Here is a 72,089-nt window from a genome sequence, read left to right on the forward strand (position 1 = left end):
ATTCTCGTATATTTTCTTATCTTATCAATACATAATGTTACAAATGATAAAATAAATGATAATATTGGTAGCGCGTGTACCTAAACCTAACATTCCACATCAAATTAAATAAGGATTCTAATAAATCGATTACATAAAACTATGTAATCTGTATTAATATAGACTACTGTACTAATATAGGTATTTTATTAAAAATATATTATAATAAAATATGCTTGTTATATTTTCAAAATATCTAATATAAATACGTACAATTTTTAATGTCGTCATAGAGAATATACGTCAACTATATTTACTGAGCCTATATATTAGTAAGCTCCATCTTAGGTTTATATAAAACCACGTCTTTAAATTCTCTATAATACGTAGTCAGATAAAAAACAGTACCAAAGGCTAAAAACCATTCACTGATGCTACTGACAAGATGGAATTCGTAACCTCCCGACTCTGAATTCCATTGTGTCACGTCTCCACCTTGAAAATATAAAATTGAATCAACCTCACTCAAAACACTTTTTTATACGTACCCTTGAAGTAGAAAAGTGATATTGCTCCAAAAATACCAACCATTGCCAGTGACAATCCGGTAATGCCAACTAACCATGCTCTTAAAGTATTGATAAATTTAGAGCCTATTGTTGGGAAAACTTTGTAGGAAATATAAGTCTAAAAATGAACATAAAATAAATATTATATTTCATTTATTTTTATTCATCACATCTATATTTATTTATCTATTTATTTAAAAAAAAAGTTTAATTAATTTTAATTAATTGGATTCCAGTTTATTTTTGACAATACAAATATAATAGAAATATGCGGTTCATAAAAATAATATCTTAACTAATAAAACAAAACCATTAATTTTAAATATATACTTCTTATTTTTATAAATATTAGGCATTACTTTACATTTGATCAATTTTATACAATTTAATCATTGTCCGGACACTGCTTTCTCAGTATCCTAACTATGCTAAAAGCAAGAACGCATGAAAAGCAACCAAAATTAATTTCGTATGGCAATATACCCTTCTATGTCATCCTAGTTTCTTAGGATGAAATATAAATGTTCACATTGCTGCAGTGACCAGAACTGGGATCACTGAGTGATCACCTACTGAAACAAGCTCAGACTTGGCTAAGCATTACTTCTACAGCGAACTTTTTGAATAGAAATTTTTAATTATACTCCTGCAACTTATCCGTCTAGTCTGGCTCTAGATTTAAATGCACATATAGGCTCAGTTAAAAGTGGCTTCGAAGAAGTTTTCGAAAACTGTGGTTATGGAGAAATGAATGAGAATGGTTTACGTTTATTGTCAGTAACCTCACTGAATAACTTTATGGTGGATAACACTGTATTCTACCGTCCCTCGAAGCATCAACTAATAAGGCAGAATAAAGGTCAAGAGGTAGTGATTCAGGGATGTTCGATTGTGTTTTGCTTAAATCCCAATTTCTTTAGAAGCTCACGGATGTAGAGAATATGCGAGGACCTGATTGCAAATCTGAACATTATCTTCTCCATGCAAGTGTAGCACCGCAACTCCAAAGCACAAAATGTATAAAGTCGCATACAATCAATCGCGACTGAAGCTACTTGCAAAATCCAAAACATTATAAGAAGTTTTAAATCGAAACGACAAATATATTCCAGGATCTAGAACATATAAACAGTACAGACGTAGATACAATAGAAATGTAAATAACTTTGATTGTAAACTAAACAAAGATTGTAGATACACAAAACTAATCGATCTCGAGAAATACCGGGAATTCAATAGATGTGTAAGACAAGAACTAAAACTAGAAATGGAAGAAAACTGCTGCGGATTTGGAAGTGGCTGCATCCAAACGCGAATATCGAACATTGTTCCAAAGGCTTAAGATATTTAGGGGCAGGAATAAATCTACCAACGAGAACATTCAAAAAGCAGATGGAACCTTGTTAAAGTCACAAGATGAGCGTCTCAAGTGAACATTCTTCATGCAAGTATATAATCATGACCCACCATAGAATTTAGCAACTCCGCCAGCAATTGGCGTTCCAGAAAATTTCATACGTTCACACGAGCTCACATGGCGAATTACGAACGGTAATAAAATCATTAAAATGTGGAAAAATCGCTGGAGACGACCAAGTTACACGAGTTACTGTTCGGTGGGAAAATTTTGTATCAACGGCTTCACGTAATTCGCACACAAATTAGGTTATCGGAGAGAGTACCATCGGCATGAAAGACAGCGATAATTGCTCCTATCCCGAAAATAAGCGACAGTAAACAATGTAAAAACTATAGAAGTATAAGTCTCCTATCACTTGTCGGGAAGTGAGGAGATACGCCATGAAGAATAGGCAGGATTTTAGACCGAATCGAGATTACAGAAATAATATTTTCGCACTACGACAGCTGATGGAGGAATTTATTTCGATTTGGAAAACGTGCCAATGTCACTTTTATTAATTTTTTCTCTGCTTTCGACTGTATGCACTGCTTCTCACTCTGGGCAGTTTTGAAAACTTTAAAGCTTCGGTACAGATGTTGAGGCTTCTAGCTTTCTTCATGACATAATCCGCACCACAGAACCATATAGCTTCAGAGTATACGCAGAGAAGATCAAAATCCTGACAATTAACGAATCGCCTGATATTGTAAATCCTATGAGATTCAGTTTAAACAAGTGCAGAACTACTTCGGATCAATAATACAGGGTAAAAATTGGTTTGTACCGCTGAAATAATAGGGCGAATCGGCCAAGCTACAGTAACTTTTGCTTCTCTAAGATGGTGAGTGGGAAAGAGAAGAAGTATTACAATAATGCCTAAAATCAGTCACTTTCTAACGCTTATATTACCAGTTCTTCTGTATGGCTCCAAGTCTCCTCCATCATAGCACTTGGACTCTATTACAGTTTAACATACGTAAACTGAAGGTCTTTCAGAAGAGATGTTTAAAGCAATATCTGCATGTTTACCTCAGAGATCTTATTAAAAGCGAGGTCATCCGTTTAAGATGCGACAATCTCTGTCGAGGAACAATTTCAGAGACAATGATTTAGCCATATTTGTGGAATGAAAGGTGAACGAATTCTCCAGAGACTTCTTTGGTGGGCAAAAGATATAGCGAACAGGTCCGACAGTAACACGGATCAAAAGCGAAAACTAACTGAATAATAGGGGACTGATATTGTCCGAGATCATACCAGTAGACACTCTCCCCAAATATGGTTATGGATTGATGATGATGATGATGATTTTCATAAAATTGTTTTTCAATAATATAAGCTCTAGGACTATTTCATAAAATTGTTTTTCAATAATATAAGCTCTAGGACTAAATATCATTTATTCTTTTAGAAACAAACCTTTTGCTTTATCGAATATTCCATATCGATGATAAAAATATTCATGAAAATAAATATCACATATCTACGAACATAACCTCGTATTATATGTGCAATGTGTGTGATTAATTAATACATACAGAACCCCTTTTATGACAATTTTAAGTATGACACTGAGTATTGCAGTGATATAAATAATTTAATTAAAACTGTAAGCTGTTCACTCGAATATCCCCTGGTCATTTCTTCATAATAGATATGTTATATACCGCAGTTAATAGAAGACTGGATATACCAAGAACTCGGTATGGTGCATCTTGACTTGATCCGACTAGTGATGTGTTTACATTACAAGTGTGATGTATAACATTTAACTGACAGTGTCACTGTGTCCAAAAGGTATTTCCGTTAACATTAAATAATTTCCAAGTAAATTATAATTTATTATTTGTTTCTGAATTGATGAGAATATTGGTATTGATCTAGAATGGCATGATGAGTGAAACACTTAATGGTACCTTACAGTTTAAAAATAAATGATCAGTTCTATTCACTAACCCTGGCCTTCTATTAATTCTACGTACTGATTTTTACATCTCTTTCTTAAAATATCAATTAAATTTAACTCACCGTTATGTTTCAAGTGGCATTTTATGACTTTTACAAATAGAGGCATTTGCCTTTTCATGCTCTATCGTGAATGGAATGGACAAATGATAACATAATTTCAATCAGAACTATTAAACAATAATATCGAAATAGTAATAGAAAAAAGACTAATAGAATATAATATAGACGGAATGCATAATAATATATAACATTTGTATTTTTGTTGTTTCATGAAATATATTTACCTGTATTGTTATTAAAAACCACCCTACAGTGAAAGCAATTGATGCTCCTGTTAAATGGACATAAATAAAAGGCTCTACTTGGAATGTTCCCAACGTTATAAGACCCACTACTGATATGGCGGCCATGTATATTGATAATGTATTTAAAGTTGCTAGCCTATTCGAGAAACCTGCATCTTTTTTACTTATCAATAGATGCTTCACTTGTCGATATCTTATATAAAGAATAGAAAACACTAAAATTATAAATATGAAATATTATTGTTAAATATTGTTGAGAATACATACTTAGAAATGATCCAATACACAACATAAACGAAAAAATACATCTTTCTATTGACCATACACCAGTATCACTGATATAAGGAAATACAGCAGGTACGTCTTCTTTTAAAACAGATAATGTGTATCTAGAAAAATACAATAAGAACAAACATTAAAAAAGGTGTAAGTAATAAAATTAAGCGAATTATTTAATTTTTGAATATATTTAGTAAATTTATTTCATATATAAACATATTTTAGTCAGTTTTTAGTTATTGGTTACAGTCACAATATGGTCAGTTTCAAGAATTTCAATTTCCAACGGATTTCAAGCCCACGAGATAAACCTTCTTGAAATGGATGTCCTATAGTAATTGTGTTGATATTCTTAGTTGCCTAGGATCTGCTAAGTTCGAGCTAATTGTTTTTGTGACTTCCTGAGTTGAAACTCATGTTGCATTTACATTTTGAGTCTTCATCTAGCAGAGCTCGCTAATTCAAATCTACAAACCTTCAAGGCTGTTTAAATAATACCATTATTCAATTAACTAAATGTTTTCTAACGACAATATTGATCAATCCCTAACGTGTTAGCATTTTTTGGAACCTATCTGTGTTAAACTAAGAACTATAAAGAAAATTTAAAAGTAAAACCTTGTATATTACACGCTCTAAACAAACATCAGAAATAATAACAGATAAATGAATTAACATGTTGTTAGTATATATGTATGTATGTATCCTGGGCTTACAAATACAACAATGTACAGTATAGTAGTATAGTAGTATAGGCTATTGTGAAAACTATTATAAAAATGCACTTTATGACAATTTTAAGTATTACCCAGAAAAGTAATTTCTGCCAAAAAAATCGATTTGAAAGAACTGACGTTTGAAGTAATGAAATTTTAAATACGCCCCTAACGCTCCAAATCTGCGCGTGACGTAGTTGTTTTGGTCGCACTGGACGGTTTGTATGGGTGCAGGACTTATTTATACTTTATTTTAATATTTTTTAAAATTTAATAAATTTTGTGTTATTACTAGACACTCTATCCTATATCAATGGTGTCTGAGCAACTAATGTATTTATATATGTCTAAAAACCCCAAAAAAGTTATGTATTTTCGTTCAAAGGCAGAAAAATCTTGCAAAAGTGGAACTAATTGGTAGAGTTCGAACATCGGTAATTTATTCGCAGATAATTCTATTGTAAGTATTTACGATTTAAGTACCTTTAATTATGTCTAAAGTGTAATTACCGTAATATGGAGGAACACTATTAACAACATTTGAGGTTAGCCCTCATTTCCTTTGTTTATTGGGTGCATGGGTCGCTAATAATTTTGTTTTTTTTATTTACCAAATAATATATAAAATTATATTATATTATATATTTATAAATATAATATAATGTGACTGGTTTAGTCGTACAAGTGTTCATGAAGTTAATATATAGTTCTACAATATTCGAATGCCAACTAGACAGAAGGAATTGGGCTTCAAATTGAACTCACTGAACAATCAGTGTTGTTCACTGAATATATACTCTCAAAATATAAAGAAAAACATTAACTAAATTCAAGCCTTCAACAAGTCTCCATGGCCAAATCCTATCATGATTACAAAAAGTCAACTTCAAATATCGAGTTTCTTGTACATCATATAGTTCAATGCGCTATATTTCACAATTTTAAGATTAAGTGACATATATGATTGCAGTATGATTTTATTATAGGCAAACAGATTTAAGATTTTTAAATAATAAGTACAGACGCACAGTTCGGAACTGCATCATCAAATGCATATAATTTAAACCTTCTTTTGTATAGGAGTAAAATGATAACATTTGAGGTTGGGTTTAATTTGTTTTGTTTAATATGTATATCAGTTCCTAATAATTTTGTTCAACTATGTAAAATGGATACTTTTGTAGTAAAATACATCAGTAGATTTGCCACCGAAACAATTTTGGTTTTTTAGCAAATATTTGGCATTTGATTTCAATAATACTATTCTCACAGTTCCCAACTGGCGATTGTGCTATTATTCGGTACTTCTTAGAGCTCTTATTAATTTTCTTGCCGTTAGTGTATTTTACTGATAGTATTTTTACTTAACGTTATTCAATATTCTGTCAGATTTCATAGTTAGTGTACCTAGAATTCTTAATCACTTCAAATTTATAAAACTAGTATTAGTTTTAAAATCATTATTTCACTATCAAATTATACTTTCAGGTCAAATTTACGCCTTTCAGTTTATTTGCCTTGGTAAAACCCAGTTGAAATCTTTTATTTATCTTTTCTTTCCATTGGAGTCCACTGGTTTCGTAATGGAAATGGAAAATAAGAAAAATAATCGAAATAAAATAGAAGTTCCATGAAAAGTTATTAAATTTTATTTATTTAATTTTTTTTATTTTAAATTAATTTTTTATATATACAAATATATATATATATATATATATATATATATATATATATATATATATCAAAACAATGAGTCAACATAAAACTTCAGGGATTTCCAAAATTAAATTGAATAAGATGATAACGTTATAAAGTGGCCACATTTACTTAGGGACATATGTTATCTCAAGATTACATAAATTTTGAGGAATCAGAACAATCAGTCCTCAGCCTCAACCTTATGAAAAAAAATTGGATATATAAAACTTTTAAAGTTAATTTCTAGGGTTTGATGAAGTTTTAATCATAATAAAAAATATCATATATTTATGGTTTTCTGATAATTATGTTCACCATTTTTGTCTTCCATAAAGATTTTGTGCCCTCATAGTAACCTCTAAACTGATGTTAAATTAACATATTAAAACACAGATTGCATTGATTTATTTAATGGAAAATCAATACTTTAAATATATATATCATCTATAGATATAGATAAGGATATGTGAATACCCACAATAAAGGAGAATTTACACAAATTTTGATCTCTTCTATACCACACACAAAGTCCAACTAGCAACCACTGTGAAATCAGCTGATGTCTTCAAAATTCTCAAACCAAAATTAATTTCATTATAAACCTTTGGTTGTATTCATATAAAGAATTGAGATATTAATTTTTAGTTACTGCTGTTCAGTAATAAATAATGTTACTAAAATTTATTAAACAATCTCGTATATATTAAATACACAGTATTTAGAATATCATTTGGATTATGAATGTTTTGTTAATCTCAAATTATTTTGATTCCAAACATATATTCAAAAAATATATTGTAGTCTACAATTTTTAAATGTTATCTAGATTAATCAAAACACTTCAATTTAATCTAAAAATAAATTACTTACGTCGTTGCAAAAGTGATAATGTACCATAATCCTTGTATTATTGGTAATAAGTAGGCGTAACGAAAAGACATCTTAGTTTTTTGTTCACTAAAGCTATTATTCTTATATTTATTTTATACTATTTTTATATATAATATATAACAATATTCAGGCAGTGATAAACAGCTTGCTAACGTTTTCCAATCTTTTGAAAATACATTCGCAACTGCTACGATATAAATTACTACAATTTGTACCGTACAAAATACTTGTGGCAATTAAAACGTATAAGTATTGCCATCACAACTCGTTGATAATTACTGAAACTTAAATATTTAAATGTTCATATTTTAATTTCATTTCAATTTGGAGTATGCTAAAAACACTTGATTAATTTTTTTTGTTAACATTGTACTTTATATGTTTCAAGTGACGAATATTATTTACATATTATATTTAATTAAGAAACTATATGGAATTACAATAGAGTGCTTTGGTTGTGCATAATTGTATGTTATCATAAATAAATAACTAAGTGAACAAAGATATATTTAATACTTTAACTAATTACATATATTGTATCTAAACTAAGAATATATTGTAGCTGATATATTATCGAAAAATGCATTTATCTTTTTTCAAATAAAACAAATTACTTTAATATCCCTTTATTCTTTAGATATGTAACTGATCGTATTCAAGAAAAATTGTAACGGGCTTGGTTGGCGCAGTGGTAAGGGCGACAGGTCCTCTAGCTATTGTAATAGTGGCGGGTGAGAATCCTGCTGGGGCATGGTCGTAAAGTTTTGTTTGTGATTGTTTAACATTTGTGATGGTCCTTAGACAAAAGTGCATAATCCGACAAGGAAAATGATGCCAGTCACTCCTGGAACTAGGTTGAGTAAGATCGGATGTCTTAGGAGACGATCTCCAAAGTTGGTCACTCGCCAATCGGTAGGCTTAATGACGAGAACCGTGGTTCAGAGCCTACGTTAAACTGTGGGTCCAGTCCAGATAAACCTTAACCCTTTGGTAGGACCGAAAATTTAAAATTACAAAAAAAAAGAAAAATTATCTATATCTAACAGACTTTACAACTGGCAACAAGTACCTAAACACCTATATTACCATCGATTTCAAAAAAATATCAATCAGAATAGATTAACGAAAAGAAATTATGGGAAGTTAGGAAAATTTACTGGAAAGGAAAAGAAATTTACTAACAAGTAAACCAGCTCAACATAAATCACTCGACAGGTGCTTGACATGTGCACGAAAGAATAGCATGATGAATGGAACCCATCAACCCTTTGTCGACGTTATCCCGCAAGACTAGCCTGATAGACGAAAACCACAGAAGCCCATCATGCATAACATCAAGACGTGAACACTCTTGCATCACGAGGACACGCAAGGCACCACACACGACGTCCTGTTACAACTTCGATGGCAGTTGATCCCGTAAAACTCCTGACTAAGGTTGGATCCCCATCTCATCAGCAGTCCCCGAGCGATTATTTACGTGATTGCGGGTGCACTCAGGATTATGGACCACATGGAGGTACGTTTCACGGCAGCTCTACTAGGAGGGGAGTGATGTAGCGACCACTAAGACCCTTTAGACCACCACGCATTTACCTACAGTAAGTTCAAAGGTTAGCAACGCCGGTGGATTGCTACCATGCGGTTCCCCACTATAAAAGACCACCACGACGAAGTCTCGCTCTCTTTTCTTCTCTCTACCCCCTTGTAACAGTACCACTTCCACAGCTCTACCGAACTTCTATTACCTTAACCTCATATCCTGTTCATTCTCCGTCGACCACATGTATCATTCAATGTTAAAATAAACAAGTATTTCTTCAACCAGTGTTTTTAGTTCTTGCGAAAATTCCTTCCAAAAATAGTAGTGAGTGTTCGGACAAACAATCGCATCGACAGCCACAAATTTCGACCGACCGACCTGCCTGATGAACATTCCTACAAATAACGGCTCAGCTGGCGATGTTCCATTAAACATCATTTGGAATTTGTTTTTGTGCTGTGGTTGTGCTTCGAAACATGTGAAAATTCAGAGAGTACGTTGCAATCGATTCAAAATGTTTTGATTTTTCCCACAAAACTCGGACAATACTCGCGACGAGCAAGGGCGACACCAAGGATTCTGGGGCGAAGACATGCTGGGCGATTACTCTTGGACATTAATGCCTGAAACTGTATAATTAAAATTAACGTAAACATCCTAAGATGCTGGCTTTACTGAAAATAATTGAATACAATATTCTGTATGAAAGTAAATGAGTTATTTTTTCAAAAACAGATTATAACTACAATTAGAAAATTTAATATTTGGATATTTGAAAAAGAAACACATAATAGTAATATGTGAAAATATGTAGGAAAACTACCATTGATATTTGCCAGGTGTAATTTGATTTTTAATACGATTGAATTAATGTTAATGCTTCACATCATTTGTGTTCTCAATTTCAAACTGAATCTTTAAATAATATATCAAGTACTTTTCAGGTTTCGCGAATACAAATAATTGACACTTAAATGCATACAAAAAGATGTTTACTAATATTAAATCGAAATCTTTCAAGTATACAGCGTTAACATGATTACTATCATAACGTAACTATAGCCATTCCAATGAAACAGCCAATGCATGTCATAGATGACGTTGAGTATACGGCCAAATGCATTTTGTAAAAAAATAAAATTCCTTTGAAACGACCAGTCAATTTTTCCTTCTCATTTACCCTAATTAAGAAGAGACAGACTGCTGTCTGATACCTCGAACATAAAGCACTATAAAATTCAATTTGTATTGGTACTGATCCCTGTTACCACATGTCTATAAAATTCTTCAAAATGTTAGTAAAAATAATTAGAGGTTATAAACCGGCATATGTTATGAACCAAAAGTTCAATCTGATGCTGCAACATTACGATGCGCTTACGGTATTAATTTTGATGTCGTGTTTTGGCTGTTTTATTGAAAAAAACATAGAACAAATTATAGGTCAACAACAACGCGCTAACGTTCTGTTTCCGCTGAAACTTTGTAATAAAAATTATTTTAAAACAATTCGTTAAAATCAGTGTTGCGTACACATTAAAAAAAGTCATGTTATAAGACTAATTATCGAAATTTGCGAACACAAATATAGGGATTTCGAAAGTCGCTCTTATGTTAGTGTCTACGTTGAAAGCTCCCTTTCCAGTTACTCCTTTTCCAGCAGCTAGTTATAATGGCTTAAACCAGGTAAGATGTATGGCTTACATATAATAAAATATGTAGTAGTATTTACTGAGAATATGTTACTGTAGTAATATGGTTGAAGAAAATGTATAACAGCGTACAGTATTTTTTTCAAATTCGCATAAAATGGATAAGATCGTATTCATCTAAAATTATTATCAAATTTCATATACGTTATCAGTTATGTAAAAATATCCAATATTGAGTTTGGCCGATCTGAGCCTACTTCTGTTCGTTTCTAAGGGTTTCGTACCTTATTAATATCTAATGGTTAATACATTTACTGAGTATACATTTATTGAGTATCAGTAACCACTCATCTTCTACACCGCGTGGAGTATAGTAGTAAGCAAATCAATTTGATATAGCTGTTGAAAAAATATGAGAAGATAATATAATTTTATATTAAAGCATATAATATGTTACAGCACATTAATAACTGACAAGTGTAGCAGATAAAACAGGTAAAAACCGCATAAAATACAAAACCTGAAAGATTACTATAAAGTAATTTAATTCAATAATAAATTTCATAATATTCATCATAATAATGTTGGATATGCGCAATATTTAATGTCAATTCAATACGAAGATATTGCTCCAAAATGGTACAAAATATACAGAAACTAGATAGAGTCCCAATTAAGAGGGGTACTTTTCAGGGAGAAACTTTAAGTCTTCTTTGGTTCTATATTGCGATGAATTGAAAGATTACTATAAACTAATTTAATTCAATAATAAATGTCATGATATTCATCATAATAATGTAGGATATGCGCAATATTTTATGTCAATTCAATACGAAGATATTGCTCCAAAATGGTACAGAATATACAGAAACTGGATAGACTCCCGATTAAGAGGCGTACCTTTCAGGGAGACGCTTTAATTCTTCTTTGGTTATACATTGCGATGAATTCTTTCATCGTCTCAATTCCACACAATGTGATCTTTTATTATACATGGATTATCTAAACAAATAACTGCTACACAGAAGCAATACAATGATATCGGAGGCAGTATGGATTGAATAATTGTTATACCATCAGCATAGCACGAGGAAATGTCCAACAAAAACCTTTTGAAATGCGCAAATGATACTTGAAGCAATGGGGGGTAATAATATCTAGAAATTTCTACGGATAGAGCAGGCTGAGCAAATCGACCAAATATTCATGAAAATAAGCTTATATGTGACGTTATAAAGAGAACTGAGCAATTGTGATATTATAAAATGGACTAAAACCTGCGAATACTGAACCACGGCTATAGCAAAAAACAAAGATTATAGATTGTTTCACTGTCCAAAGATCACAGTTTGGAGCGCATTGCGTTTTTATGGTTTCGAACAAAAAATTTAAGAGGTATGAAAAACATTTGGAGTATATTTTATATGCACATTGACAAACCAACTTATATTTTTTTATGTAAATATTTTAGTTATTATAACTACTTTTGGTTTATTTATAAGACATTGAAATTGGAACTTTCCTCCCAGGAACGCGGTATTAGTAAATAACATATAGTTTAATGGAGATGTATTACTAGATTGAATGTTATTTAATTAAAACGGCGGGACCATTGGTTAAATAACTGTAATCTACAATTCAGTCTAAAAAAAGACCTCTTATCAATACCTATTGAATATGAATGATATGAATATGGTGTACTTCCCTCAATTAGGTTTTATTGAACATTCTATAGCACTTTATTCTTTAATTTCTAATTTATTGGTACATTTTTCCCAATATGTATAGGGCTTTGACAAAACATATTTTCTTGCATTATCTCAATACATTTTATTGTCAATACATACATATATAATACATTAAAATACATTTAATACATTGTATTATATTATAATACATACATACTTATTGTCTTAGTTTGTTTCTTGCCATTCTGATGACGTACAAAGAAACTTTTTTAATTTAATTGGCATTGATGAGCTGTTTTTCTGGTATAGTTGGAAAGAAGAAAGCCATAGAGTATTGAAAATGACTCAAATATTTCACTCTTATGGATCCACTTATGATTGATGAGCCAATATCACAATGTTTGTATTAATTTCACCCTTAGTATCTATATATCTATCTAAAGTAGCAGTAAACTTTCGTCATCAAGTTGTATAATATATTGTCTATTGCTATTTGTAAATTCGTCTTAATACCAGGCAATATTTCCCTCCTCGTTTAATTCTAGTTAAAAAGAATTGTAATAATGCTGCCTGATAACTTCGGAGACGTAACCGAATCAGCCTGCAAAAGTCGTTCGGTTGTCAAATGTCTGCAAAATTCTTTAAAACATTAGTGATAAGAGGTTATAAACCGACAAGCGTCCTACTTGTCTTACCAGTAAAATGCGTTAGGAAGATAGTATTGATACTCTTAAATATTAAGCTGCTGGGGATTTTATGGGAAATATTTTATTGTATTACAGCTGCACTGAATATTAGCCTGGATACTTTCAAATCTCGCAAAAAAATAAAAACAATACCCACCGAAAAGAAAGAATCTACATACCTTAGTTTTGTCAAGATTAAATTTATGAAATGTATAAAAACAACATTCAAGTACAATTACTTCAGAGATAACTGTTAGTACGAAAAAGTATCCATAGAGTACTTATGGAAATACAACTCTTTGAGGAATATCTCACTTCGAACGCTGTTAGGAAATATAGAATTTAAGTAATATAAAGATAACCCACGAAGGGTTCCAATGTAACTTCCAGACATTGCTTTTAAAAGAAAACAATTTTTAAAAGCATATAATAAAATTAAAGGAGACTTGTTAATTCAATTTGTGTATAGACATAGGTATTTCAAATTGGAAAAATTTAAACGTTAGAATAACCTTTTATTAGGTTTTGTTAATCCTATTTTTTTTTAATAATTCCTTGTAGATGTATTGTTTTTTATGCTAGAAACAGTAATCCAACACAGAGATCCCAACTAGAATTTGGCAAAGCCTCTAATTAAGCTGGCAAAACATAATTTTAAGTCTTGAAGATACCTTATTAAAGAGTGAAGTATTTCACACTGTCACGTAGTAAATATAAATGAAATGTTTAATTGTGTTTTATGCTATTTACTTTTTTAAAAATAGGCCTAAAAAAGATACAAAATAGGTTAAATGGCTGAATATTAAGGTCACAGAGTGTAACGTCTTCCACCCTATCACTGCATATTTAAATTTATTTGGTTATGGAATGTGGGATTACAGTGGATATGCAGGTTGAGAAGGATATACAAGCAAGAACTGATTGGATATGCAGAAAAGATTGTTTATAATAACACTCTGCGGTTTGGGTGAACTCCATCTGAAGAAATCGGCAAATGGTAGAATTATACGCTCATGTTAGATTGGAAATTAATAACTTAGTTATAGATTTAAATAAGGGCTCAGAATGTGACAATGAGAGATTGAAACTCTCTGGATGTGCAATTATGATTCAATGTTGATAATACCAAGACAGGTTGACGAGAATGGAAACAACTAACGGTGACTATATAATTAAAATAGAATAACTGTAGAAAATAGTATTGTAAAGTGTAAAGGATTTATGAGATGAGAATGATTACTAAGTGATTTGCAGATATGGCAAATGTATTAAGGATAATTCAGTGAATAAATCTAATTTTATCAAGAAAAATGTACACAGCTAGTAAGAATGATTTAGCAAGAAAACACAGCAAAGAAAGAAACAAGAATTAAGCATACAAAGCTAAATATGTTCTTTAATGAAATACATTACATTACATTACATACATTACTTTGATGTACAATTATTAATTAGGTTGATTAAGCCTCCAGAGTATATCATAGAAATACTATATATAATTATTAAAGATATTTAATGGATACGTATTGGTGAAAATAATTATGAATTAGGACATAATTACGATGATTCCGTCAGGGGACCCAACTGATGATTATACACATGACATATAAGAATTCTACTGTTCTTGATTTTTGACTTCCATTCTTGATACTTTTTCTTCTTTTTTAATTCTGATTAAATCTTGACTTTCTTGATTGTTTTTTTTAAATTAATTTTCTTAATTTCTTAATTATGTTTTTTGGCTAATTCTGTACTCTTGACATTTTGCTATTTCTTGTCCTTATTCTGTAAGTAGGAACTTCTCGCGCCGATAGAACAGGTCCGTTATAGTTATAGCATCCATAAGGGGTCTTCTACAATGTCTAACTTTTGTCATGCTTCGTCTAGCGTCGGTACCTAAACTCCCATTTTCAGGAACAGTCGACAACGAGCCTATGAGACATACTTTCTGCTAGACACGTGCTTTCTGTTTGCTCGGTTCCTTTCTTATCTTGACTTAGCTTCGGCAAAGATTCAATATAATGCGTTATTTTATATTGTTTCAAGCTATAACTCTTTTCGCATGTCATAAATATTACAAAAACAGTTAAATGGTTTAATGCATTAGACCCCTAAACTATATAAGAGAGGAAAAATATATTATTAAGAACATAATAATATCCTGAACGGGAAATTGAAAGTTCAAGCCTGACAAATGGAATTTAAATAGATAGATATTCACCCTACCGATTATTGGAGTACACTAATGAGATAATGAATCGTCCATATAAGAAAACTGGGAAACCTGATTCTGCAAAATCTGTGAAAATCTAGATATACTTCAGAAAAAAACATATTATATGTGATAAATTGTAATATAACTAGTATTACCAACAACATTTAACAACATAAAAACACTTTTATTGGTGATAGTTACAGTGGCCAAATCGACAAGACGGTCTTCCTTCCTTTCTGCTAGGACATGGTTGTGAATTTATATTTGTTATTGTTTATAATAATGATTGTCCATAAGGCAAGAGTGCAAAATCCGAAAAAGAGAATTTTCGCAGCCTGGCCAGTAACCATGCTGGATCAGACCCAGGTCTTTTGAGTTCATCCCTAAGATGATCACTTACCAATCAATAGGTTTAATACAAAGGGCTGTGGTTTGGAGCCCACGTTCAGTCAAGCAGTAGGTCCATATTAGATAAACCGTCGTTGATATTATACATTAATATTATTATATAATATTACAGTAATTTCAGTATATTAAAAACAATAAGCAATATATACATCGAAAATGATTATCTTTTTTTTCAAAAATTTATCTTTCAAAACAATATTTAAAACCACATTTTTTACTTCGCTTATAACAAGAGTACAGTTATATTACTTTTTGAACAAAAGCAAAACAATAACTATTATGAAAATATTAAAAAACCCAATGAAAGATTAGAATAGTTCCTAATAAATTATTAATGAAAGTCAGTCATAAATTAGAATCCTTATTATATAGTGCCATGTTCTAAAAACAATCACAATATAATAATTTTATTTTATCAAATTTACATTTTGATTACTTTTTTTTCGTAAATTTAAATATCTTAGGCGTCAAACAATTGTTAAAAATATACTTTATACATTATTCATGTATAAAAATTGCCTTTAAAATAATAATTTCCCATCTAAAAAGATCAAATAGCGTTGTGTCTCGAAACAGTGACGGTTTATAATTCGTTGGATGAAATCGTTCCTACATATAAAGTCATAACTAAAAGTGTATTCAAATATTTTAAAGTGTGAAAGCGCAAGTCGACCGAAAGAACTTTTAATATGCACAATACAGAAGTTTCGTAACGTTTTATTTTGTAGGTACGAACGCTTGTACCTTCAGCTTTCCCACTACTTATGTCGCACAAAGTTTGACTAAACCAAAGATTTTTTATACTCTGGCACATATTCTAATTGTACGCTGTCCGCCATATAACCACCGACCTTAGATCGTAATTGGACGATAGCCGTTATAAACAAATTGTGACGCGGACGATGTATTATCGACAAAACATGTTAGAACTTTGGTAAGTAATTTGCCTGTTGTATTGACATTCGATAAAGAAAAATGATTAGGTGTTCATTGTATTTAAGAATTAACTATTTTTTCAGGCTTCAGCTTAATATGTTTTTATATTATATTTTAAATTATTTCATATAACATTTATAATGCACGATAATCTAGTCAGAATAACCTATAACTATCCTCCTAAGGAGCCAAATCTTTTTTTTTTTTGTAAAATAAAGTCCCTTATTTTTATTGTCTAACATCAAAGTTCAATATAAAGCTTGAATGAGCGATTTTGTTGAAACATTAAATTCAAATATAAAACGGTCAAAATATAATTAGTTATTTTCAAAAATAATACCACGGTATTTCATGTTGTTTATAAAACCTCTATTTTATGTAGTACTAGACAAACCGGTTTATATTACGTTTAACATTTTCAGAAATATTCTTGGTCATCGACGGAATGAACTATTTCAAAGAATATGGTAAAACAATTGAGTCTGATAGAAATTTCCATTTATATCATATGGATTTTCGGATATGGAGTCTGTCAAGTGTCCAAAGCTAAGACGTTTCCCCAAATGATTGCAGAAACAACAATGGTAAGCTAAAATTAAATGTAATTCAGTCAGTTAATTATACATCATAATAATTATACATCGATTATTAATATTGTACGTATAAAAAAACTATATTTAACTAAGTTGATAATTCAGAAAAACAAGGACAATTTTGGAATAACAGTTATAATAACTCAATTATTTAAGTTATTTAATTATAGTAATTAATTATTGTTAATTAGTCTTACAGCAAATATGTATATCGAATCACACAATTTTAAGGTAAATTAGTATTAAAATCATGGGCTAGAAATTCATGGCATATTTTAAGATTTTTATATAAAATAATTCCAATTGTAAAAATCAGGAAATTTTTGTATAGTTGCCATTAGATATTAAGCTTACTTAAGAATAACAATATTTCCTGTATAAAATAGGTTATGTTACATTAGTAAAATATCAGTTTAAAACGTGCTTTTAACAAAAAGAGGACATAAATCATTCAGAATATTTGAAAATGAGGCAGGGCCTCATGCAATTTATCCATAATTGAATGTCTAAAAGTTTTGTAGTCTCGGTGAGCATAAGAAAATTTACTTAATTTCCCATAGGTTGTTGAATTTGTTACCATTAAATTAAAATACTGACAGAAAATGACTTAATACTTTGAGAGATGACAATGTGACAACTTCTTTTGAATTATAGTCGAAAAACAAATACAGATACTTAAAACACTTACAAGTCATAAAACACAAACCCAATAATCAAATGTTTTTTATTATTAACATATTTTAAATTAAATTTTAGAAAAATTACCAAAGCCAGTTAAACATTGTTTTTGTATTTTATTTAATTATTATAATAAACTTATTAAATTTTAGAATTATTATTAAATTATTAGATTTCAAAAATTATTAAATTATTAACTAAATCTAAATATTAATAATATAATCATAAATCATAAAATAATCGCAAATGTAATATTATTTATATTTTAAGAATTATATTGCTTTTATGTATAATTATATATTAGTAAATTTTAAAAATAAATACCTTTTGCTTTGTTACATCATATTTCAATTTTTTTTGTATATAACATTATCATTATTTCGATTAAAAAATATATTAGCTCAAAGAAGCTACATAAATAATTAAGATTGTTTAAAAAAGTTCTGTCTCATCTAACCTATCATTTAAATATTAATTGTATCATAAATTATATATATATATATATATATATATATATATATATATATATATATATATATATATATAAATATAATATATATAAATATATTTAAAAAAATCGGTTGATCGCTTTTGAGTAGTGAATATTTCGATTAACAGTTAAAGTAACCTCGAAAAGAAAGTATTGGTTTAATATAGCCATACAATTATCAGAAAATATATGGTCCGGTAATATCAATATGTATATAGACTTTCGTTTTCCAGATGCCATTTTCTATATATTTGTATAGAATACGGATAACCTAATAAAACTGTAACTATATAATACGTAACAACAAAAGCTGTTGGAATATAAATGTGCATAATAATCTTGTAGGAAAAGTAAACTTTTGTATGTCTATGGAATTTATAAATGCTTCATTAACACTGTTTTAAAAAAGTCTTTCAGTATTCATAAATCTGTGTTCAAACCGAATAATTTTTATTTTTTTATACATATATATCTTTCTCAGCAATATTCACAGTATTTCTGCATCCGCTGGATTGAATTGTTAATAAAGAATATTAGTTGAGTATTAAGTGTCACCTCTATAATACTACTTATTGTAAAATTGTTGATATTATTATCGCACTTCTTTAGTCCTTCTGATATTTTCATCCAATAATCACATCATTCTATTACCGCTTCCACTTAGTCTTATTTTACTTCCGTTAAATTAAGATTGTATAAAGAACAATTCAACAACTATGTAAAGAAATATAATTGTATCTGAGGAAATTTAATTTGAAACCGGAACGCCATTGGGCGTTTTCACATCTGCCGACACGACACCGACACGGCTCCGACACGTCACCGGGACGACACCGACACCGCACCGTATTTTGTTTTTGTCATTTTCATTAGTATTGTCCCATATAGAAAGACTTTGATTCTACTAATTCAATTAGTGTTACAATATCATATTTAAAGCTAGACATTTTCCACTTTTAACCTTAAAAATATCTCTGTACACAATAAAAATCGGCGCCAACACGACTGGACCGATTGCTGCCCGCCGACATGTCGGTGCCGGCAACGACACGATTTAGCAAAACAATTCGTTTGAATTGCAATGGCAAGAATCTAACAAGTTTTTTTATCAAAGTAGCATAATACATAGACGTTAATCATATCATACATAAAAATAGTAACTCCTCACTATTTTGTACATGCATAAATAAATAACAACAGTAATAAATTTAAATTAATTTACCATGCTGATATGCGTTAATTCGATTTACTTGATTACCGTAATAAGCATGTTAAATCAAAATTGCAAGGTGCATACGAATGGACGACAGGTTCTGAAAACATAGGAAAAACGGCACCAATCGGACCGATGTTTATTGCACGTTCCTGATTAGTATTTAATAGCGCGTCTCCATTTCACGTAACTACAAAAAGAAAGCTGATCGGGCATACAATAGTTATGCGACCATTTGTGACATTCCTCATTAGCAATTTCGATTGTCTCTCCAAATACCGGCCATAATTTTATGAAAATAACACAATTTCATAATTTTTTAAAGAATTCGTTCTACTTTGACATACATATAATAATAGAAAATGTAAAACTTTCCTCAAATACACTGACTCTTAATTACATATGGTTACTTCGACATCCTCAGAACAGAAAGCAACGTTCTATATATTTTGGCAAAGTAATACAAGTAAATTTTGATGAGAAATATCTTGGTGTTATGTGTTAAATGTTTAATTTTCTTTAAGATTATATTATTTTAACGGAAATAAATGGCGACTTGTTGAGTCCACGATACAAGAGACCCTGCTCTTTCAAGTATATTATAATGTGAACAAAACTTTGTTTTTAGACACATTACTCGTCAGATATTACAGTATGACATAAAGATATTGGTGATATTTTCAATTACATTGGTTTTATTCGAATATCAGTTCAGTATCAGCAACTTCATGCCGCCTCAGACTTTGAACTGCGATGCTAGTATCAGCAATTTACTGACTCTACTGGATTATTTTTCAAACCATAGATTATGTGAAATTCTAATAATTTATGGCTATAGGACTGTAAACAACTTCAATCCATCTTTGGTGATCTTACAGCTTGAACTGCTGTACTATTGCCTGAAAACCACTTTGTATCACTATAATTAATTTGTTCGTCAATTCTATTGATTATGTTTATTATTCGTTAATTATGGTTATGTTTTCACTTACTTTAATATTCTATAGATGGTTTTGAACTTTTAATGACTCAAGAAAATATTCAGGAGCCAATTGGAGAAATGAAAAAATTATATCGAAGCTGAGATGAAAAATTGAGGTTATGAATATAAAAGAGGTCAATTGAAAAGTCCCGGGCCTACCAAAGCAAAACACATTATTAACAAAATTAGTTTTATTTATTCAAAACAATTCCGTTCACTACACTGATTATTGTGACCCTCCAACTTTTCGATACCATTTTGTAGTTCGATTTTTCTTTTGCTTCAAAATAGGCCTCTATTTCGGAGATCACCGCTTAATTCGACGAAAATTTCTTCCAAGCGAGCATTCTTTTGCGATCTGAGAACAGCAAATACTCGCTGGTGATCAGATCTGGAGAATACGGTGGATGAGGAAGCAATTCGAAGCCCATTTCATGGATTTTTGCCATTATTTTCACTGACTTGTGACACGGTGCATTCTCTTGGTGAAGCAGCACTTTCTTTTTCTTCAAATGCGGCCGCCCTTCGACGATTTCGTCCCTCAAAAGGTCCAATAACGTTATGTAATAATCGCTATTGATGGTCCGTCCCTTTTCAAGGTAGTCAATGAAAATTATTCCATGTGCATCCTAAAATACAGATGCTAAAACCTTGCCAGCCGATTGTTACGTTTTTCCACGCTTTGGAGCGGGTTCATCGTGTGCAGTCCACACGGATGACTGTCGATTGGATTTCGGAGTAAAATGATGGAGCCATGTTTCATCCATTGTACATATCGGTGCAAAACTAGAGTTTATTACGCTTGATCATCTCCAAATACTGCTCCAAATCATCAACTCGTCATTGATTTTGGTTAAAATTGGGCTCGTGCGGCACCCACTCTGCACAGAGCTTTCTCATACTCAAATATTCGCGAATGATATGATGTACACGATCAGTTGATTTCTTTGGAGTGTCTGCTACTTCATTCAATTTCGATTTACGGTCATTTAAGATCATTTTGTGGATTTTTTAAATGTTTTCGTCGGTAACAAGCTCTTTTGGGCGTCCACTGCGTTCGCCGTCTTCAGTGCTCATTTCACCACGTCTAAACTTCGCATAACAATCCTTGATGGCTAATTTTCATGGGGCAGTGCCCGGAAACTCGGCATCAATCCAAGTTTTTGCTTCAACTGTATTTTTTACCTTCAAAAAGAAATATTTTATCAACTCGCGAAATTCCTTTTTATCAATTTCTTTCTCAATAACAAAAGTAGTTTCACTCAAAATGCTATAATTCACAAACTAATGATCCGACAGCTGTCAAACTTATACACGCATCTTTTGAGGGTTAGGACTAACTAAGAAACATATGGATTTAATTCTGTTGGCGCCATCTATGAGTCTTCTTTATCTGTCACTTCATATTAATGAAAATTAATAATAATATATATTATGACAAATTAATATATTAATATATTGTAGATGTGACAATATCAACAAAATTATCAGTATAGGTTAATTTTCAAAACTCCCATAGTAACAGATAATGTAAAATGTAACTAGTTATCCAACATTGTTTGACAGGGTATATTAAAATTGTATATATTAATAGTATGGTTCCTAGTGGTTATTAGAAAATATAAGAATTTGTAAGAAATGTATGATGATAAATGAAAATACATAGACTATACTAGATGAAAAATATAGTTGCAAGAGAAAAATCTATGCATGCAAGGAATATTTAGAGCTGATTGTTGGTGTGAAAACATCAAATATAAAGCAAATACATCAATACTGTGTGAATATACGAGTAGATAATGGAATTTATAAATTCTGTGACTTAATGAAATATGTCATATTTGATATTTACTTTATTTTGTTATTATCATTTTTATTAGTTTCAATAATTAAGTTAGTGAGTTAAAAGTTAGTTAATGAAAAATAAAGGCATATTAATACATTTGAGTAGCACAATAAATATCAATATACAAGAGATACAAGATACAAGTCTGGTTTTATTTTGATGTGAGCTTTTCAACTTTCAATTACGCTAACTGTCCTAAATCCTAAATCGAATCTCATTGTGATGAGGTGTTTTTCAAAGAGAAATAATGTCGTTAACTTTACTTCTCAACGAAGTATGAGCCTGTAGGCAACAAACAAGGCTACACATAACCAAACCAAATCGAAATGTTACTCATTTTATTTAAGTTTTCGAAATACATATTGATATATTAATCTCATATATGCCTTACTTATATTAAGTATATTAATGCAAGTACAACATAATAGTAGCAATAAATTAATTTGTAAATTAATATTGTGCTAAGCATATCGAATGTCAGATGTAATTAATAAAAATTTTTGTTTTTATATTTAAGTACGCATGAACTCAAGTAGTCAATCATAGACTGCATCTTGTTCATTTTCCTGTAGTTTTCATTAATCACCATATTAACCTCAATGTTAATCCGTACACCGATTAGTCTATTGTATGCTCATATTAGTTAATACTTTATTGTATGCATTAATTAATTGTTATTTTCTGTTACTAGATTTTATATCAATTTTTTATTATCAATATTTTCTTGTGATCATATAATTATAATATTGAATTGAGGGAACAATGACACATAATCATTAGCAAGTCTATTTCTTGTTTAAATATCATCTATAATTTTATGGAAATCACATGATTTCATAATGTTTTCGCAGTTAATTGAGATTCTGACCCAGATAACTAAGCTATTATTATTTTTATTATATTCTTAATATTGGATGTTTCAAATTTAAATACTAATGCTTTATTGACAATTATATAACTTTTTTCAAAATGATATACAGTACCAGTAATAATTATATAAACACCAGCAAATTAGATAAATTTATATTATAAATCTGATCTTAACAACTTTCACAATTATAAACATACATTTACGACCATGCCCCAGCAGGATTCGAACCGGCGTAAATGGAGAAACTATTGGTAATATTTGACTCTTTTTCATTACTTCCTGACCGGCATTCGAGTTGTTGATTCAAATGATTTACTTATTCAATTTTGCGAAATATTATTCCAAGCTGTTGACTATGCCGCGAAATACTTGGAAATGCAGTGGCAAAAAATATGCAGAAATTTTTACCCATTCGAGAGAGATGAACATATACAGGACAAACAAGCAAACAAATTTGGAATTACTTCAAGGATTCAATACTTGATGCAGTAAAATGGGGTTATCGTATTAATTAAAATAAAGCTCTCACCAAAATCAAATAGTATACAGCGAAAATCCTGTGAAACTACCGGAGAAAATCAGCTTTTTTGCAAAATTGTAATATCTTACAAAAAAGAAAAATCATATAATTATAGACATATAATAACTAATGATATTAAACCAATGGTGAGCTTAAAGGAATACTTAATTTATACTTTATACGCTGAAGTCAACATACGCAATATGACACCGGCCAATAAGACAGAAAAGTAGGAATTAGAAAGCAAAATGATCGCAAATATAATAAAAAATTAGAGTGTACTTATAAAAAAGAAGATCTGAAAAACAACAGGCTATATAAATATAAATACATATATATATATATATATATATATATATATATATATATATATATATATATATATAAATAAATAAGACACTGTTAGTCTGAGATAAATAACAAAAAACGTACAGCAAAAATACCTAGCATTCATTGATTTAGACTAAAGATATTTGGCTATATGTCTAAACTCTACTCATATTATTCATTGGATGAAGTAACATGTCAGATCGAAGAGACAGAACTAGATATAGGATAAACCTAAAAGCCTAACAGATGGAACACGGCTCTAATAGAATATAGAGACTGAGCAAAAGCAAAACCATAGTAAGGTGATTGAAAAGCCAGAAGAAATACCTATCCAAATTGAGAAATTATTTGAATTGGGAATTGAATAACTGAGCAAAGAGGGAGGAAGACCAGAAACACAGAAATACAAAACTTGAATACAATATACGTTATAATGCGCGACTGACAGACAAATATGTGATGAGTGGATTTATTTAGATATAAGGTTCCGCTTATATTAAAATAGAATTGTATCGATAATATAATCTTAAGGGTATAGGTATAGAACAATAGATCAAAATAGTAACAAACACCCTTGTAAAAATATGTCACATTTAAATTTTTAAATCATAATCGAGTCACCAGGAAATAGGATGCCATTGTATTTTTTAGCATGTACAAGATCATTTAGTACTGAGCGAACTAAATTCCCATTCGTATATTTAAGAGTTGAATTTGTATATTGAAAATTGAACTTTTAGTAGATGGACATTTCAATAAGTTTATTCCATCTGATTTGCACAATTTAACTTTACTCTCCCTCTTCTTATTTCTCCCTTGGCAGTTTCTCTTTTAGATTCACTTCCTGATTGTCTAAGTAGAATATACTTACTAGAGTAGAATATACTATATAAAATTCTTCACATTCACCTAACTCAAACTGAAAATGGTAAATTATCATTTTTATGACAATAGCACACCAGAGTAGATTTTTACAAATACAATCCGTGCAGCAGTCATAAATACAAATTTATGTCCATATATGTGTGAGATTTAAACCTGTGAATATACCATGAGTAAGAAGATCGTCCAGGCCAGCAATTATCTTATTTGTATTAACGAAAAAAATTAATCTATATATTATAGGACTTATACTGTATTCATATAAATGATCTTTTTGGTTATTTGTGCAATCTATTTTGCAAGTTGCTTAATTATTTTGTTTAATTATATTTTTTGATTGATATATTAGCTTAAAAGTCCATCGTCCAAATATCAAAACATATATCCGCCAATGTATTTTTAAAATATATTTTCAGGTCAGCAATTTTTACTTCTGTAACTTTTTTCTAAATAATTATATATTTAGCAACTAACTAGGATATTATCTGCTACAGCTTTTATATATTAACGTAATTATCAACGTAAACAAATACTAGGTTCGATGGCTTTTCTATTGCATTATATAAAATAACTAGTTTTCTATTTATCATTATTTAATTATTCATTGTATACACGCGCTAATCATGGAACGCTTATTTATTCGACATATATTTAATTTGTTATTTCATTTCATAAAGTGTATATCAGTACACTTTTAGAAGCTCATGAGGTGATATTCACTCATATTAGAACGGTCGGTTTTGGTTTCAACGATTGAAAAGTGAAGAAATGACAAACCTGCCTGAGTAACCAAAGAAGTTCGAAGACAATTGCAAAACTTATTGGGAGAAAATCCAGCTTAAATTCTCAAACAAACAGTTTAGCAGTGTTCTGGACTGTTCTGATATTCCATAGGAAGAATCCAAATTCACTGAAAACGCCATTTCGAATAGTTTTAGTATCGCAGCTTCATTGTAAGCGAGGCATAGAAAGAAGCTTTTTTGTGGTGTGTTGTAACTGGTTATTAAAAGTAGATCTTCTACAATAATCAGATGTAAAATTATGTAAAATATATTGGACGCTATATATTTTACCAATTTTTTGTACATGCAGCACATGCAAGCAACTAGTGTATTCAAGATTTTTTTCCTTAATATTAACTCCAGCTAATTCATTAGCTTTTCTATTAAGGGCTTTTATTCTTTCAACTGACACTGTTTCTAATCATGTATTATAGGGCTGAATAAGTTTTTTGCTCACTATATCGAAGGGGAGTAAAATGAATCAATAAAATGTTTTATTTCATCAAATAACGAACACTTGCCGAGGAAATCCTGGATGTAGTTTAGGTACTATTGTATCAACCATAAAGCAGGTATTAGACGAAGGAATATACGGGTAGTTCGGAAAGAATTTGTATAAACTTAGATTACCTATTATTAGATAGTATATTATTATATAAACAAGCAATCTAACGTCAATTATTATTTACTAGAACGTATTTGATAAAAACGAAATAAATAAAAGTCAATATAATAATTTTACAAAATTACTGAATATACAAAAGATATTTAAACTTTTCCTTATACAAATACTTAGTGTGCAAATATACAGTACACTCTAGGCCTAGAAGAATATACTTAGAGTAAAGAGAAAATAAGTAAACTGAAAGTTAATATAAACAATAGCTACGATATTCATATAAATATATTAAATACCATGGAATCTTATGCAAATGGAATTAAATAAGGACATTTTCGTCAATAGATAGCTATCTATAAAATTTAGTGATTTACTAATCACTTTTATATGATAATGTCTTTAAATAAATGGCACATTTTGTTTACTAATTCCATTGTTGCGAAAGCATATATTTAAACAGACATACTTTCCTATGCAAGACATAATATATGCAATAGAATGAATGGTAATTCTCGTAAGAAAAAACATTTAAAAGGCCTAAGAGTTATTATAATATGTTTATTAAAATAATTTCACAGAAAATTCTTGTACCCTTGCTAATTCTTCATGTATAATACATATTGTATATATTTTAATAATTTAAATTAAACATTGTATTGTTAATACAGGAATGGACCACGGGCAAAGAAAGTAATCGCATTAGAAAACAATAAGTTTAAGGTTATAATACGGCAAATAAATCTATGATTGAAAACAAATATATTTAAAATTTAAAATATAATCACACCTCCTGGTTAGACGATTCATTTGACTAACCTACTTATGTTAAATATTTCATGTTTTATTCATAAGCTAGTACAATATGTTAAGCGTCTGATACTGTTCAAAATAAAAACTGGTTTCGCAATTGTTTTTAGGGTAATTTTGGGAATTTTATTATAAGATATCCTGGCCAAAATCATGCACGAATACAGCCGGTATTTCCAAGATCACTACCGTTTCCTTGTAAGAATTTTACTAGTTCTGGGACCGGTAGGTCCACTACCCGGCCAACTAGCGTGCATCAGCTCCGACCTGGTGATATAGATGTGATTGGAGCAATGGGCGACTCTCTAGTGGCAGGCAATGGAGCTATGGAGGAATTTGCTTTGGGCACGATGATAGAAAATAGAGGAGTATCATGGTGTGCAGGTAAATAATTTTTCGAATTACAAATAGGTTTTCAGTGTAACAGATATACAACATTACTACGAATCTTCAAATCTTACGTCCAGTATTAAACTGTATTAAAAATTATATTTAATTAATGTTACAATACATACTCTGCAGCGTTCTAGAGGACTTCCACGAAGAAGAAGTAGCAATTGTAATTTAGCGTACAGTCAAGTAGAGTATATTAACTTCCAGATTCACTATTCTGATAATGAAAAGGTTCTTTCCACTCCAAACATCCATCTTCATCATCAGGCTTCATCCCTAAGCTTCATAGATATTTGTGATTTAAACGTTTCTCAAATTGATAATTTTTGGGGATTTTATTTAAAACACTTATATCAATAACATTAGCTATTAGAGGCAACGGGTCAAATTAATGATCTGGTCCGGTTCTAGCAGTGCATATTGAACACAATCTTTCCCATCCTACTAACTGATCAATATCTCCCTCGTTGATATAAAGGGGGATTCTCAACTATTTGTTAAGCCTCTATTGGTTTCGGCAAAAATCTTTATTGCACGTAATTGTTGTACATGTTCCATTTTTTATATGTCGTAAACATTGGTTCAAAAAATCATTGACTTCGTTTTATTTCGATAGCAAATTTCATCCATGTAGAACTCAAATATTGAACTTCATTTGTTATCAAATCTGATTTAAATAATTTAAATTTGATATGGCTAATTTTCAGTTCCAAGCGATTTTTCGAGAAAAGATGAACTAGTCTAGCTCGATATTTTAAATAAATTTATTTATTTTAACCATTGTCTAGCCAAACAATTCTGATACTGGCGTGTATTTAAGCACTCGTCACCACAAATGAAATTATACAAAAACAAAATAAGATGAAACTTAACTTTCAGACACGTTATAGTATGGTTTCATTGAATAAATATCAGTAGTTTTATTATTATTTATTTATTATTAAAACCGGTCCCCTACACCAACCATTAATTTACTTCTAACAAATAATGTTACAATTTACATATTATAGTCTATCCAGCAACAATCTATAGCTCCGTTCTCACACCTTACACCCTTTTGCACTATTAAGTTCCCAGGGTTCTTCTTTAGTCTGTGTAGTCCATGCAGTAGCAGAAGCTTCATGTTTTCGAGAGAACCCTTTAATTTCTTTTAATTTTGTTCTTTTAATTTCTTTAGAAATTTCCAGGTCTTCATTGCGTACATCCCAAGGTGCCTCGTCTGCGTTACCTTGCTCTTGAATATTTCAATTTTCTTTACATTGCTATCCTGGGTACAGCCTCACAGCTCTATACCTTATGGCCATATTGATTTGAATGCCTGATTGTAGATCAGTATCTTATTGTGAGTTGGCATTTTGGATTTTCTTCCAAGTAGTCACTATACCTGTTTATAATAATTTCTTCTTGTTCTGCTAATTTCTTTATGACATGATCCTTCTATTTTAATTTGACATGTTATCCCATTTTATTCTCCATTATTTGGTCCATTCAGTTTAGTATATCATTATTAGTATCCTATTTTAGATAATTTCTCAACCAGAACATCGTATATGGTTTTTACTAGGAATATTATTTTATCACTATGTATAAAACACAATTTAACTTTCAAATAATATTAAAATATCATTCAAACAAACCCATAAAAAGTAACAATAGTTAGCAATAACTATTTTTCTGAAAACTCCATACCTGATGACAGAATATTTTCATAAATTTAGATAAAGAAACAATGGACATGTTAAAAAAAATTAATCAATATCAACTTATTAAAAAGGTTATTGTATTTTCGTATTCATTAATGAATTTATTTAATAATAAGTACAATTACTCCAAAAATTCAATAATATGACAATCGAGTTTATAAAATCATAAATGCCTTTATTAATATTTTAATTTTCAATAGGTGGAGAAGGATCCTGGCGACAATATCTAACATTGCCCAACATTCTTAAAGAATTCAATCCAAATTTAAGAGGATATTCGACAGGAACTGGAGAATTTCTCTCGTCAAATGCAAAATTAAACGTTGCTTTTCCTGTTGCTGCTGATGCTGACGCTTTACGACAGGCAAAAGTTTTAGTAAGATAATATCTCAATGGCAACACTTTAATTTCATATTATTTCCACGAATAGGTAAAGAAAATGAAAGAAGATCCTAATATTGATATCCAAAGCGATTGGAAGATGATAACGATGTTTTTTGGAGCTAATGATGTTTGTTCGGCGCAGTGTTATAACAAAAACGAAGCATCAGCCACTAAACATGCAGTCAAGCTCATGAGGGCTCTTGACTATTTGTACGAGAAGCTACCGAGGACATTTGTAAATCTGGTTCCTGTTTTAGGTATATGTGGATTTAATTACAGCTATATTAAAGATTAGGTTTTGGAACTGATTCGTAGTGTTATACTTATATCAAACGGTGTCGATAATACAGCATTCTGTTCTTCCAATCATATATATCCACAAAACACTTGTTCTTATGTGTCGATTTCTATATATTGATTTAAGAGTAAATAGTATTGACTTATACTACAAATAGCTGATACTGCGAACCTTGTTGCATAGCAGTCAATGAAAGTGGTGTTATATATATATATATATATATATATATATATATATATATATATATATATATATATATATTTAATGTTTATAACATAGGAACAATCAAGCATTGGCGTGTCAGCAAGTCTTTAGCTTACTTGGTATATGCTATTTTATTTAGCTGTGTAGCTGTGTTGTCAATCTTCTGATACGGATAACTGATTGACCTGGATAATCTAGGATGGCTGAGATGAATGTCTTGACAGATATTGTCAATTGTTTTATATATTATTGTTATGTATTCTTTTGTTTCGGGAACCTCTGTTGATATTGACGTCGTTCTAAATTATTCCTATTGAAATTATTATTTTTATTCTTGACTGGACTAGTGAGAGAAATATACAGCAAGTAAAGTTGTCAAAAAATTAAAGCGATTAAAAGCATTCCAATTTGAGTAATTTCTATATATTATAAATGTTTTCCGTTGAATTTGGTTTCTACAATGTATGGTATGTCACTACTTTGCAAGGGATATCAATTATTACAAATAAGCTATAAGCGTGCGTGGCATACCCTGTTAATTACTACAGATAGAGATGTTTCAAAATTTATTTAACAATATATTAAAAAAGTATTTCTCTGAATAATTTTTCGAATGTTTTAATAGTTATTTTTTTATTTGGAGTGGAAACGAATTCAACAAATCACAGCTCATGAAAATCGGTCCCAAAAGTTTTTGAGCTATAAATGGTGTAACTGGATGAATTACACTTTGTTTTATATGCTTTGAGATTCAGTGGTTGAAAGAATTGCTCAATGAATACTGGTATCATACACCTCAAGAATTATAAATCATTGGTTGTTGATGTATCATCATGAAATTGTCTTCCCTACCCAATACACGTATAAGATCATATTCTTCCACTATTTAAATGACAAAAACTAATGAAAGGAAAACGACTTAATCGACAGAAAGGAAAACTTAATCTATTAAAATAATCCCAAGAGTATAAAACCATGGATTAAGCCATATAATTATAATATAATTAGTTCCAAAACCTAATATATATTAGAACAACCTACTTTTCATTAGATACATCTAAGCATATTTTAGTCAACAGTAGTAATATTATTAATAAACTAACAACGTCTGTATTATTTAATTATAATGTATTCCTCTATACATATATTTATATCGAAATCTATTCATGACGTTTTGGTGAAGGTAAAGTTTTTATTAATTTCTCTATCTAATTCTAAATTTTAGATGTTTCTGTGAGTATACGAATCAAGAGAACAATGATGTGTCGATTATTTCACACGCTATTTTGTGCGTGTTTCCATCGAGGGCAAAATGCCATGGATACCATCACTAATTTAACCAAACAATATCAAGCAGCTGAGGAAGATTTGGTAAAACCATACACTCTATTTATCCACAATAAATTATGCTACAAAACTAATAATTAATCAAAAATTTTTCATTTAAATTCACAATTTATTGAACCCAGCTTAAAATCGTGGAATTACAATGATATACGACAATTATTTATTTTTAATTTATTTTTGTAACGTAAAACGTTAAGAATCTTTAAATACGTTAAGAAACATATTAACATTAAGCAATTATACATGACGATATTAACATGACAGCAACAACGTTAAAAACTTAATTAACTGACTTAAAATAATTGATAATTATCAGAACTAAACTGTTGCTGTCTCATATTCCGTGTACAAATTGGGTCCATTATTTTCTGCAATATCTGCCCAATACCTTTGTTCCACGTTGATTGTCATCTGATCTTTATCCTTCCCGTCTTTGCTTTCTAAACACCTAACTTTATTTTCCATTTTCCATATATACTAAAAAAGAAAATCACTTAACGAAGTGATCCATGTATATAATGATTTTTCTCATGTATATAATAGTTACCTTAAGAAATAATTTTGGCTCATTGGGCTGTTGTGTTAAACCATTGGGGATAATAACAGAAAAACGTTTTACTCCTGTCACTCTTTTACAGAATTTAGTGTTTCGTTTACATCTATTTACACAGTTAATTGTATCTCAGACGAATGTTCTGTCTCCAGATATCTATTTTCTGTAATTTTACTCTCCGTACTTTACTGCCACTATCAGTTATAAATTAAAGGGACTTAATATAGAGAAATTTAATTATTTATAACGCCAGCTTGGTGGCGCAGTGTTAAAGGCGATGGGACGGTCCTTCTGTTGTTGCGGTAGCCTCGGGTTCGAATCCCGCTGGGGCATTGTCGTAAATTTATGTTTGTGATTGTTTAAAATTTGTGAACGTTTTAGGCTAGAGTGTAAAATCCGACAAGGAAAATTATCCCAGTCACGCCAGTAACCAGGCTGGGTAAGACCGGATGTCTTCTGGGATGATTTCTAAAGTTGGTCACTCACCATTTGGTAGGCTTAATGAGGCTGAGGACCGTGGTTCGGAGCCCACGTTAAACTTTAGGCCCAGTCCAGATAAACTCATAGTTGGTAAAAGGATAATTTAAAATATATATATAAAAATATTTATAACAAGTGAATTTCTTAAAAAATTCCAGTTTACAGAAGAAAAAGATTTTTTCGCCAGGTTTAATTTACTATGAATAATTTGATACCTATTTTCCTAATTTCTAGTGTAATTATCATACCTAGTGTTTGGCTCATACTAGAACTACCTAGTAGCAGTTCAATTTGGATTAAAAATAATGTTAATATATACAAAAATATATTACTGTTTATATTATTAATAAAATGTATATATCTATTCTTCAGAATTTTAGAATAAAATTTGGTGTGAAAATAAAATGTCCTACACTACTTAATTTTTTAGGTATTCAGTGGAAGATATGATCAAAGAGATGACTTTACTGTTGTTATTCAGCCGTTTATGAAGCTATTTAATGCGCCAGATGATCCTATAAAACGATATGAGGAAGTAATCGATATTTCTTACATTACCCATGACTGTTTCCATTTTTCTCAGAAAGGCCACGCATTAGGTAAGAACGAGTCTCATATATAAGAATATATAAGAATTTAATTTTTCTTTAGGTGCTAATATGTTGTGGAATAATTTATTGCAACCAATAGGCCTAAAGAATCAACGAAAATTGAATTTCGTATTGGAGAAGTTTGAGTGTCCAAAGGAAAACGCGCCTTATCTATTCACGTACAAAAATACAAAATCTTATTTTAACACTGGCCATCAACGATAAAGTAATATTTAAAAAAATAAATTAATGAAATTTAGAATTGTTTTATTTCAAATTAATCACAAAAAACATGCTAATAACATTTTTTTTAAAGAGAGGTAGCAAATAAATATATATAACTGACTTGATTCCGAGGCTTCGAACATTCCTCAGATTATAGATTGCACTGTAGATACATTTGACTTGAAAATATATGAAGAAAAGACTAATGTGTTGGCCGAGAGATCGTCTTTTATACATCTCAACGGCTCCCAGTTAGAGAAAGTACAGGAGTTTAAATGTTTAGAATTAGTATGTGTGTATTTGCTGAAATAGTAAGGCTTTTGCTTTATTTCAGGAGGTGTATCTCTTCTTAATATACTTAAGATAGTGCCTGAAGAGGAGACACAATAATATAAGCAGGACTAAAATCCGGCTATTTCGAACGTTTATTTTGCTGATCGTTTTGCATAGCTCCTAAACTTTAACACTGTTACACTCTGACATCGGTAGTTTTTGAAATAAGCTGAAAGTTAAAAAAAAACATGGATCAAGATCATAGAGTGCGATTAAAAAAAAATAGGAGAGCAATATTGTCCAGAGCCCAGAATGTTTGTGGTTGATCGTCAACAGCGGCGAAAATCCTGCAGCACCAACAGAAGTATATTGATTGAAAAGTACACTCTCCAATAAAATATATGTTTATCATGAATTTTATTGCAAAAACTTATAAGGTGTCAATTGTTAAAATTTACTATTTATATAGCAGTTATAATAGGGGAAGGTTTGAAAACCAAACCAGTTGCATCACTCCCAAGGAAAAACTATTTTTTGGTAATGAGAAGTCTAATACAAATATTAAAAAATAGTTCAGAAATCTATTTAAATTGTATTTTAGTTAAAGTATGTCTTTTTAACTTATTTATACTTATATGAATTATTTTTACTTCATAATCTATAACTTTTATAAATCGACGTTTCAATTAAATTAATTTTTTTAGCTTCAAATCATAACCGCCATTATATTTTTTAAAATTATTTAAATAAAATGATCCTATGAACATACGAGTATCGTATCATTATTATTTAATGAATAATTCTAAATATGTGTAGACCAGTCTAACAACAAATATTTTTCTATTATTATTTTTAAATTACTTGGGTTTCGTAGTTTCATTCATCTCATCTGTAATTTCCTCTTATATAATTAAAGAAAGAATAAAAAGCTCTGAGTAGTTTTTTTCCCTAAGAAGGACTCTCGTATTTAATGTAATAACCCAAGTGATTTTTCTTCGGATTATTATAATGGCAATCTACTTAGTCTTAATGGACATTTTGTCGCTGTTTTCATCCCAAGTCCATAAATACATAAACATAAAATTAACAAATCATAAATACAACTTGATGTGGATTATCGAAATGCGCATGGAAGAACAAGTTAATCGTGTAGTAAAATCTTGTTCACTTCACTGAAGTCTTATAAAATCAACGTTTTGAAATTTGTTTAACAATACGATTATATTAATAGTTTCAAAAACATTCTACTTTCCTGTCGGATCTTGCATTTAGGAACATAGAATAAATCATATATTATTCGAAATTGGATTAGTATAGTTGTCGATGCAATCAGAAAGAATATTATAGGCTAGAAATCCATAGAAACGTTAAATTTAAACTGTTGTATACAGATGTACTTTTTGTAGAATATTCTCTCTTAAATTAAGATCTGGATCTCATTTTACCACACTAATCCTGAAGAGTAAATTTGACGTAAGTCGAAAACATGACTCGAATGTTAGAAGACCTGCAGACATCACTATTAGAAAAGCTGATCAAGCCACAACCGCAGTGTTGTTATATTTTGAAAATCCAATTAATTATCAATATAATTTGGAATTATTGAGGGGTAGTGGTTCTTCTCACTTGCTAACAAGATTATCACAAGGAAAGTAATGTAAAATATATTGAAACAATTGTATCACAGATTTAAATACGCAAATATCTCCCATATATCTCTCCAGATCTTAATGATATTAATTCCATAGTAGCAGATATTCAAAGTCAACATGATCTGATTCCTTCATTGGTTGCTGATAATTTAAAATTACGGGCTGCTGCAATTGCTAAAGTCAACAAGATTATTGAAAAATAATAATTAGAGACTTTTAAGGGCATTTAAATATCTTTATTTCTCTATTTCAAGTCTACATACTATAATAGTTAGAGTTACTCATAATGAAAGAAATAGGTCACTATAACAATGAATAATCTATAGTTTTCTCATAATCTTATAATCACACTGTTGCCAACTAATATGGAGTCTGAATTACGTTCAGAGATGGACCATTAAGTGAGTATCTTCTCAAGTTTCATTTTATTCGTGTTAACTTTCAATGAACAATCAAATAAATAAAAATAATAAACATAATCATCTGCGATTTCGGCTGTATTCAGCTGTATTGTGTATATGTTCATTCCCTAGTAGTGTTTCAGTAGGTGCTCATTTATGGCGTCGTTTAAGAAAAAAGAATCCGTTAATATAGCGGTCAAGGTCTTGAAATGATATCTAATGTTGGTAGTGTCTATATAAAGCAAAAGAGAATGATGCTAAATTAATTTTTATTTAATGATCTGAATTTACTGCGCTTAAAATGTATATGTTTTCTACTTTAAACGAGGTCACAACATGTTTTATATTAGACAAAAATTACTAGATAAATATCAACAAAATGTACATACCTGGACATTAAAGCTTTTCTAAATGTTATCAACAATTAACGCGAAATTCCCTAATAGGATCATCAGGACACTTATCAGTTTCAAGAACTTGTAGATTGTAAAACGCATGCTAATTTACTCTAATTTACTGTAGAAAAAACGCATAATTAAAGTAGTTCTACATTGTTGCTAAGTACATTGATAAATCCAATTATACCGTCGCGTTGAGCCATCTAACAAGTTCTCCACATTTAGTCGCGTCCACTTAATTACCGTTTATGTCTCGATATATTTTTGGACAAAAATGTCCATTAGTTATCGCATTATTATCATATTATTACCATCAGTTAGAAACAAACGATCATGAATAAATAGTTTGCACTACAGTATTAAAACATATTCGAATTTTTACAGGATCTATAAATAATGTGGGTCGGAATTTATTCCTTGTTATCCTCCTCTGATTTCCGTCTCTCTTTCTTTCCGATATTAGTTATTTCCTTTACAATAGACACGTCGAATATGAAAGCATCGTTAAAACATTATTCTTAGGAACATAAACCGGAAAAGCCACACAACTTCTATTGAAAAGGATAAAACCAGTCATTGAGGAAAATCATCTCATTCCGGATTATCAATTTCGTTTCAGGAAACAACATTCCACGATTGATTAGGTTCACAGAATCACCAATGTTATGTAAAAATCACTAGGAGAAAATAAAATTTATTCTGCAATATTTTTACATGTTGTTTAAGCTTTTTCTCGGATTATGTACTTCTCTTGTATTCAAATATTTTAATGCCATATATAACTGACTGATACCTCAGACTCAAACAAGATTGTGTCTATACTAACTTGAGGAAAATGAAAACAGGTATACCCCAGGGAAGTGTATTGATGACATTGCATCATAGCCGTCGGAGGCGTAACAAAACTGAATACAAATACAACACAGGGCAGAGAAATGTCGCCTAAGAATGAATAAAGATAAATCAATGCATATTGATTTCGTAAATAAATAGTCCCGTATGGAAATACAGCCAAATATCTTGGCATGACCGTTGGTGATAAACTCAGGTGGAAGGCATACGTTGAGCAAAAATATGAAGAAATTAAGTTGGTCTACAAAAAATGTACTGGTTATTGGATAGATATTCAGCATAGCCAGTTTTGTAGAGCTATTGCTTTACCAACAAATCTTGCAGTTAGTGACCTGTGGTGTTTAAGTCTGGAGTTGTTCAGCCAAAGCAATAGAAATATTATTCAAAGATTCCAGAACCAAATCCTGCGAGGTATTATTGCGAATTTGCATATGGGCCTGAAAGTAGAAACTGTCAATAACAAGGACTATGCCCAAAGAAATGAACAGAGCGCGTCTATATTAATGATCTCCATCTTCTAGATAATGTTGGCTTTGTCAAAAGATTAAAGTTAATAAAACCATTTTAGTACCAAATTAGTAAAATTTAAATTAATGTGCACATTAAAGAAAGTGGCATAGATGTTAAGCCGAAAGTGTGTATCGTAGAATAAGTACTTTGAAATTTTAAAACCGTAGCAAATTAGGATGAAAGTAATTAGCTCACAGTTAATTAACTAGATTGTTTAATGAATAATAAAAGAATATGTATTTTGATATATAAACTGACATCTACGATTAACTAAGTGCATACTTGTCAAACGAAAACAATTTGGATTCAAAGTAAACAAAATGTAGTGGCTTATCGAACCCTAATCAAAATAATCTCTGGATAACGAGCTATTGCTTGAGCTGTTGATTGATACCAATCAACAATTTTGATCCTACGAATTCCTTTTAGCGAATCTGATATGGTTATCATTCGACGGTTGCAGGACAAGTGTTGCATTTTATGATCAATTTTTGGTGCCATTAATGACGTTATACAACGTGATATCCTTCTAAAACCTACAATGAGTATAACCCAAAGTTTTAAATATTAAGTACATCAAAGATTATCAGTGTACCCCAATGTACTCCCATAACCCCAATGATAACACTAAAGTTCATAGACTGAAATATTAATATCATCCAACCTGAATATTGGACAGCTATAGAGCAAAATATACAATAAGATATTTTACACAAAAAGTGATCTTCCCTATTTCATGTATATAATAATTATTATAAGAAATACTCATTGTCTATTAGGAAGATGTTCAACAATCTAAGAGATATAATATTAATAAAGAAAAAATTAATTTTCAGATCGTTTTCGACAAACGTGGTAAATATCTTTTTCGAAGCTATCGAGTGAAGAATGGAGTTTTTAATATATATTGAATGCCATATCTATTTTCAAAAACGCTATTTTTATAACTGAATCTATTACAAAAAAGAAGTGAAGAAACAACATCTTCTTGGCGAAACTTCTGGTTTGGAGCTCAAATGGGTTTGACGATCATTGGAATGGATCATTTCGCATTCGCACACAGATAATGGAAACCTTATTTAGTGTTAAAATAAATTTAGTTAAAAGCAGAGTGACAATCAATAAAAACAACAATCACATACCTTCCAAATCTAATTCGTTCCTCCATCAGCTGGCATCGCATGTGATTCCATTGAAATGTGGTCGACTTCAGCGGTCCAATGACATTTTAATAATTTTATCGCATTTTGCCCACTGTTGACTGGCATCAGTAAATCAATCGTTAAGCTGGCTGAATATTCTTTGAGAGTTTGAGCTGTCTTTTCATCTTGAAATTCATTTTCCATGAACTTTTCAATCATCCAGGGCATTCTTTGTAATTAACATTAAACTACCAATTTTTCAATTGTTGACACCGTGACCTTAGCTTTCAGTACTAGATTCCTTCAAGTCAAACTACAAAAAGTAATGAATGTTGAAATGATAACTTCGTATGTTCTTTTATTATCGTCTATATACACTGAATAATAATAGTAATACTAAAACTGAAACTAGACTGAAATGTTTATATCATCCAACTTGAATATTGGACAGCTATAGAGCAAAATATACAATAAGATATTTTACACAAGAAGTGATCTTCCCTATTTCATGTATATAATAATTATTATAAGAAATACTTATTGTCTATTAGGAAGATGTTCAACAATCTAAGAGATATAATATTAATAAAGAAAAATGTTCTGGTGACTGAAAAAGTATATTTACATAGTTATTAAATTAATATATATTTAAAAGTATAAAGTAAATAAACATAGGGATTTATGAGTTTTTGGAACCGTTCAGCGTCTATGTAGAATTTTGTGAATAACAATTTAATGAAATCTCGAGCTGATGGAATGCAGATTTCCCACATTTTGTTTTGCACTACCTGAGGTTTTTCCATTCCACTCAGCCATATCCTTTGGTAAATCAGATTTTCACCAAATGAGTTAGTTATTAACTTAAGCTCCTTCATTATATTTACAGATTTATCTATTCCTTCTCAAATGTTGCAGTTATTAAATTACCTTCAGCAAGATATCAATATTTAAGTCACAATTTAGTATCTTAATTAAAATTTAATTAAAGGTATAATAAATCCTAAAACGATGAATTAACTTTTATTATTTTAAATTTACGTTAAAGTTTCTTAATATGCACAAATTATAGCGTTATATTGATATATATTTACGAACAGTTCAATGATTTCACTGTTTTACATTACAAAAATACAAATGCAATTTAAATAAACGATGACATGTTTCCAGTTTTTATATGTGTGTAGTGTATTGTGTAAAGGCTGTTCAACTAATTTCAGTAAATTTAAAATCGACCTATTTTAGCTTATTTTTCAACATTTTAATTAAATGTATCTTTGAACTTTATTCTCAGTGCTTTAATATCGATTCGTATGAAATAACACTCTTAGAGACATCTTGAAAATTCATTTACATACAAAAAAAATGTCTATAAAACAGGTCAATTGAAAAGTCCCCAGCCTACCATAGTACAACACCTTTGTTTGGCAAAATTATCTTTTTTTATTCAACATAATTCCCTTCAAGGGTGATACACTGATTATAGCGACCCTCCAACGTTTCGATGCCAATCTTGTAGTACGTTTTGTCCTTCGCTTCAAAATGGATCTCAGTTTCGTCGATCACCTCTTTATTCGACGAAAATTTCTTCCCAGCGAGCATTCTTTTGAGATCTGAGAACAAGAAATAGTCACTGGGGGCCAGATCTGGAGAATACGGTGGTTGAGGAAGCCATTCAAATTCCAATTCATGGATTCCTTTTTCTTAAAATGCAGCCGTTTTCGGCGATTTCGTCCTTCAAACGTTCCAATAACGCTATGTAATAGTCGCTATTGATGGTCCTTCCTTTTTCAAGGTAGTCAATGAAAATTGTTCTATGCGCACCTCAAAATACAAACGCCATAACCTTGCCAGCCGACTGTTGCGTTTTCCCACGCTTTGGAGCGGCTTCATCGTGAGCAGTTCACTCGGATGACTCTCGATTGGACTTCGGAGTGAATTGTTGTTTCATCCATTTTCACATATCAACGCAAAAACTCGGGTTTATTACACTTGATCATCTTCAAACACTGCTCCGAATCATTAACTCGTCGTTGTTTTTGGTCAAAAGTGAGCTCGCGCGACACCCACTTTGCACCGAGCTTTCTTACACCTAAATATTCGTGAATGATATGATGAACAAGTTCAGTTCACTGTTTCAATTTACGGTCATTCCAAATCATTTTGTGGATATTTAAATGTTTTCGTCGGTAACAACTTCTTTTGAACGTTCATCGTCTTCGTTGCTCAATTCGCCACGTCTAAACTTAGCAGACCAATCCTTGATGGTTGATTTTACTGGGACAGTGTCCGAAAACTCGGCATCAAGCGAAACTCGGCATCAAGCGAGGTTTTTACTTCAACTGTATTTTTCCCTTCAAAAAGCAATATTTTATCAACACGCGAAATTGCTTTTTATCCATTTTTTACAATAACAAAAGTTGCTTCACTCAAAATGCTATAATTCAAAAACTAATTATCCGACAGCTGTCAAATTTATAAACGCATCTTTTGACGGTTAGGGCTAACTAAAAGCATATGGATTTAATTCTAGTAGCGCCATCTATGTGCCAGGCCGGGGACTTTTCAATTGACTTGTTACATACACAAAAGATGTATATATATGATAATCTACATATCTTCTTAATAACTTCAAAATAAATTAATTATGACTGTCACTTAAAACTAACTTAAGATGGTTAGTGTAAATAATATTTCTTAGTTTAAAAAAAAATTTAATAAGATTTTTACATGGCAAAAGATTTCGCCTTCTTATGTGCTGATTGTAATAATAAATATTTTATCGCTTTCCTATATTTAATTTTTCCATTTTTACAGATTTATAAAATTTTATCTAATTAAATGACTGTTGTTCATAAAGTTAGACTGAAAAGTGACTTAACATCTTGACAACACTTTTATGAAATAATAAATTTATGACAACTACAATCTTTAAAAATTAGCATCGCTATTTTTGTCCAAGCCCGATATTCATCTTATAAAATAAGTTGATGACAAACTTAAACTGTATTTTAGCAAAAATAAATCAAATAAAATTTTATTTTGTTAAAGATCAATATGCATAATGACAGTGAGAAATAATTATGAATAAAATGTTCTAAAGAGATAGTCTAACAACATTGTTTTCAAAGTGGAAGCCAGATTACTTAGATTTTATTTACAATAAAAACACAAACCATAACAATCGGCAATTAAACAAACATCATACAAAAAGAAGGGGCTGGTGTAACGATTTAATTTGGCATTTGCATATAGTTTCAACCTTGAAAATCAGATATGTTCACCGTAAAAAAATTAATATGTAAATAATAATCAATAATTCAAAATTACTGACAATAAAATCGTCACAAGTATTAGGATTGTTTGTATCCGATGTGTCATTTTACTCGGCTAACTATCGAAATATTAAAACTTCCATGTAGCTATTGTTTGTGATGGTTATGATAGTTATATTAATAATTATTAATTATGATTTAAATTCATTAAGATGTTTGTTATATACCTTACAATAAGTGTTGGCTCATACTGTCTAAAGAGAAGCCAATGAGGAGCTGTAATCAAGAGACCCAAATATGTTTTAGACACATCAAATATATGTTAACGACGGCAAAGCAACAGAAAATATTAGTACACCGATGCCGATACTATAATATTAGTTTGATAGGGTCACAAAAGGATTTGCAACAGACATACCTGGTGCAATACAAATGAGAAATAATATATAGTCATTGACACATACTTGGTTTTCTTGAACATTTAATTATTTTTTCAAATTTATAAGAATACATGCAATAACAATAATTAAAGCATTTTTACAAAATATGCATTTCTACATGTTTTAAGATTAAATTCCGTTATTTTGCTGACCTCCTTGGTTTTTTTACTTCATTTCGCTTCAGTTAAGACACTGAGGGTTCTTCTTGAATTGTTTGCAATTTTTGTCTAGCATTACATACTAGAATGCAAATTGTTAATAAATTCATACGATTTAATCAAATATATCAGTTATTTCATAATCTAGTGATATATAATTCAACAAACTATTTTAAAATACAAGACATTATTCATTTTATTTTTTTAACATTTTTATCGATAGAGCTTAAAGTAAAGATTTTGAAGACTTTCACGAGTTGAATTTAGATTAATAAATAAAATTATTTTTCTTTTTTGCTTGACAAGCAAAGTCAATTTTCAGACAATTCGTGTGGTGACAATTTTCCCCAGTTCTCAATCTTCTCCAAGTTTCTGAATGCTGGCTTTCGGGGATAGTATCTTCTTCTCATCCAACACGCTACAGTTCGTGCAATGGAGCTTCGAACATTCCGCCACGATTGATTGGCTGCAGCTATTCTGGCCTCGAGCAATGTCAGTCTCTTAATTTTCAGATCGTTTTCGACAGATGTGGTAAATATCTTTTTCGAAGCTGTCGAATGAAGAATGGAGTTTTTAAAATATATTGAATGCCATATCTATTTTTAAAACGCTATTTTTATAACTGAATCTATTACAAAAAAGGAGTGAAGAAACAACATCTTCTTGGCGAATCTTCTGGTTTGGAACTCAAGTGGGTTTGACGATCGTTGGAATGGATCATTTCGCATTCGCACACAGATAATGGAAACCTTGTTTAGTGTTAAAATAAATTTAGTTAAAAGCAGAGTGACAATCAATAAAAACAACAATCACATACCTTCCAAATCTAATTCGTTCCTCCATCAGCTGGCATCGCATGTGATTCCATTGAAATGTGGTCGACTCCAGCGGTCCAATGACATTTTAATAATTTTATCGCATTTTGCCCATTGTTGACTGGCATCAGTAAATCAATCGTTAAGCTGGCTGAATATTCTTTGAGAGTTTGAGCTGTCTTTTCATCTTGAAATTCATTTTCCATGAACTTTTCAATCATCCAGGGCGTTCTTTGTAATTGACATTAAACTCCCAATTTTTCAATTGTTGACACCGTGACCTTAGCTTTCAGCACTAGATTCCTTCAAGTCAAACTACAAAAAGTAATGAATGTTGAAATTATAACTTCGTATGTTCTTTTATTATCGTCTATATACACTGAATAACCCAGTAATACTGAAAGCAGATTTGACGTTGAGCAAAAAGACTCAGGTTAGGTTTATTAATAGTTGTTTACATTGTTACTTTGCATATCCATCAATATATATATATATATATATATATATATATATATATATATATATATATATACATATATATATATATATATATATATATATATATATATATATATATATATATATATGTCCGAATACCATTTACTATGTAAATGTATGGCGACATGTAGTTCTCTTTTGTTTTATTTTTCAACTGTATATCACAATATTATTATAATTATTTGATAAATGGAGAGGAAATACCACTTCTATGTATTATGCATTATGAAATTATTATGCAGGATGAACAAAAGCCTTAATATTTTTGCATATTTAGTGCCAACTATAAAATGCCAACTAATCAGCTTATGGTAAACTGATCATTTTCGAAAATTCTAGAACTAACATCCAGTTTCACTAGATACTTACGAAATCTGAGCAAAAATGAAACTCATCTTCCCTTACAACCAGTTTCAAAATTTACATTTGACGTCAGAATTTACGACGGCCCGCTAGAATTTTTCAACCAAGTTTAATGATACCACAACTAATTGCATGAACACAGCTTAAAAAAGTAATATAAAAAACTGAATAAAGTTTATGTATGGAACCGGTTATGTCACACACCAAACAATAAACATAATCTAGTATGATAAATAAATATATATTATACTGTGATTAGAAATAAAAATATAAATAGTAAAACTTTTAAAGAAAGTAAAGGTGTTTATTTTCCCAAATGTGTTTCTTAACTTTCAAAATAATATCCTCGCAGACACAATGTTTATTATTTTCACTGCCAAGGAGGCAAGGCTTCTCGGATTGGCTTGTGAATAAATAGCGTATAGACTAAATCTTTTGCCTCAACGTTATTGACATTTCGTGGGTTTACTGATGAATGAAACACAAACAATATCAAAACCTAACCTAGACAACTTGATTACACAAAACCACGTTCTCGAGACAACTATGTCAACACCATTAATTTCTTCAGAAATTCGCGACGAACAAAATAATACCAGTAAGACAAATGAAGGAGATAAACCAAAGTAAAAGATACACCGATGGATACAATCGAGTACAAAGAAATATATACGGTCGGAATGTAAGGTCGGCTGTCGATCCGATTGTTTGTCCGAACACGTCGTTCATCTTGGGGGTCCAGATTTGTTTGAGGGTACCTATAAGTGTGGTGCCTTACGTGTCACGTTTCGTGACGCAAGGGTGTTCATGTGTTGATATTATGCATGATGGGTTTCTGTGATTTTCGGGCATCAGGCCTGTCTCGTGGGATAACGCCGACCATGTGATGTTGATGGGTTCCATGCTTTGTGCTATTGTTCCATGCACATGTCAAGCACTTGTCGAGTGGCTTATGTTGAGCTGGTTTATCTCTTAGGCACTTCGATCACTTCGGAGTCACCAATTGTAGGAATGTCCGTCTGGTCGATCGGTCGGAATGTGTGGCTGTCGATGGGATGTCTGAACACTCACTACTATTTTGTGGAAGAAATTCGCACGGGAACTGAAAATACTGGTTGAATAAAAACTTGTTTATTGCGTTACTAAATAATACATGTGGTTGACGGGAGAATTGACAGGATATGAAGGAAGGAAGTGCGGTTCGCTGTGAACGTGGTACTGTTACAAGGGGGTAGAAAAAAGAAAAGAGATCGAGACGCCATCGTGAGTCGTGGTTTTTTATAGCCGGGAACCGCATGGTACCAAATCCACCGGCGTTGCCAACCTTTGACTTTGTAGTATATGAATGCGTGGTGGCCTAAAGGGTTGTAGCGGTCTGTGTGTATATATTTGGTGTATATTTGGAAAAAGACAAAACTTCCTTTAACAGAATCTAAAGAAAGAAACAAGCCCATATACATTGACATAAATAACAAGAAGAAAGGTATAACAACCCACAATTCGAATATAAAACACTAGAAGACGAACAACTGCATGATTAAAGTAAAAGCAAAAAAGAATACGTAAGTTCTAAGCTAGAACCTATCTTTGTGACAGGTTACTACATTGTCAGGTCATGTAATCAAAATAATGCCCTAGGAGATATAAACCTTACTACAAGTGTACGTTACTACTTCTTGTTTATAAGTGTATTAAATAAAGCTTTATCTTAAGTAATACATCACACTGCATATATCAGTTAAAGTGAAAGAGCATAACCATACTACATGGTGTACACTGCCCAAAATACACCATATTAATTTCAAAAAAACTTAATGTTAGAGGTCGGCCAAATGGTCACCCTACTACTCAGAACTACAAAGGATTCTCTGCCAATATTTTATGTGAATTTAGAGTGAAAACATAAAAATTCCATAATATACCAAAGAACAGGTGCCAAATCTATTAGACGAAGCCGAAACTAATATAACACTCAACACAAAAACACAATCAAGGCAACATCAATAAAATATTTTTAACAAAAATATTGAACCGACTTCAAAAAATAAAAATCAAAAAATAATCAAACTTATATTCTTAACACAAAAAAGTTTTAAAACAAATACCTATGTACTACACGTATTTTATATTCTACTAGATACACACACTTTACCTTAATACCTAAACCTATTTATTTAAAGTATTATTTTACCTACTACCAATTGATCACTTTGAAGTCTTAAATTATTTTCACGTTCTGACTCAAGTCAAACTATTTGTTTCAACAAGTAATTATTGCAACTCAGCGGTACTTTTGAGATTAATTTTTAAACTTCTTCAAAAATAATGTTAACTACTTACATTATATTTAATTGAAATTGATGAAATAAGTAAATAAGCAATGCTTATGCAAAATGGTTAACACTTCAATTATATTATTTTAAGAAGTCCAGTTTCATAATATGGCCTATTTTATATGGTGTCTTCCATTTTCTCTAATAGAAATACGTAATAAAATATTATATAAAAAAAATTATTAAAAATTAAATCTAGTATCGGTCAAAGAACTCAGTATATATATCGAATACGGTCGACATTTTACGAAGTTAAAAAATCAAGTTGGTGACGCCATCAGACTTTACCTGAAATAGTATGTAGCCCTGTTATCTTCTTGGTTTGACATTTGTTGTTTTTATATCAGTCGAAAAGGTACATCTGAGGTATATCAAAAAGGGTTTTTAAAGTCTTAAGTAAGATTTTATAGTCTTCTTTATATTTAGTAAGGTTTTCTTAATGAAGCCAATTCATTTTGTCGAGCTCACAGCCTCCTAAGACAGATAATTGATAGATTGCTATTCATTAATCATATTGATAACAGAAAATGCACTAGAAATAACTGTTTAAGGTGTTAATATCTAAAATATGAATATGAAAACAATCCTGCCTTTATAACAAAAATTTAAGGGATAACATTGAACAATTTTTTATAATTTCACGGTATGTAATAGAAACTAAGTTAAAAACTTAATTAAAACTATGTGGTAAATTTAATATATAATTTGTAAATATACTATATTGTTGAACAACAAGTTATTTAAAATGCAGTGATATTATAGATGCACAATTACATTTACTGAACAGAAACATATATTTTTCAACTTCCAATATAGATTCTTAATTAACAATATATAATTCCATCCTTTCACATACTAATTCTAATCAACTTTGTTTTAATTTATTTTATTACATTTTGTTCAAATTCAAATGAAGTAAAAAGATCCACAAAAACTCAATTGAAATTTATTCTCATATTAGTTTTAATCCTTTCACTTAATTTTGATTATACAAAGGTGAATATTGCAAAAAAGATACTACATCTTAAAATAAACACGATATAGAGTGAAACAATATAGGGTTTTAATAATTTGGAAATAAAATTATTTTATAAATATATAATTATTTTATTAAATAAATATAAATAAAGGGAACTACATATCAGTAATTAATGTTCTAATAGTTTATGATGAGTTTTTTAAAGAAACGACTTTATGTTCTTCGAAATTGTAGTAAAAGCCACATTGTCACATCACCCAATAAATCTCCGGTCTAACAAATATATGACACTATCTTTTATGAACCTGTAACAAGGTTCATTTGTTTTTATCTGATTTTGTTTGTGTGTTCGAACACTCACTACTATTTCGTGGAGGGAATTTGTGTGAGAATAGAAAACTCTGATTGGCATAAACTTCTTTATTTGTGTTGTTAAAGTTAAAGTGAAGTAAACTTTTTTTGTAAACCGCAAGAAGAATACTTGCAAGAAGAATACAGGATTTTTGGGAGTAGCACAGGAAACCATTTCTAATCGTTTGAAGAATAATGGAATGATCTAAAGACTTGGATATTTTGTGCTTTATGAATTGAAGCCAAGAATGCCTGGCAAAGCCGAATATCCATGACACCAAGCTAATGCTCTGTATTTGGTTGGATCCGCTTGGTGTGGTATATTATGAGCTACTAAAACCTAGAAAAACCATTAAGAGATCGCTATCGACTAAAATTGATGTGTTTGAGCCGAGTGCTGCCTGAAAAACGGACAGAATACGAACAAAAACACAATAGTGTTACTCTTCAGCATGATAGTGTTCGACAACATATTGAAAAACCAGTGAAAATATACTTCGAAACATTAAAATGGGTTAGATCGAGGTTACGAGGAAGTGGTAAATAGATAGAATGAAATAGCAAAGAGAACGTGTTAATGTTTCACACCACTGGTATATATGTATGTATATATATATATATATATATATATATATATATATATATATATATTATAGAAATTTTTATTATTTTAATATATCACAGTAATCTATTTACCTATTTTATTTACTCAAGGATTTCTAAAACAGTTCACAATATATAGCAGGCCCTTTCCGTTTAGTGTCCGTTTTGATAAGTTCTGTCTAGGTAACAAGATAGTAATAAAAACTGTCTCAATATATCTGTAACAAGTTCTTTCAACACATAGATTCAGGAAATTTCTGCAGCTTGATCATAATAAAATTCAGCTGGACCTTTCTCAATCACATCACTAGTGGTGGTTTAACACCTTATTGATAAATAAATATGGCGTATATGTCAGATGTTCATATTATTATTGTGTCCATCACCTGCAGTTTCTTAGAAAATGTCAGTTTCAGAATTGGTTTTCTCGTTCTCGTCATAGAAATTTCGCTGTTGAAGATGAATCTCGCTGTGGCCGTATATCTATCGAGATAGATAAATATACTTCACGTCAGGTCATCACTGCGAAACTAATATCTACCATAAAGTATTTATATAAAAACAAATAACAAAATAAGCTCGATACCTAGATTATGTATGAATTAACAGTGAAAAAGGACTGAGTTTCCATTTGCGAGTTTGCAGGTCAACAATTAGGACCATAATTAGAAAAATATCATGGTCGAAGCCCGGTGAAGTTTCACAAATGGTTGTAAAGTCAGCCACAACGCCAGTGAAGGTGAGGTTAATTAGTAGTTTTGGTGGGATTGGAAAATAATTATAGAAGAACTATCTGAACGATATCCCTAGCCAAATTAACTATATTCAATTCAAAATAGCAGTGACACGAGTGTCAATATATGTCTGTCTAAACTTGTATATTCGTTTTACAGTCAGACAACATTATCCTTGTCATTTTATTCTGTTTAAAAATATATAGAATGCTGTTAGAGAAGTTCGAACATGTAACGGAATGAGCCTGCAAAAGTTGTCCATTTGCCAAACTTCTGAAAATTCTTCAAAATATTACCATTACGGGTTATAAACCGGCAAACGTTCTTTTAACGCTTTATTTTAATAAATTTGAAATCGCCGCAGCTTTCATTGAAAATATTTTTTTGCGCCTTACAGCTGCACTTTATATTAGTGCAGACAGGGTCACTAAACTATTATACTATATTCTTAAACTATATTTGACAAAAAGAAACCGTGTTTATGCGAAACAGATGACCAATCAAGATCAATTTTGGTGTCTCAGAGATCAAATATACGAAATGTATAAAAGAGTAAGTAGTTTTACTCTTTTCTCTCTATCTCTCGAAACTATCCACAAAGATCCAAAAGATATACAGCTATTTAAGAGATGTAGAACATCCGTTCATACATTGTTGGATAATCTAAGATATAAGTGGTGTAAAGATAACCCACGAAGGGGTTTAATGGAACTTGTTTAAGAGAAGAACTTGAGAGATTGCTGTTAAAAGAATACAATTTTTAAAAACATAACAAAATCAAGGAAGAATTATATCAATTTATATATCTAAAATATCCATGAATACTACAGAATGGTACATTGGGTTGCTCATGGCAAGATGATAATAAGTATAATATAAAGACAACAAAGGTTCATGGAAAAAGGTAAACGTTGGAATAACTATTGATTAGGTTTCTTTTAGTCATAACATTTATTAATTGCAGATATATAGTTCTTCATGCTGGAAACAAGAATGGTTTTATTCCTGGTGCAGAATTAGTATTTCTCTAAGGCCAAGGGTGACTACCATGAAGAAATGGAACTTGTCTTTGCAGTAGTTTGAAAATTCAGCTTTGAAAGAACTTGGAAGAATCATCAGTTATGTACGATACATGTACTATACATATATATATATATATATATATATATATATATATATATATATATATATATATATATATATATATATATATATATATATCATCACCAAAAGCTACAATTAAAGAACAGCTTAGAGTACATAAAATAAGTTTCGAGAAAATCATGTTAAAGAACGAAATATTTCAAATTATTACTCGATAAACATAAATGAAATATTTAATTGCATTTTATGTAATTTACTTCTGTAGAAATAAGCCTGATAAAAGATACATAGTAGATCAGATTATTGAATGTTATGGTCACAGAGTATTATGGCTCCCTCCCTATCACTGCATTTTGAATGCAATTGAGCTGAGATATAGGGTATTTATTACAAAGAATTATTACAATAGATATTCAGGTCGAGGAAGATATTCAAACCAGAACTGTCTAGATTTCTGGAAAGAGGCATTGTCGAAAATAACACCTTTGGTTTGCATGAACTCATCGAAGAAGAAATGGACAAATGGTAGAATGTTGAGCAAGTTTTGCTTGGTTTTGCAACAGCTTGGTTATTAACTTAACTAGTATTTCTGAAAGTGACTGTGATTGAATAAAACTTTTTGAATGTTGGTTTATGATTCAGTGCTGACGATTACTAAGACAAGGTGATGAAAGAGGAAACCACTAAAGGTCAGTATTCAGTTAATATATTTTAATCGTAGGGAATTGTATTATAGAATGTGAAAGCTTTACGAGCATGTGTGTTATTGTTCAGAATATACATGGACGTTTGGTTAACATGTATGAGTAGTTTTATCAAGAAAGATGTATACTGATAGTAACAGGAAAATCTAAAGAGAAATGTAGTAATATCATAACGACTTTACAAGGATACATTACATCGAAATAAATAAAAACTAATCGTAAAACATAAATATGCTCTCTAATAAAAGTAAAATACATTACTTAGATATACAATTGTTAATTAAGTGGATGGGTGCTTCGGGGGATAGCACTTCATACAAAAACGCGCCTAGAACTCCACCGGTACTAGTGTGAAAAAAAGATTAATGTATATATAATAAAACAACTCTAACCTATAAATTATCCTGGCTGTAGAATTAATTGTAGTTAATTAAAATGTTAATGTGGTTGTAATTAATTAAATGTTAAAATAAATTATATTTAATAGAATATTTATTCAATTATTTTAATTATAAAAATTTTGTTATGTCAGAGCCTGAATGTACTAAAACTCAGAGTAGCTGCGGCAACGATGCGACGTTTCCCATGTCACTACTATCTTGAATTGACTATATGTTCTCCACTAGCAACAACTAATACAATTGAACCACCAGCTTCAATACATAACATAACAACAACGTCAGGCTACATACAATTTTAGTGTCTTGACAAACACTGAGAATCATTTGCTGGGATCTCTTGATGCATGCATCTTTTCTCTTCAGACTGCCATTTGTTCTGGTTTTCACACTATGATTCTTATGTTTTTAACATTTTTTCGCCCAGAAATCTCAGAAGTTCTACAGTGAAGAAGTTATGGTTTGGTGACACAAAATGACACATAGATCACTAATTATAGTTTCAAATTTATTGAACTATATTTATATAAGAAAAGCGTAAAAAAAATGCAATTAATTTTTCTCCAACATTATAATTTTTAAAAAATTAAGAGCATAAAGATTTTAAAATTCCAATAATAATTTGAAAACATTCTTTGCTTCGTAAATTCTATATTACGTTCCACTGAACTTGTTTACTGACTTACCGCTGAAAAAAATTTCTACGCTGCGCATTTTACATTAACAAAAGATAAACATAACATCATACAACTTTCCATAAAAGTTGTCAATAACAAAAATATGTGTACCATGCATATTTATAACGCCATATGGAAATTCCCTATACATATATGTTCTTCGCTATTCTATTTATGAGATAACTGTAAGTAAATGTAGAAAACAGCACTTTAATAAGTGAACCTATTAAAGCAGATTATGTAAATAACACATTTGTAGTATAACCAGGGTCGCAGCGTCTCAATGAAATTATTTAGAAAACACAGATTTCGTAAGGTTATCTTGTATTATTTATAGTATAAAAATTAACGTATTAAAAGGTAAAGAAAACACGTGGCACAGTCAATTAATTTTATCAAGCAGGATCGACGAATTAATAGTCCTTGGTAACTCGACCACTTAACAACTACCTCTTTTGGTCTTTTTAACAACTTTTTTGTGATCTATTTTTATTTATGCCACGAAAAAGGCTTTCATAAGATTAAAATATGACATTAAAACCTTGAATAATGTCTGTTTATTCTGTCGATAATTGCCAATAGCTGGAGCCATATCTTTTCAAATGAAAATTAAAAGTATCCCATGAATGAGCACTTTCAAAGTTCAAATATATTTCGGTTGTAGTTTCACAGAGTAGTGTCTTGGCAAGAATATGGTCTAAATTTGCTCTACACTGTGGATATCCCAACAGTAAAAGAAACAATACTTTAGGGTTTACGATTTATTTTTTACAGTTTACGGTAAAAATATATTTCTCACACAACAATAGAAAAATTATAACTTTTTATCAACAAGATTCACAAAAGAACTAGAGATTGGAGAATTCAGCTCAACAGCTAGAAATATGTCCAAATCAATCTTGCATGACACCAAAAAGGGTGTAAACTTAATAATATCACTTGACGGATTCAAAGTTCTTTAAGTTGAATCAACAAAATCCATATATACTATACATATAAACAAAGCTTAATAGCTCCAAAGCTGCGTTGCGGCGAATTGTCAAAAAATTAATTATATCACTTCACGGATGCCCGATTCCTCAAGCAGAATCAGTTAAATACCTCGGAATATATCTCGATGGTAGGCTAAACGAAAAATGACATATGAGACAAAAAGCAGAGCAGATGTGACTCAAAGTCAAGCAACTGTACTGGTTAGTCGGAAGATACTCTTAACTTCACCCAAAATCAAAGAGATTGGTTTATCAGTTAATCATAAAGCCTATTTGGGCTATGGGAGGCAAATATGCGTTGCGCCAAAACATCAAACCAACTAGTAATCCAACGCACCCAAAACAAAGTTCTACGATTAATTAGCAATGCTTATCGCTACTTACCTAACGAAGATCTGCACCATAACCAATGGATTCAAACGGATACACGAAGTGGTCCAAGATTTCGCTCTAAATCATAAAATAAGGTTCCTAAATCAGACCAACGTGGAAGCAGCTACTGGATAACATGCAGGAAATCAACAATCAGGAAGATTGAAGCGAATCAAACCAGACGAACTAGTTTATTGTATATGTGTGTTTTTAACTTGAGCTTAAGTAGATTAGTTTTATTCTAATTTGAAAATACGTACTGATGTATTAATCCCGTACACATCTTGCTTGTATATCAAGGCAAGTACAACATAATAGTAGTAATACATTAATTTGTAAATTAAAATTGTACTAAGCATATCGAATGTAAGACGTAATTAATAAAAAAAAAGTTTTATGGCGGTATTTTGCGGTATAACGTAATGTATTGTTACCGATGGATGGCCTCTGGATTATTTGGAATACGGAAAAATCTTTATAATTCGCCGTTGGTTAGGAGAGAAGGTGATAGGCAGACACAGTATGCTTTCAAAGTAGGTATGACATTCCCACCCACTTAATAGGGAGAACCACATTCTCTACAATTTATGATAATTCGTAATTCAGAGTCGAGAAGTCTAGATAAAAAGAGACAAATTGAAGATATCCTTGGTTCACTTAATTGTAATTAGTGCAAAGTAAAGGTGTTTCATTAATTCGCAACAAATTCTAGCTGAAATCGTCAGCTGTGAGCAACCAGGGCATAAAGTGTATCAATAATAATATACAAATAAATGGTCTGCAAAGGTAGATTTCTAGGAAAGTTATCGAAGTTCTCCCGCGACGACAAGACAACTAGTTTTTATTAACATTTGGTGTTCGCTAGTAATCTCGAAGCAACGATTCAACGATTGGAGACTGATGGAAGTGTCGTTCTCATTACTATACACTGCAATATAACTAATCAAGAAATTAGTGCACAAATGCGATAAAATCCGACGTTAAAACAGCCATGTTTGATTTGTTCTGTTTTTACACGTACTAACGTCTGCATAAGACCACCCTCGCTTCTCTGAACGAAAATGGTCTAGACTCATATACAATTTAAATAGTTATAAGCATTGAATCATAGCGACACTGATAAGAGGCTAGTTTTTTTCATGTTAAACGAGTAAATTGATAAAATGATAAAAAGCTATATTTGAAGCACTAACCGCTAGGCTATGCCTATGGCTAATATGTCCGAAGAAAAATATTTCCATGAATATCAAAATAAGAGAAGACCGACAGAGCCTAATTTCATTATCCTGGTTGATATTCAACATATTTAAGTGATTCCCACGAAGAACTCTGTTTCTAACTCCTTTATCTAACCATATTTTATTTAGCTCGTCTTTCACTGTTGTTACAATAAGATGTTACTAAACAGCGTCAGAAATTTTAAATTCAGAATTAATGGAGGATTCACAACTTTTTTGAGAATATAATTGGGTCCGAAAACCCACCGAAAGTTGTGAGAAGAGGCATAACGATTGCAGAGTACACGCCAATGCTTATTAATATATCGTGATGCTGGATTACGGAGTTTTGGAAGGGTTGATAATTTTAGAAAGGCACAGATATGCTTTACTAAAAACTGAAATCGTTCTAAATTGCATGTATTCACTGTGGTACATTATATTTTTCAGAAAAAGGTGTTAGTAATGTTAGTAATGTTGTTTTCCAATGGCTCAATATTTTTTTCATTCACTACAATTTATGAAAATAATTTAGTTACAATGGTATATTGCTTGGCAGCAAGTTTGTGGTGAAAAGACGAACATGGCAGCCAATACAACGTAGCCAATATAACGTTAATGAGTGATGTTAATTTTAAATTTTAAACAACACTGTTTTTTTAATGAAATCACTAAGCTTATATTGAAATGGACAATTTCTTTGTGAAGATATTGGTTACACTATTTGGTTATTTAACATTATTTAAGGAACTCCCATAACAATTCCAAAATATAATCTGGATATAACTCTTAAGAATTCAAACATGTAAATTAAGAAAGTTATTAAAAAGTAAATTTAATTGTTATTACAATAAAAATTTCCAAACGTTCAGTCTGGCGCTTAACAAATTATATACGTAGGTCTTGTTATATTCAAAAAATAAACTACTAACACCCACATGTTAAAAATCCAATAGATACTTCGTGGTTAACGTGAGGAATTTGTCTTCTAGGACTTTGTAATTAGAGGTAATGGAGTTAAAGAAGAAAACTCTATTATATATTTTTTCTGGTGATAGTGATTTTAATTGATTAATACAAAAACAAATTTTAGTCGTAGTGTATTTATTTATTGATATAAAATAAAATAAACAATGTTTATGTATTGACAATGTTGACAAAATTGCTGTATTTTTCCACTATTTTTATTCTATTAGTATCTGCTCAATTTATGCCTTTGCGAAGTATAAAGGGCATTAGCAGACATCATTCTATGTGCTTTATCGACTTTCATTTTAATTGATTTTGCGGCTGTGATAAAATCATAATATTTTTAACTTCTTCTTCTAGTCTTCTGTCTAGAAACGTCCAAAATAAATTAATATTGGTTTTGTTTCAATATTTTTCATGCTTAATTTCCATATTAAGAAGTTAATATTGTTAATATGACTCTTTCCTTCTACTACTAACTTTTTTTTTCATTCATTAGTTGCTCATGTTAGTTATATAGCAAATATATATCAATGTAGTAAATTATATCACTGTATACATATTATGAAATGATTCTTAACACAATATTGAAAAGTCTCTCTAATAACTTTAGGAATTTTCCAAAATAAAGCTGTAACAATAACAAATGTTTTAAATACATTTTGATTCATATGCAATCAAAATGTTACTTACATTTCTATTTCTCTTGAAAAAGTTTCCGGGTGAGCACTTTTGAACTCAGTCATCACTTAATCGACAACATTTGTTTAGAGTTTTTGAGGATTAATTTAAACTTGTCACATTGCACAGCGGGATGTCTTAAGGCCTTAGACTGCTTCTCCTCCCTGATGCTGAGGAATCGATCAATAACCTGTCTCACTTGGCTATGAGTGCGACTAAAAGGATTGGTATACATGTCGAGATGATTGCTTTCTGAACAGATAGATCGATGATCTCGCGATACGTTTAACTGGTAGTTGCACCAGAGAACGCCGATTTATATAGCGGCGATTGTCGTCACGGCCAATGTCAATGAAAATTATTAATGACTTTTTAACGGACATCGTTTGTCAAGAACGAGTAAATATTTTTATGTTTTCGGCTAAAACTCATTAAGAATGTTCAAGCTATTTTTTGTCTCCCGAATGAATGCTTTCTTTCTTTCTTTGTTATTGCTAAATAGGTTAATATTTAACTACTATTTATAATAAAACGTTGTTTTTAGCTTGTACGCTTTCAGTATTTCGATAATTTATTAATCCATTTATTTTCAAAGTGGAACTTTCCGGTTATTGATATTCCACCCAAATCTTAATTAAGACTTCTATTAAAAATAATATATTATCAATAAAAGCCATTTATTTGTTATAGATAAAAAAATTCCATAAAGCAGATATTGATAGCCTATCATTACAACAAATTCAAAGGATTTTAGTTTATTAAAACTAAACAAAACCATTATTATAGATTAATTTCTACATTTTCTTTTCCTTTTATGTCCCCCTTTAAACCATAATACAGATAAAAACATTAGTGGAAATATTTTTTACCATTGTTACAATTTTCCTAAAAAACACGTGATGACTCTGCTAAAGAGTTTTAGCGAACGCATTAGAGATTTCTTTTGATAATTTTCCTACTTACATGCATAAATTATTTGACAATTATTATACTGTTATACTGTCTATTATATTACATAATTTTCAAAATGATCAGAATTATATTTTCGACCTTTACTACGTTTCCTGTTTGATTGAACGCAAACCGTTGCCAAGGCCCATCATTTATTTGCGGAAGAAAGATGGAAACGATCTGTCGTATCACAAATTCTTAAGTTTGATTTTAGTAATTTAAAAATGACAAATTCGATAAAAATCGATCATATGTAACTATAGCGACAGAACAATTTCTGAAGTATTATCTGACATAAACCAAGTTAAAAACATAAAAAGTTGAAAATGATGTAAGATTTGATGAAAAAACAGCTTGAAAATGTTTGCCTAAACTCAAAGTTTAGACCCGAACGGATGAAAATGATTCTTAACGTCATTTGATGTCCTGACATCAGATCTTCTAACGGATGTTCTTATAACGGCTGACGATGTTGCATTAAACATCGTTTGGAATTTGTTTTGTGCTGTGATTGTCTTCGCACCATGTGAAAATGCAAAGTCAATTCAAAGTGTTTATATCACATTGGAGGATTTTATATGCTGTAACATGTGCAGAACAACGCTGTGTAAGTGGTTATTTAGTCATTTCATTCTCTATGTCAACGTTATGGAGAGAAAAAAAAATGTAGACGATTACTAATTTTGCTTAATTAATGTAGGTATAAATGCAAAAAATAACACACTTATAAATTGCACAGAATAAATATCCTGGCGCATCGTCACTATCGAAATCAGTTTCACACATGGACAGTGATCAATTTTTTCCAGACACAACAACAAAAATGCCTCAAGAACTTCATCTTAATATATATAATATAAGAAGGAATACTTGTCGAATCTGATATTCGACTAATGGCTGACGCAAAGTTACAAAATGATTAACTCCTGATAAAGCTGCATCGGAATCGTTGTTCACTTCTCGAACTTTCTCGTTAACTACAAATCACTGGATTAAAAACACGTTATCGATAATATGTTGCAAAATTATCATAAGATTGAAGCTCGAATGTCTTTCAAAATATGTTTTCTGCATTAACATCGACAAGCAAGGAGAATTGCTAAACAAAGATATAGAGAAAATCGAAATGCGACCAAGGATTTTGGGACGAAGAGATGATGAGCTATTGCTGTTGAACTTGTAGAAACTTTAATGCGCAAAACAGGTCCCCAGCAGTTTAAAAGATTCAATTCAACATCTGATTATTTCTTATTTATACTTTTTAAGTACAAATACATTTAAAGTAGTAAAATAATCAACTTATTGAATATTTCGAAAACTTATAAACCTTATAAACGTTTTTTTGTTACTCAGGTCCAGGTTTGTATATACTTGTGTAACCATCCTTAAAGAAGCAGAAATTAGTTCTAAAATCTAGTAATATGAATTCACTTTCAAATAAATATAAATTAATTTGATTTAAAATTATATCTAGCAAAGTTCCCTATCGTAAAAAATACACAAAGAACATTTTTTTTATTAATCTCCTAGAACGTCAACAATCTGCCCGTGGGCAATAAGTATTATTTTATGATTTCAGTTATATAATATAACTATCCTGACATGAAGTAGATCACTTCGGTAAGTGAACTAGTGTATAACTTATAATCTAAATCTTAGTCTAGATACTATTCTAACTTATTTTAAAGTCTATCCTAACTTATTCTAAACATTATTCCAACTTATTCTAGAGATTATTAAATTTCACTGTAAGCGTCTATTAATCAGATCGTATGGCAGTTTGCGTTTGAGCTTACGCACTTCACTGTCATCGCGCACATTTAACTGTTTGGCGAGTGCATTGGAATGCACTAATAGTATTTCAGAGCACTTCGCACTAACACTCCGAATAAAACTCGTTATGGGTTCTATGGGGATATCGCGCTGAATCATTTTGTTGGACGTGTAATACGGAGTATCTATTCATTTTATTCTGGAACCTCTGAAGGATATCTATGTTAGATTTGCTAGTATTACCCCACAGTTCAATACCATAGGTCCAAATGGGCCTAAGTATTAACTTATACAGCTAAGCATTGTTATTTAATGATAATTTACATTTACGCCCTACCAGCCAGTAGATTTGGTTTAGTTTAAGCCCAAGCTTTTTGCGTTTTGTACTTGCGTTTGTTGTCTGCTTGCGGAAGTTTATTATTATTCAATTTTACTGAAGGACATGTTCATGTACAAAGGGTGAATGTCGAATTGGTAGATTTTGTCTCATTTGCTTTGATACGCTACGTTTTCAACCACAATTAGACTTTGTTAAAATGAAGTTGGAGATTTCTTGTAGCTGATGTTGGATCCTCGCGTGATGATAAAACCGCTGTATCGTCAGCATATGTTGCAACAGTACTGTTTCTTGAGGTCGGTAGGTCAGCAGTATATAATAGATATAACAATGGGCGAAGAACACTATCCTGCGGAACACCCGAATATATTGGGTGTAGGTCAGTGTATTCATCATCCTGTTTGACAATAAAATGTCTGTCTGTGAGGTACGATTTTAGCAATTGAAAGTATATATGGGGCAAAAGGTTTTTTAATTTAGCATGCAGTCCAGTGTGCCACACCTTGTCGAAGGTCTAAGAAATATCGAGAAATGCAGCGGAGCAATATTTTTTATCGTTTAAATTTTTGTTAATTTGGTTGACTAATTTATGTATTTGTTGTATTGTTCCGTATTTATTACGGAAGCCAAATTAATGGTCTGGAATAATAATTTCCTCCTCTACGATTATTTTGAGTCTCGTAATGTGTAATTTTTCGAATAGTTTAGAGATCGCAGGTAACAGGCTTACAGCAGGATACGAGGAGAGGTCTTCTGACTTTTTTCCCAGGATTCAGAATCATAATGATTTGAGCCGACTTGCAAATGCTAGGAAAGTAATTAAATCTTAATATGGAAATAAGTATGAATGTTATTAATTTGATGCACTTTCCTGACAGCTCTTTTAACATTCTTCCAGTTATTAGATTAAAACCAGGAACTGTTTTAGAATTGTCTTCTTTATGTATTGATTGTTTTACTTTCTTAATAGTAAATATTTCATGTGGTATGTGGTTTTTTTCTGTTGCGGATAATTCAGACGGATACGGGTTAAATAATGTCTTTAAATGTTTAGAGAAAACTTCCGCTTTATCTTTATCATTCCTAGCCCAGGTATTGTTGTCAATTTTAATGGGTCGATTATATTGTTCAGGTTTTGAAATTTTTGTTGTTACTTTCCATAGAGATCCGTTACATCAGTTGCCGTTAATTTTTCTAAATAGTTTTGAATACCTAAGTTTTGTTCCTTATTTGTTAGCTCTTTCAGAACTTGCGTGGCCTTACAAAGAACATGAAACAAACTATTGTTGAAAAGATATTGTTTTCATGTGTGCCCATAACATTATTTTGTGATCATGCAAAATAAGTTAGTGCAACACATTTAATATAATATGTTACGTGTGTCAAACTAGAATTATTGAGAGACGAATATTCTAGTTTACTATATTAAACAAATATTTCTTTAAATACTAGTGTTTTAATTGTTCTTTATACATACACTAGTATGTTATATAGCGCGATTAATGCAATACTGGATATTCTAAGAAATCGGCGTAGTGTATGATAAAGTCAGTCCACAGTTACTTGAAACATTCCTTGACATAATTAAGTGGAAGTTAGAAAACTGGTAACGGTTTACACTGTATAATGTCAGTGTCAGATGGATTAAATATGCCTAAAGTTCCCTACCGTCCAGTCCAGTCCAGTCCAAGCTTCAATGCAACTTGTATTGTATGTATATAAATTTTCGCGGAACATCCCCATAATTGAAATCCGTATATATGGAACCAGGTTCCAATACTTACTTATATTGATTTTCTACCAATTAACCAATATTTTTCCTATTTTTTAAATAAATATAATAACAATATATATTTTGATCTTATGAAGAAGAAATTTAAAAAATTACTAGCTAAAATTTTAAATAAAATAATAGTCCTATTCTATACTACTCCCATTTTTATGCTGTTTGTTTGTTGTTCCCATTTGACGATGATGATCGATATTCTCTCGCTAAATTTATTTTCATTATTATATATAAATATTATTATTATTTAATACAGTAACAATTTCATTATTTAAGTTAATTAGAGAACTGACATTTAAACATACGGATTCTCCTGTACCGTATTTATTTTTACCTCGGATATTTGTTCATTTGATATTGGTTTGATTTGAATTAATAAAAAATATATGTCCCACTTGTATAGTACTACGATGCCATTTTTGTTCTATTGGTTTTCGAGAAAAACATTTAGATTATTGAGTTATTATTCAAAAATGGGCCAGTTTTTGTTTTGTTATGTTATCACTGTGCGTCGAATCTTTCTCATAACACATTTAATTGAAAGAAAGGTAACTCTTTGAACCATTTGAAGGAGTGTATAAAGTGTATGTTCCAGTGGAGATAGTGGAAGCATCTTTTACCTTGTTGGATATATTTTGGTGTATCCTGTATGTTACTGTATTGCTATATAGTAGAGTATACAATAATTTTTTCTATAAAGTGATTGCATGTATTCTGATGGTTTATGGTTTCATCATTTCTAAAATGCATTTTCAAGTTATATTGGCACAATGTATATTAAACAAAATATTTTTTTTCTTCTTGGGTCTCTCCCATTGTCTATAAATGCCTGAAAACAGTTTTAATTCATCAACCTCCAAATAGTCTCAACAGTCTTTTGGAGCATTGAGTGTCGAGAATTAAATTTTTAGTGTTCTATGATTGACGTCTATACTAAATAACTTCAATAATTATTTTAATTACAATAATTTTAAAATCATTAATGTTAACAGTAAGGTTTGGTTTTTTACATTGATAGTTCAAATAATAACAAAGTAGCAGTAGACAGCGCTGATCAAAATACATGTAAGCCTAATTCTATTATACATTTACTTGCCAGTCCAAATACTTTGTTCTAGTAATCATATTTATTATAACTGTTAGATGCTAATACGCGATAATGTTTATATGTTTCCGAAATAACATTTCATTATATACAACTGGTTTAACCATAATATAGATACATAATATATAATTAATTAGAGATCACAATATATTCTCTACTGATTTTACTACAGTTAAAGTTGAAGGCAGAAACATAATTTACTGAGATATTTCTATATGAATTAATACATAATGTTAAATTTTAAATTAACTCTATTAGATTTTATTTCATTACTATATATAAGACTCACCATAATATTTATTTTGTAGTTATATGTTAGATCCTCCTTTTGATCAACTGAGGTTTATATGAAATTGACTTATTTATAAAGGTATGCCTCGGACCGGAAGTATCGGTGTTAAGCATATGGAGACACACGGCTGACAAATTTAAATTGGCGTTAACCATACCAGAAGATATCTCAACCTGATTTACCCTCAGTCTGATATTACCCCCTGTTTTGCTAAGATTTACCCAACCTAGTTATTAGTGTAAAAGTGTTTTTTTATCTTGTAGGGTATAACAATTTTAAATAATAATAATATTGTTTCGCATTTTCTGAAGCTCTGATGTATTGCTATATATTTGTTGCAACGGATAGCACATAAACCAGAAAATATGTCACAGAAATTTGTGAGTTAATCCTTTCAAGAATATACATATTCTTGTATATATATTTATCTCTCTTCGTGTGTAAATAAATCGACAAAGATCTAACAAATATTTACAAATTCTCATATAAAATAAATTCAATTAATTATAGTGAAATGGTTAATAATAAAGGTGTGATGTGGTACAAAACTGGTGAATATTGGGTCTGTGTCTTACTGAATGTCATATTAGCAGCGAAGCTATCACTGTGAACTTACTATGGATTACTAAACAAACGAGAACCTAACTTTATGGATGACATTGATTGCATTCCTAACTTTATGGATGATTGATGCAGTGTGAGAAGTATAAAGGACTGTATCTACAAGAAAGTTGTTATAAAATTGTATTTATAAATAATATATTTGTAGTATTGTATATTAAAATATGTGGTAATGTAGTAAATAGTTTATGGCCGAGATAATGTTCATTGTTTTATATCCTCAAATTTATAAATTAAAATTAATATTAAATTTTAAAATATATACATTAATATAATATAAAAATTTAGTATTATGCTGTATTTTTCTTTTTACCTCCTCTAAAATATTTCGTAAATTAATGTCATGTTTTTAATGTTTTTTTAATGGCCATTTTTACTATATAGACATATGTATGGTATATATAGTTTAATATAAAACTTATAAACATTACCCCTTTATTTTAATAACTAATACAGAATACATTTTACGCCTTGAAGACTAATACTATGCCAATATCAAAAGTTTGGTTATAGATAAGACACAGCCCTCAAGACGTCCCAAGTAATACTGAGAATATTTAAATATTTCTAATACATTTTTAATGTACCCTGTTCTTTATTATATCTATTGGAACGTTAGTTATTGGAATTTTGTTACAAGTAAAGACCCATATAGATTTTCATGGTACAGACCTTACAGTCCCGTGTAAGAGCGCAATAATGTATTAAACGTTTACTATGTACCTGCTTTGTTTCAACACAATTGTTTATTACATTTACATTGTAGGCTTTTGATGAATACGTCCCATTTGTTCCCAGATGCTCTTCTGATTTATTAACGAAAATTAAGAGGGAAAATCCTACCCAGTGGGGACTTTCTTATCTTAATACAGAACGTATGCATTTGATTCAATGATCCAGCCTGTTTGTTCAAAGTCAATGCAGTTTTAGATTTTTTTATCGGAGTAAATTAGATAAACTAGACCACTAAACTGTTTACGTTTATAATATAAACAACAAATTAAACACTAAAGAAAAAGAAATAAAATTAACAATATACATAAATATTATTGCATCGCAATACCAATGTTATATATTTTTATTACATCATTACTTAATGACGTTTAATAAAACTTAAACTTAATATCGTTTTTATGTAATATTAAAATGTTTTGTCTGGAATATATCAAGCTTGCTAATACAGAATACGAATAGCATAAATATCTTGAAGTAATGTCGAAGGAATAATGAAATTAGCACTTGGAAGCGATTGATCAGGAAACAATCGGTCGCGTGATTTTAACCGTTTTAATAACTTAAATATTGGTAATATTGAATATTTTTTAAATTGTATGTAAATATTTTTATCAGCCATGTAGATTAACCATCTATATGCAATACTAAATATTTTGAAATTATAAATTTACAATAATAATAATTACTTAATTAACATATAATTAATGTAACATATAATGATAAGCGTATGGAACTAATCTTTTCTTCTCTAGTAAAGATAATAAATGGACTTTGGCTTATTATTACTTTGTTTTAGATATTTGTTAATTCAATGTATTGGGTAAAATCAACATTATAATATTATTTGGGGCTGATATTCATATCACAGAAATTAACAAATTATAACTACTTTTCTTTATAAGTAAAATAAAACTTCCTAATTCGTTGTTTCAGTTTATTGTAAACCTATTATTTACATTGTAACATAATAATTGTTACATATTTATGTCAGCTTCATTGCCTTCAATTTTTAAATCACAAATAGTGATATTTATAGGTTCAACAGCACTGGCGTCGTCAGAACCAGTCTGAAATTAAAAAGAATTAAAATAAATATATAGCAGTTTGTTAAAAAGTATAGTCTTACCTGATGCTAAAGTATAACATACTCCAATCAATTGAAAATTCCGTAACTAATGAAGCACATTTTCATTTCACTGACACAAACATTTTAGAGTTTTTCACTAATTTGGTGGCAATTGTACCACAATTACTACTTGCCGATTTCTTTTCCATTTTCTGTTGATTCTTCTCATTGTGAATGTGGAGAAATTTATCGATCACCTGCCGAATATGGCTGTGGGTACGACTAAAAGGATTAGTGTACATTTTTACTGTACCAAAGCACACGGCTTGCACTAAATCTTACAACGAAGCGTTTAGATAATGTAGCGGATACTAACTGTTCGTGCGACCAACCATACCGCTTATATAGTAGCCGTTTATTGTCGTCAGTATCAATGTCAAAACGAAGACGTCAATCTATACAGTTCGTTGGTCAGTGCATGCGTCTAAACCTTCTACCGGAAATTAGTGTCTAGCAATATTGTTAAGTCGCTATCAATGTACTTATCTAGGTCTAAAAGATAATAGGCAAAATACTTATACCAATATTTATGTTGAATCAAAATTTTGTGTTCATTATGTATTGAGTAAAATATACAGCTTTTGAATTAGTTTTAAACAATATAGTATTTGAGTTATTATTTGTTATAAGAACTGTTTCTTTTTTTTCAAAATTTAATTTTAAATGTCATTCTTACCTAGATATATAAAAATCTTTACATTTTCCATATATATGATGTCACAAAAAGAAATTATCATTATTCTAGAATAGGATCATATTAGAAATAAACGAAAGGAACTCAAATTAAAATCCAAAAAAAAGTGGTTATTTGGAAGAAACTGTAAAATATGCGCACAGAATAAGTTGCTGCTGTACCAAATACTATAATTTATATGAACTTATGGATGTTATGGGGATGTTCTGCAAAAAATAATATCAACATCCTAGTGTAAAGAAAAGTGATCCTAAATTTTATTTTATTTTATAAGTTTCTAATAAAATTAAGAGTTAGTTATAGGCCAATGAGTCTTCCTAGATTAATATCTAGTTTTATGTTAGTACTAGCGACCCACCCCGGCTTCGCACGGGTGCAATGCTGATACTAAATTAAATACACTACAGAAAAAATATGAACGTTGTATATAAAAACATAGCGGCCCGCTCCGACTTTGCACGGGCATAAAATATATATGCCTATGTCACTCAATGAAAACATGATTAAAATCGATCCAGTATTTTTGGTTCATTCATTACTGCCCTTGGCCTGCACGCATTAAATTTGGAGTAAAACAATTCCTCTTCCCCTATACTTACTATGAAGAATTCCTGCTATCTTTGGAATATCTAAATTCATACAATTTTTATTACATTACACATTTTTTAACGCAAATTTTAAATTTGTAATATCTCCGAAAATATTTGTTTAATTTACATGCCGTAAGGAACCATATTGATCTATATTAATTGCACACTGTATTTAAGGTACTTAATTCGATAAGGATTAATGCCGTATTGCTTAAAATAGCTTCGTAAATAAGCCATTTTCTCACGTAAAAAAGTAAACAATAAAAATGGTTAATGTGGGTTATCCCTAAAAGATAAACATATACCATCCCGGACTTTTTTGTAGACCTTTTTATGGTGTACAATACTGTAGTACATTAATTTGATCTAACTCGTAGGGTTAGGCAGCGTTTTTGCTAATTGCTAAATAAGCCTAAAAAATAGGTTAATTTACGTCATCACGTTAGAAACCTCTAAAAGTAGCAATGTTGCCTTAGTATATTATGCATGTATTATACATATAAACCTTCCTCTTGAATCACTCTATCTATTGAAAAAAACCGCATCAAAATCCGATGCGTAGTTTTAAAAATTTAAGCGCACATAGGGATATAGGGACAGAAAAGGCGACTTTGTTTTATACTATGCAGTGATAAGTCACTGTAAAGACTAATAGCAAGTAGTCGGCAAGGACTAGTAATAATATATTAACAAAGAAAAATTACAAATATAAATAAATGTAGAATTATGCCAACAATGTAGTCTTTCTAATAGTTCTATCTTATCTTGTTAATTAATATGTTCTATATTGGCCATTGCTTATTATTGCGTTTCTGACCCTGTCTGTCTTTTTAGTCTTCTAAGACATTTAGTTAAATTTTGTTTCATAAATTTTGATGCGAATTGTCTCGCAGATGAATATTAGAATCGGTTCATTGTTTTTTCAATTCTGACATTGAACTATTCCTCCTGGCTTCCATCACCTTTAATTTTTACTACCATATCTTTATATTAATTTATTTGTTAATAACACGGCAAAATATGTTACGTGACAGATGTCAGTAAAATCCTCTTCCGACATTTTTATTTCTTCACATTCTTATATCCTATGTGCAGTTCTGACTGCTATCTGGTATTTCCATATTATTTTATCCGCAAACAAAACTTCCGTCTTCTTTTTATTCTGTTTGAATTCTGAGGCTGATAAGAAATAAATTATCTGTTATAAAGGACATAAGAACTATTTTCAATTGGAGTTCTCCAGTTTTTTCTATATGAGAAAACAATTATATTTGAATTAATTGACTTTTAAATCAATTTACACCATAAAGGTCAATGGAAGAAAACTAGTATTATATAAATATTTATATAAAATTATGGAGTATTGAGCCGATAGCTGTTATTTGATATGCTACATATATGATATCTATAACAAGCTATAAAGCTTTATCTCAACTATTTGTAATTCAATTTAATTTTGAATTGCATTGACTACTTTATTTTTTTATATTTTATTAAAATATTGATGGGTATTATTTATTTACCATTACTGCATTTTTATTATATTTTTAGAGCTTTGTTCCTATCAACTAGGGTTTATCAGAATTGAAGGTACTGCTTGATTGCAAACAACGATCCTGGGCACTAAGTTTTCCGACTAACAAGAGACCATCCCAGAAGACATCCCGTTGTAACCATTGGACCAATTCATAAACAAGACATAAAACCAATTGGATATTGATATCAATAGTATGACTGTTCCTTTTAAGTCACCAAAGGCATAAATATAAATTTAAAACATCCTTGACTTGAGTTGGTTTTGAACTATCAATTGCGGTACTGAGTTGGTTAACATAATTGTATTTATTTTTTGATGTTGCGTCACTGATCTACCAGGATAGTTACATTATAGGATATATTTATTGTGTGGTTGTACAACAAATACGCTCAATTTTACTGAGTGAATAAATTGAATATTGAATATTGTGTAATAAAAGTTGGTTTAATAGATACTTAAACATTTATCAAATCGATGCTTATATAAAATTGTTTTAATAGATGTTCGTGAAAAAATTTAAAACGATTCAATGTTAGGTTATTTTTGTTCAATTTTAATTTGTTGTTATTTGTTAGATTGGCAAAGATATATAATCAAGATAACCCAAGTCACGACAATGACACCACGCTATTTTAAACAAAACACGTGTTCAAAATGATTAGCAGTGACACGTGTTTATTGACAAATGTGTATTAACTAATAATCTAACCCAATAATTTTTTTCGAAGAAGTTTCGATGTTAAATATATATGTGTAACAATATACCATATTTTCTCAGAATTATTAGCACAAATAAATGACAATGCTTAGTTAAAAATATATTTTATCTATAATATCCTTTTATTTTTTATTTTGCCGCATCAATTTACTGTCTACTTAGTTTTATATGTGATGATTGAAATATTAACTATATATACTATAACAGGTCAATTGAAAAGTCCCCGGTCTACCATAGTAAAACATTTTTTTTGCCAAAATAGTTTTTTTATTCAACATAATTCCCTTCGAGGGTGATACACCGATTATAGCGGCCCTCCAACTTTTCGAAACAATTTTTGCAGTACGATTTGTCCTTTCCCTCCAAAATAGGCCTCAGTTTCAGGGATCACATCTTTATTCGACGAAAATTTCTTCCCAGCGAGCATTGTTTTGAGATCTGAAAACAGGAAATAGTCGTTGTAGGTCAGATCTGAAGAATACGGTAGATGAGGAAACAATTCGAAGCCTAATTCATGGACTTTTGACACGATGCATTGTCTTCACTTCTGTGAAGCAGCACTTTCTTTTTCTTCAAATGCGGCCTATTTTCGGCAATTTCGTCCTTTAAATGGTCCAATAACGCTATTTAATAGTTCCTATTGATGGTCTTTCCTTTTTTAAGTTAATCATTGAAAGTTATTCTATGTGCATTCAAAAATACAGACGCCATAACCTTGTCAGCTCATCCTGTACAGTCCACTCGGATAACTGTCGATTGAACTTCGGAATGAAATGATGGAGCCATGTTTCATCCGTTGTCATATATCGACTCAAAAACTCGGCTTCTTTACGATTGATCATCATATTCAAACACTGTCTCATACCCAAATATTCGTGAATGATATGATGTACACGTTCAGTTGATATCTTTAAATTTGTGTGCTATTTCATTCAGTTTCAATTTACGGCCATTCAAAATCATTTTGAGGATTTTAGTGTTTTCGTCGGTAACAACCTCTTTTGGGCGTCCACTGCGTTCACCGTCTTCGATGCTCATTTCATCACATCTAAACTTAGCATACTCATTCTTGATGGTTGATTTTCCTGGGGCAGTGTCCAAAAACTCAGCATCAAGCCAAGTTTTTGCTTCAACTGTTTTTTTTCCTTCAAATAGCAATATTTTATCAACACGCGAAATTCCTATTTATAATTTTTTTTCACAATAACAAAAGTTGCTTCACTCAATATGCTATAAGTCATAAAATCATGATCCGACAGCTGTAAAATTTATACACGCATAATTCTAGTAGCACCATCTATGCGGCAGGCTGGGGAATTTTCAATTGACAATTCATGACTTCAATTTAATTGCTTAGATAACATACATAAACTACTACGTGAATATTATCTTGCTGTAATTGTAGTAAAGTAACATTTAGAGAAAAATAAGTTAAAAAAGAAACAAATGTCTATAATGTGAATAATGTTCAAATAATAAAAATATCATAAATGCATAAACTCGGAAAAAAATAGATATATCCCCATTAATTTATGTTATGTAAAAATAACAATTAATAAAAAAATTAATTCAAAATTAATTTTTATAATTAATAATTATCAATAAAATAACATCTTCCATCTTAGGGTTTTCTTAGAGCTATTTCTCGTTACTCTAGTTTCGAGATGGGATCCCATTATTTAATATTAGAGTAATATATTTAACGCACAGTGCCTAGAATAGCAAAATCGTGGAAATTAGAACATTAGTTAATATGAATGACCAACTTAAAATTCTTTTTGTCATTATATTGATCGTTTTCAATGATAATGAGTTATATTATGAATGTCTACTAAGAAAATTGTACAAAATGTTTCATTGAGGTAATAAAAAACTGTAAGAGATTTATCCAAAAATAGTTACTTTAAAATTTAAAATTAGTTATTACTATTCGTTTACAACAATACTAACAAACGAATATAATATACGAATAAACAAAACCCATACTAATCTAAGTAACATCAAACGGCTTCGAATTAATTGTAATTTATACAGCTCTTAAATACAACATGCGTAAGACCATGTCTGTGCGTCAACTATACACATATGTCACAATAAAACTATGCTTTGTAGAAAAACAAGGAAACACCCAACGATAAACATAAACAGCTCAGCTATTTTAAATTGTTTAAAATAGAATCAATGATTTCGGTTGTTTTCCTTCATATTTATTTGGAATCTTCTGACTTTTAGTTATATTTGCATATTCAAAATTCAGGGTCCTGCTTAAAATGCTTCCAATAATGTTAGCTGACTCATCAATCCCATATTAAAAATATCCATCTTTATATATAAAATTCTTGTGTATATCCGTGTGTAAACTTCTTGTAAACGATTGGACCGATTTTGGATATTTTTGTGTGTGCCTTTACCATATAAAGGTAATAGCTTTTTTTCGATAATTGCTTGCAGTCATCATTAGAGCCGATAATAGCTGCGATACTCTCACAGGAGTTTTAAAAATATTTTTGATTTCAACTGGCGTATATCTATCAGACATATTCATGGTCGCTGGCAATAATTGCGGTTACTATATGTAGAATAAATTAAATGTTATATCATATTGCTATATTATTTCTAATATTACAAGTAAAATGTGCTATCTTCGACAGATGAAACTAAAGTGAACTTAATTCTTATATAACTAGTGTATACATTAGGCCTCGCAGATATTAACTGACTTAGGCCTTTCATAGGATATAGTGTGTTATATTATACTCTGTGTACTAACTTAAAAATTTGCTAATACTTATTTGTTGTTTATTTGCTAAATCAAAAGGACTAATAGGAAATATTCATCGACGTACACATAATGCAGAAATATTACGTAATTCTCCAAAAAATCCTTGACGGACAATGTAAATTTAAGAGACTAGGTTGCAAGCATATGTGGATATGAAAATCGAATCGCAGCGCAATGAACGTCTTCAAGCTAATAGATAGAGATAACGAGAGAGACGTCACGTTCGAAAATCACGCCGAAATAGACTATTGGTTGCATGCACAAGTCGTCATCGGCGTTATAGAAAAAAGAAAACATTGTTCTGCATTTAAGTACAACGGTGAATCGGTTGGTCTCTGCTCAACATCAAGAGAACTTTCATCTTCATCATTAAATGTGCGACAAGAACCATTGAGAACATTATTAGCTGCAGCCACACCTCAATCGAAA

At 30.4% G+C, this 72,089-nt stretch overlaps 2 protein-coding genes and 1 long non-coding RNA gene across 3 annotated transcripts; 1 reads left to right on the plus strand and 2 right to left on the minus strand.

Moving 5' to 3' along the window:
• Positions 1-215: 215 nt before the first annotated feature.
• On the minus strand, positions 216-7,984 carry LOC143190364 (DNA damage-regulated autophagy modulator protein 2). Its single transcript, XM_076394607.1, has 5 exons — positions 7,787-7,984; positions 4,491-4,612; positions 4,203-4,438; positions 528-666; positions 216-474 (listed from the first exon to the last, which is right to left on the minus strand). The coding sequence occupies exons 1-5, from the start codon at positions 7,855-7,857 to the stop codon at positions 302-304; spliced, it is 741 nt and encodes a 246-aa protein (XP_076250722.1). The 5' UTR covers positions 7,858-7,984; the 3' UTR covers positions 216-301.
• An 8,812-nt stretch (positions 7,985-16,796) lies between these two features.
• LOC143190365 (phospholipase B1, membrane-associated) lies at positions 16,797-33,762 on the plus strand. The gene is made up of 8 exons (XM_076394608.1): positions 16,797-16,933; positions 17,358-17,519; positions 27,659-27,932; positions 29,845-30,020; positions 30,075-30,285; positions 31,756-31,901; positions 33,341-33,509; positions 33,562-33,762. Exons 2-8 carry the CDS (start codon positions 17,400-17,402, stop codon positions 33,723-33,725), a joined length of 1,260 nt encoding a protein of 419 aa, XP_076250723.1. The 5' UTR covers positions 16,797-16,933; positions 17,358-17,399; the 3' UTR covers positions 33,726-33,762.
• A 31,371-nt stretch (positions 33,763-65,133) lies between these two features.
• On the minus strand, positions 65,134-65,480 carry LOC143191786 (uncharacterized). Its single transcript, XR_013004617.1, has 2 exons — positions 65,340-65,480; positions 65,134-65,280 (listed from the first exon to the last, which is right to left on the minus strand). It is a non-coding gene; the product is annotated as an uncharacterized LOC143191786 (long non-coding RNA).
• Positions 65,481-72,089: the final 6,609 nt, after the last annotated feature.

This window comes from Rhynchophorus ferrugineus, unplaced genomic scaffold, assembly GCF_030347505.1.
Source record: "Rhynchophorus ferrugineus isolate W39M unplaced genomic scaffold, kcgeb_rfMv2 rfM2, whole genome shotgun sequence".
In the NCBI taxonomy this organism is placed as follows: domain Eukaryota; kingdom Metazoa; phylum Arthropoda; class Insecta; order Coleoptera; family Curculionidae; genus Rhynchophorus; species Rhynchophorus ferrugineus.

Excerpts from the sequence above, each read along its gene's own strand:
- LOC143190364 (XM_076394607.1), bottom strand. The coding sequence starts at position 7,857 with ATGTCTTTTCGTTACGCCTACTTATTACCAATAATACAAGGATTATGG. Across the intron at positions 4,439-4,490 it reads GTGTATTGGATCATTTCTAA|TGTTTTCTATTCTTTATATA; the intron begins GTATGTATTCTC and ends TTATAATTTTAG. Across the intron at positions 667-4,202 it reads GGTTTTTAATAACAATACAG|ACTTATATTTCCTACAAAGT; the intron begins GTAAATATATTT and ends GTTCATTTTTAG.
- LOC143190365 (XM_076394608.1), top strand. The coding sequence starts at position 17,400 with ATGGTAAAACAATTGAGTCTGATAGAAATTTCCATTTATATCATATGG. Across the intron at positions 31,902-33,340 it reads AAGCAGCTGAGGAAGATTTG|GTATTCAGTGGAAGATATGA; the intron begins GTAAAACCATAC and ends TTAATTTTTTAG. Across the intron at positions 33,510-33,561 it reads TCAGAAAGGCCACGCATTAG|GTGCTAATATGTTGTGGAAT; the intron begins GTAAGAACGAGT and ends ATTTTTCTTTAG.